The sequence below is a fragment of the Callionymus lyra genome, chromosome 8 (assembly GCF_982586985.1).
Source record: "Callionymus lyra chromosome 8, fCalLyr1.hap1.1, whole genome shotgun sequence".
NCBI lineage: Eukaryota > Metazoa > Chordata > Actinopteri > Syngnathiformes > Callionymidae > Callionymus > Callionymus lyra.
The window spans coordinates 8,494,996-8,552,219 of record NC_141825.1 but is presented as its reverse complement, the minus strand read 5'-3'; the positions used below and the strand labels follow the sequence as shown (position 1 = coordinate 8,552,219).

At 38.5% G+C, this 57,224-nt stretch overlaps 2 protein-coding genes across 6 annotated transcripts; one reads left to right on the top strand and one right to left on the bottom strand.

Annotated features, from left to right (window-relative positions):
• Positions 1 to 19,148: 19,148 nt before the first annotated feature.
• bnip2 (BCL2 interacting protein 2) lies at positions 19,149 to 33,138 on the top strand. Of its 5 annotated transcripts, none has more exons than XM_087797623.1 (12): positions 19,149 to 19,792; positions 24,049 to 24,144; positions 24,218 to 24,285; positions 25,909 to 26,085; positions 29,055 to 29,237; positions 29,306 to 29,408; positions 29,475 to 29,606; positions 29,675 to 29,761; positions 30,338 to 30,436; positions 30,629 to 30,664; positions 31,609 to 31,636; positions 32,619 to 33,138. In XM_087797623.1, the coding sequence occupies exons 1-11, from the start codon at positions 19,491 to 19,493 to the stop codon at positions 31,628 to 31,630; spliced, it is 1,305 nt and encodes a 434-aa protein (XP_087653749.1). In that variant the 5' UTR covers positions 19,149 to 19,490; the 3' UTR covers positions 31,631 to 31,636; positions 32,619 to 33,138. The 5 variants fall into 5 exon arrangements, with proteins under 5 accessions (XP_087653749.1, XP_087653747.1, XP_087653750.1 ...); XM_087797621.1 differs by having other exon boundaries at positions 31,606 to 31,636; XM_087797624.1 differs by lacking the exon at positions 30,629 to 30,664 and having other exon boundaries at positions 31,606 to 31,636.
• A 1,626-nt stretch (positions 33,139 to 34,764) lies between these two features.
• LOC148073564 (uncharacterized) lies at positions 34,765 to 56,748 on the bottom strand. The gene is made up of 16 exons (XM_087797237.1): positions 56,361 to 56,748; positions 52,188 to 52,391; positions 49,908 to 49,976; positions 49,787 to 49,829; positions 44,693 to 44,838; positions 42,571 to 42,765; positions 40,455 to 40,541; positions 40,149 to 40,347; positions 39,868 to 40,091; positions 38,606 to 38,848; positions 38,297 to 38,542; positions 38,041 to 38,236; positions 36,722 to 36,927; positions 36,556 to 36,656; positions 35,353 to 35,524; positions 34,765 to 35,278 (listed from the first exon to the last, which is right to left on the bottom strand). The coding sequence occupies exons 1-16, from the start codon at positions 56,539 to 56,541 to the stop codon at positions 34,896 to 34,898; spliced, it is 2,895 nt and encodes a 964-aa protein (XP_087653363.1). The 5' UTR covers positions 56,542 to 56,748; the 3' UTR covers positions 34,765 to 34,895.
• Positions 56,749 to 57,224: the final 476 nt, after the last annotated feature.

Sequence of the window (57,224 nt, the reverse complement as noted above, 5' to 3'; positions counted from 1 at the left end):
TATTTACGAAATATTTCCAAACTAGGATACGATGAATTTGGGGTTTTGGGATATAATTGTAGGTGCAATGGCCTACAGCACTATTTAGGATCACCTTTAGAACTTCAGAATATAAAACAAGAAAAACGCTTCTACCGTTTTATCCGAAACATGAAAGAGTGACTGGAACCATTGAGTCGCCACAAAATGTCTCTGACTTGATCTCTGCCGTCACTTTAATCTGGAGTTGAAGTAGAACGTGAGTTTATAAATTCTATTACTTGCTGTACATAAAAGTTTGGGAAGAGATTATTGCGATAAGATTTTTAACTAGAAAGAAAATGACTCTTTTTAATGTAATGTCAACCAAGCAAGTTTAAATGTTAATAGTTGCCTGAAGAATGTCAACTTTAGGTTGACATTTGTCACATTTATAATGTATATCAGATTCTAATATCAATTTCTGCTTGAGTCCATATCTATAATTTTACTACCCAAGAAGAAAATGTAAATGTCTGTATTTTCAGAAGAAGATATTATCAGGTGTAAAAGTATGTAAAAGTGTTTTGTACTTAACATTATTACGAACAATCTTTCATGAGGCCAACGATAACAATCGTTTCCAGCTGATGATGAAAGCAATATTCATGATATTCATTTTAAACATGAAAGATGAGTTAATGGCTGCGTAGTATTTGATGTTGTATTTTTACTAAGTGGATTAGATCTAGTCAAAGAGCTGGAATATTTGTCTTAAAGGCTTCGGGGCCCCCGAGGTCTGATTATAGATGCGTCCCCCTTAAATGAAAAGAATATATCTTCAGTCATACATTATTGATGAGCCAGAGAGAGGGGAAAAAAACACTACTAATTAATTTAAGAGAAATAATATCTCATTGTTACCGGAGACAGCGTCTCAATATTGAGCTTGAAGACGGCGCGACCTGTTTAAATAAAGTTTGTGCTAAATAGGAAAAAGGAACAGATGGTCAAACTTGAGTCGTTTTTCGCCTTCCGTTTCTGTTCCGGCAATTAAAAGTTTGAGGCTGTTTTTTTTCCCGTCCCCCCCTATCCTCCGAGTACAGATTGCAAACATGACAAAGGGTCAAATATCTGCAAGGGGAAACAACTGTTCCGCCGAGCTGCTGGAGCCTCAGCTGGCGAAGTCCACCTGAACGAGGACCGGTAATCACCCAACACCAAAGTGAATAATTAGTGTAATAATGACCGGGCTTCGGATGGATCCGCGAGCCGCCCTCTCTCACATTGCCGACGACAATAACAGGTGTTGGAAGTGCCTCGGAGGGACAGAGATTAAAGATTATTTCGTTATCCGGCGTCTCCTTCGGGCGCAACCGTATCGTGTTTTATCCCGTCATCCGCGGCGAGGGTCGTTGGGGTGGGCGGGGCTCATTTTCCTCCGGTTGGCAGTTTTGGGAGCCGGGGCTCTTGACAGAGAGTGAATGTTATTTAATCTGGGGGAGTGAGTCGTCCTTGAGCTACCTGGACACCGCGAGTCCACATAACCGCCAGCTATCGAACATTCCGACGGTCGCTCTCTTATTGGCTCTTTGAATACGAAAGGTGACGATTGTAAATCATACCTGACACGTTTTTTTTTTAATTCTAGCGGGTCCTCGCTATCAGATTAGTCGTTCGTGTTTCGACTTAAGCAATGAAGCGAGCGAGCCTAGGGGTGTTTGTTCTCGTAAGACTACTTGAAGTCTTGTCAAGATGCCACACAACTTGGGGTTCCCAGGCTCCTTTTCTCTGTTGGTTTTCCAGACTTCCTGTGTGTTTTTAAAAAACGGCTACAGCAGGTGTAATTGAGATATAAATATTTGTTTCTATCAGTTTTCCTGAAGCTATTAAACCCTCCGTTCTGTTCAGGGCTGAGTGATCAAAGATCAAGACGAATGTGCCGTTAAAGGGATGGGGGTTGATTATCATATCAACATGACGTCTCACACTCTATCTTCTACCGTGGCCTCTTGTCCTATAATGCCATATCATTAGTTTACCTGACAATGATTTAGTATTCACGCCGCTTCCCCATTGACCTGCGCTGTGTTTAAGTGGCACCTTTTTGTCACCCCGGCCATCATTCGTCACCTAAAAGCTGTCATCCCTCGCCGCAGAATGGACGCCACCTGCCACGGGCTGTGACAGCAAGACGTAAGAGGCGGGCGACTGAAAGGGAAAAGCGGGGCGATCGGCTGCATCCATTACATTTACATGGAACCGCGGAGGTGAGCAAGTTGTTCCCGGAAAACATTACCACTTCTAATTTCTTTGGGGAGGATGGGACCTTGGCTCCGCTGCCAAGCCTGTTTTTCAGGTCAGGGCCCTCTGAATGTTAACTAAAGACCCAAGAGCAGGTCAGCACGCAGGCCAAGGGACCACGGTGAACAGCCTGTGTGCCATGTTTTTCACTCTGGCGGGCCGGCAAGTGGTGCAGAAAGTTGCCATCCATCTTTGGCACCACGCTAATGATGCGTTTTAGAAAAGGGCCAGAGTTTAAAAAAAAAAAAAAAGGCAGGTCATCACAGGTCCACCTACTGGGCTTTACAGCCAAGAACAAAGTCTAAATACTGAGAGTACCAACACTGTATTCACAGGTGTGAAGAGGACATTTGTCATATCATTAATCTTAATAATACATTTGGTTTGTCAAGTAAAAGAATTCGCTTATTCCATAGTTAACAGCAAAAAAACATACTGCTAAGGTGTGCCAGGCCTGAAGCTCCTTCTCTGCAAGAATAGTTTTGATCTTGTTATCTTTTCCTGCATATATGTTGCATGGCTTTGTAAAACAGCAGGTAATCCTTCCAGGCTGTTGCTCCCAGGCTTTAGAACGATCTTCCGCTTTCTCCGTGTGTTCAATGGAGTCTGCTGACTACGTCAAATTGCATCTTAAGACTTATTTATTTGTGCAGGGGCTGCTATGAATGTCACTGATTTGTCTTGGCCTTTAAAGTTTTTGAACGTGTCATTTATTTTTTCGTTGTTAAAGCGCTTTGTGAACCTGTTCTGTGAGAGGCGTTGTACAAGTAAAGCTTATTTACTCACTTACTTACAATTAAATACGTAAAAAAAACATTCCTGATTCAAGAATTGTGCTGACTAAACCAGGTTCCTCAGAGGGATTCACACACTGCTTGAGTGGAAGAACAATACAGCAGTTTAAAAAAAAAAAACAAACATGAAATTTGATTATTTAAATGATTGAAAAACACGTTACGTTTTCAGTTTCTGCGAGTTCTGAACATAAGAGCAGCAGTCAGAAGCCTTACGACTGAATTAAACCTCCAGACCGTTCACAAATTTCCATCTCTGGGTCAAGGTGACCCGGAGGCCTAGGAGGTGAACGACCTGCACCACTGCATATGTATTTCTGGAAGCCAGGGAGGTCGTTCACCTTGACCCAGAAATAACACAAGGGATACCACAAACACATTGGTTCACAGACCACAGGGTTCACCTTGACCCTAAATTAACCAATAATTAACTAATAATTTCCATAAAAATCTAGTCACAATTTTTTAAATAATGGCGTTTTTCCTACAGTGTCTTCCACTTATTGTCGGTTTTATTTTAATCTTTCCCACTATAGGTTAAGTCGAAAATATTAATTTATACAATTAACTAAAAATAATAAATCCAATCATTCTTTAATTGTCTTAATACAGTTAAAGACGCTGCTAATCCTCCGGTTGTCGTCCGCGTCTGGTCTCTCCGGAAGGTAAAGATAATACATCATGGTGTTCTTGATCCGTGCGCCTCATGCGATTCTGTCTAATTTGGTTTACAATGAAACGGCCAATTAAACACAACAGCCTACTTTGTTAATTGAGCCGAGGACCGACTCGGGGGAACGTCTCATCGGCAGTTAATTATGCACTTTCATAGATGTCCGACGCAATCGTACAGTGAGGCTATAAAGCCGCCATTGTGTCGGGGTCGTGTATTTGCATAAAAAGAAAGAGCAGCTTGTGTTTGCCGGGGCCACATGTTAAGGCCCGGCAGGTTTTTTTTTTCGGGGAGAACGTGGGTGTTTATGTGAATCCTGAACAGATGTTTCGGCAGAAGATCACACTTTACCACATTTCGCCGTCGCCGACATAAGGTAGTAATCCCCGTTGAGTGTAATCATATATTTATGGTGTAGATGCTCAGTAATCCACTCATAGAACTCACTTGAGTCGCTACGATCACAATTCTTCTGATGAATTGGCTTCTTGAGATTCTATTAATGGCAAACATATACAACGTGAGCTCCATTGAGCTGTAGCTTTTTTTTTTTTCATGTCTTTCCGAGGTAAATGATGCTTGAATGACAGGGAGATCGCTCACTGTTAACCATATGGTTTCATAGGAAAGGTCACGGATGTTTCTGGGGTTAATATCAAACGCCCAAACATAGAGAGGAGCATATTAATGACTGTCTGTATTCCCTCGTGCAGAGACGGCTCAGCCAGTGGTCGAGTCATTTTTCATTCCTTCATGGTTTATGGACTTTTTCTCAAGACAGGTGATTAATAAAAACTATGACGAGTAATTAAGTGAGTTGACAAATTTTTAGCATAGAGGTGTGATGTTGTGTTTCATAAGGGCATTGGTTTGAGGTCAAAGTTAAAGCAGCATGTGAGAAACTAATTAATTTCTAGATACCTGTCCAGAGTGTCCCCTGCCTAAGGTAGCTGGGACGTACCCAATTAAAGGATATTTTAGAAATATTATTATTACAAAATGAAGTATCTCTGGGGATGTGTGTTGTTGCTGTATTGTCAAATATAAATATTCATTTATTGTCATTGCACAGAAGAACACAGCAGTGAAAACTGGCAACGTAATTTCGTTGCTTGGCAACCGTTTAAAAACACAGCATAGGGTGATTGTATAAATATTAATATTAATAAGTTAAAAATATTTGGCAACAGCTTCTTCTCTATGGCCATCAGATTGCTAAATGAAATATAACTTTGATCAATGCACTATTCAAAACATTATTTATTTGTTCTATTTATAATATATTGCACTATTTTATACTTATTTATATTTATACTTTTATATAGATTCACTCTATGCAACATTGATTTATTCTGTTTATATTATATTGAGTAAATATAGTTAAAAACACAACCAAAATAATTATTGACATTTATTTATGAGAAAAAGGTTACACACCAGAGATTAAATAAAATTAAACGCCAAGTTTGGTTACTTCCATAACCTTTTGTTTGGGTTAGTTGAAGACAGTAGGTACGTGCTTGTCCATTATATTTGGTGATTTGTCCATGATCTCCCCTGTGTCTTCACCCAAGAAGATGGGTCAAGCTATAAAGTAACAGAAACAAGCAAACATACTGTATGAATAGACGGAACAACGGATATTAACATGAATTACATGCGTTTATAAAACCACTCAGTGTAATAGCAATATGTCGCTTTGGAAATAGAGGCTTTGCAATAACAGTGAAAATGAAACAGAAAAGTACATGTAGATAATTAACGTATATTTACCCTCCAATAATTAAAAAAAAAAAATCATATTGCAATCTGACTCATACATGCGACATAGGAGGCTAAAATATGTTGGCCCCTTGTCATAAGAACTTCTATCTACAGTATATGACACCAATAATGACAGTTAAATATCAGAAACAACAGGATTAGACAAATACAAGGTTTGTAAAATATCAACTATTCTATGTACACCAGTGTGTTCAGCCCACAAGTTATGTAGAGCAACACAAAAATAGAACGAGGACAGAACTATGTCCTTCCAGACAACATTCAAAGACCGACTGAACTCCCCACATGAAGTTTAAACATATAAACTACACAAAGAGTTACATTAATAAATGATTTTTCTCCTAGGTATGATTCGCCTACTTTCAGTCGACATTCTCTTTACATTGACGGAGTGCTGCGTCTCCCCCGCGGCCATGATAAGAAATATCGGCTCTTTTTTTTTTTCTACAAGCGTACGACAGCTCGAGGCCATTCCAACATCGCGCAAAAAGCCTAAAGGGATGAAAACACAGTCGATCGGACAAACACAGCCAAAAAACAACTATCACTTTAAGTGAGAATTAGCAAATAGTTATCATTTGTGCAACATAAAAGTGCCCGTGCCAACACGAGCTGAAATAATAAAATATTGAAACCTCTATGAAACATAAATGTGAATTCTTGCTACATCTGTCTCTTGCTAATTGAGTTGCTACCAAGAATGTTAGCACTCTGGAGAATAATTTGTCAGTGCAAAACATGGAATGGACCAATTTATTGGTTGCTGCAGGCTGTGGAGTTCCAACAGTCTTTGATCAACCTTTTTAGGTCAGAATCTCTTGAAATACAGAGAGGAGAATTACATAGCAGAGAAAATATTTCATCTTTCTTAAAAGACAAGGAAGTATTTCTGTAGTTACACTTTGGCTGGAAGATTCTTCAGAAGCCGTAGAGAGAGGAAATGGCAGCTTTGGTATTTGTTGTTTTGTCTGGATGATAACTTAAACATTTATCATAAAAAAGTGACAGTGAGAGTAATTATAAGTTTTGCTTTTTTATCGCGGATGCGAGCGCTGACAGTTACTCTTCCAGGCATCTCCGACTCGCCAAATTAAAAGCGGCTTCAAAGAGCCGAGGGCTGGCGGAGGGGTTGATCAATCTTTGATTTTGAACCATCGCTGTCAGTCTGAGATGAGAAAACACCGGTTGTTTTCCAAATTCTCATTCGGTGTCAAAACACGGATTTGACTCAAAACACAAAACTCTTCACTTTAAGTTCTTAACACGGGGTGTCCTCGGTGAACCAGACATGTCTGCAGCATCATGAATACAAAGCTTGAATGACTCTAGAAACATTAAGTGCTGCCACCTCGTGTTTCACCAGATCAACTTACTGTCCATTACGACTGCACGATATTGGAAATATGTGCGATATTCGGTATTGGTGTCTTGAACTGCGATATTCGATATTAATGCGATATTTTTTCTTTCACCTAAAAATGTGGCCGTGGGGTTTTGAAACAATGCGATATTTCCCTTCGTTTATTTCCGCGCTTCAGTGCCGACGTGATCGTAGAGAAATATCACTTATAACGCTCAGTTTCGCGGGACTTGCATCGGTTTCCCGCGAAACTGAGCGACATCAGAGAGGAGCCGCCGGCGTGTCGCGATATCACCAAATCAATAATAAATCCACCTCCTTGTACACATAACAGTTTATAAATGACCTGACGCTAACAACTGAACTCTTTAGCATACGACGAAGACTGACAGGTTTACACTTGTTTGGAAGTTTTACGATCTTTTAAAAAACAACTGAGACGAGATGAAAAGTACTCACAATATTTTGCTTTAGCAAAGGGGGTTAAAAGAGATGAGTGACTGGAATACTAGTGTTTGAGTAGATCATAAGTTAGTCTTACTTCAGTGTATATACTGAACCGCGCCTGACGCGTCACCATAGCAACCGAGCCTAGCAAGCTGCGCCGCACAGCTCAAAGAGCCATAACGACAATAAGACATAGAAGTACAAATTGACAACTTTACAGAACTGTGACACTGATTGGTTGAAGTGCGCATTTAAGAAATGCTTGATTCATATAATAATAAATTATCATACATGTTTTCGTTAAGGCAATATCTCGATATATCGTGCAGCCTTACTGTCCATCAACCTGACCCTCATTAAACCGACCAAACTTTCTTTTTTTTTAACTCTTCTTGTAAAGTAAAAGTCGAAGGTTGGGAAGTGTATGGCCCCACATCAATGTAAACATATGGTATGTTGATAACAGCTGTGATTTGAAGCTGGTTTGTTAACCCTTATGTTATCTCAGGGTCAAGGTGACCTGAAAAGCCTGAAAACAAATGTGTTTGAGGTATCCCTTGTGTTGCTTCAACGACCTTCCTGGTTTTCATAAATATATATGCAGTGGCAGAGGTCGTTGACCTTGGCACAAAGGCAAAACAAAGTATACTACAAACACAATTGTTTTCAGGCCTTCGGGTCACCTTGACCCTGAGATAACAAAAGGGTTGATAATAAAATATCACAAAACCCAGCACAAGCTTCTTAAAGACAAATAAATATTCTCCGCTAAAAGCTATAGATTCAAAATGTCTGACAATAAATAGACAACATAATAAGATATGTTATGTATTTTTAGCTTTTAATTTGCCAACAAGATTTAAAGCTCACTCTGTACAACGTGTTTTATACGTGCATACGGTCCCCTGGACACATCTCAGGAAAGTGCAATTACGGCAGAAAAGAATAATATATCTAGTTTGTCCAAAAACGCTGAATTGCTTCAATTAAACAGAATAAGGTGAGAACAGATGAGCTCACTGAAATCCTCCTGAGTCACTGCAGATCTGCTGACTCAGCGGCGGACATGATTCGGGCGCTGCAGGAATCCTTGTTTAACATCCGACAAGATGAAGAGCACAAATGAATGAAGTCTCACCATGACTGGGTTCATAAAAGTCAATAATCATTACATTCTGACCACGTGCTTAATGTGCTCACTATGAAAACCGATGATATATTAGTACTTGTATCTACTGTATCAATAAAGTTCTACCTAACCTAACCTACTGTAAATCAGTGGCCCCCAATATCATTTATATATAATTTCTGTTCAATTAATTATTTCATAAAAAAAAACTGTGACTCTAGACACTAGTTTAAGTAAAGTTAACTCATTAAACTAAACCTTTGTGATTTGCAAGAAAGGACTGCTGATGTATGATCACTCTTTACAAGGGATTTAACAAGCAATGGCACATACAAATAGAAAAAAACAAAGTAGAAGTTTGATGTAAAAGACAATAAAACTACCATAAACAAAAAATGATCCATCACATCTCACCATGTTCAAACAGGTTTGATAACAGGAATAAGCAAAAGGAAATTAAATAACACCCCCAACAGTCTTAATGTCACGAATTATACATTATTTGTCAAAAATATTTGAGAGAATTTTTATTGTTGTGACAACTACTATAAAAAAAAACTGCGAAAAAAAAAAAAAAAAAAAAATAGTGTCAACAAAATTAATTATATTTTTGACCAGAAATCAAACCGTAAAATGTTTTAATTGCAAAATGTATGTATTTTAATTAGTATAAAATATATTTTATAGTCATCTTGATTCATTTATTGTACATATGTGTAACTTGTTTAAATTTGACCCTTGTGATATCTGTCGGATAAAAAAAATTTTTTTTTAGATGAACAAACAAGTGCTGCTGCTTTTATATGATATGTAGGTACTTTTTAAAAAAATAAATAGAAACCAATACTTAACATACTCATTCTGTGTTCAAATTACACAAGTAAATACAAAGATATGTACTATGTAGTTATGTACTGCTTGTAGCCTGAGGTAGCCTCAGAGAGAAAAAGTAATGGAATAAGCAAAGTAAAAATGTATCCTGTAGCCTTGACTATCAACACCATGTAAGTGGTCATAATGTTACAGCTTACTGTGGTCCTGAGACTGTAATGAAAGTGATGAACATGGCATCAAGACTGAGGAACACAACACCGGGACTGAGTCAACAGAGGAGCGTATAAATATATACGAATGCATCGTCAGGTGTAAATAAAGCTAAACAAATTTGCTTGCTAGACATCATGGCTCCATATTTCTCCTGGAAACCGTCCAGCGCGACGCCTGAAGATAAAATAAAGCTTGCACGGCACACTACATCATCAGCTCACACACACACACACACACACACATGCGTCTCAGAGGACCTTTAATTTGAGGAGGGAAAGTCTGTTCCTTCGCTGTGAGGTTAAAGTGTGGATGACAAGTGAGGAGAATCACACCACGAATGCATTAATTAGCGAGACCTAAAAGCATATTTATCAAAGGCTAAGCCGCATGGGAATCGTCTTAGAAAAAGGATCCGACGACGACGAGGCAGGTTAATAGAATAAAAGGCCTTGAACAGAACGTCTGCTTTATACATAAAATATCAACCTGATCTCACATGTAAACGAATCATTAGGATGTGACGATTAAATGTTACGGCGAAAAAAAAAAGAAAAAAGGATTGTTTAGGAAGATGACCTTCATCCGGTCTGACAGAGACGACGGGTTTCTTATGTTCACAGTGATTAAAATGTCAAGGCCTGTGACTTGATTCGGATGAATGTTTGAAAGATCCCTCGAGCTGCAGCGCAACTGTTTGGTTGGTGATGAAGTTCATTTAAAGTATGTTTGCCAACTTTTCAACTTTTTTTGGGGGTTATTTTACGGTCACTGTCGTCGTTTGAATGGCTACCTCTGGGATGACTGATGTGAAGATGGGTTTTTAGTGCCCACCGAAAACAATGTCCAGTTCTTTGTACATAGCTTTTTTTTTTTCATAGTAATTCGAGACTCCAATGGCACCATGACCGTCCTCCGGTTCATAAGGTCCTCAATCATCTCATTCAATTCAGAATCTGCTCTTGAATAATACAAATGTCTCGACCATCCTCATCCAATTTAACCAATTAATTTTCTTCAACTATGTTTCTGGAGCTTATTTCAGCTACCTAGGGCAACATGTGGAGAATACCCTGGACAGGCATAATAAAATGTATATGTCACAGTACAGATCGGAATCCAGTAGGATCTGGAATCCTACTAGTATATATTGGAATTCTACTACTGAACTGGGATCTGAATATAGGAATTCCATTCTGTTCTAGGAGGATTCCAGATTCTACTAGAGAATTCTAATATCTACTAGGAGAGATTGGAATTCTACTACTGTATTGAGATCTGAATATTGGAATTCCAATCTGTGCTAGTAGAATTCCAGATCCTACTGGATTCCAATCTGTACTGTGATATATACATAAGGATCGTCAAACTTGAGATGCTGTAATATTAAAATCAGTCTGAGTTGTTGCCTAAATAAAAAGTGTATTACTAAACGGCTATAATATACCATTTAAACAGGAAATGTATAAATCAATCTGCTGTCAAATATTAAGGATGCATTAAGCTGACTGATCCATTTTTAATGTTTAAATGAAGACTTTTCTTCGACGTCTCTTAATTATAATATATCAATTCAAATGTATACTTTCTGTATCATTTTCATTTATTTAGAAGTTCTAGTTTAATTGTTGAACAGGAATATCTGCAATAATACGGTTTGTTTAACAACAAATATAGGCATTGAGTTTTATACATGGAGTCTAAAGTCACTGAGACTTAACATTTACCCACAATGCAAGTCGATTTCACAACTAGTGGTGTGAGAGTCTCTACCTACTAGACTGTAGTATTTCCAACAAGTGTCAGAACAATATAACTATAATGTCGCCACACCTCCGTTGCACAATTGACATTTTTTACAAAAACAATCAGGAGAAATGCTCTTGTGTTTTTTTCTGGTTTTCATTTTCCGGGAAACTTAAAAAAAAAACACTGTCTATGACCCACGGGGAATATTATATGGAGAAGAGCATTATTAAAATAATCGTTAAAGTAAAAATATACAATTTAACAGATTAAAAGTACTTTCTGTATTTTTTGTATTTTATTTTAAACAGAATTCGAAATCCCCTTTAATAATATAAGACAATAACACATATTTTGAGATTCCATGTTATTCTTCTCCACTCATTTTACTAAAAAAAGTCTATGAATCATCAAACATGGCGTCGATCTCGAGTGAATATGAAGCCGGTCTGGGCCCTGTGATGAACGACGGCACTCCACAGGCGACGGAGACAGACGGCGCAGATTGCGAGAGCTTATCTTTATGGAGGAGTCATGGAATTGTTAACGGGATGTGATGGCTTGTGTCCGCTGAGCTGCGCTGGGAAATAAAGCTGCTGGGCTCGCGCTGCCTTCCCATCATTCACAGGGGTAATGATCTCTGTCTGGCTCAAGAGTAAGTAATAGTCTGCCCACAGGTTAGTGAGGCCGTGACACAGCAGTGCTGACGACGAGGAAAACCGGAACGTATCAGGAATATGGAGACGAAATGTGATATAATGACCGGGAGAATATGTTTGGAAGGTCCATGAAGTTTTAGCTGGAAAATTACAGGCGGTCGAGTTGTTTTGGAAAGTTATGTTTCACGCCTGCTTAAATTTGACTTGTGATGCACGACGGGATTAGACGATTACACTTACTTGCCATCATTTCACAGTCTTTGAACATCTAAGATCCAATCCTTTGTCGTGAAATACACCACTCGAGCAGCAGAGGCAGAAAGGTGCCATGAAAAGCTACTTTTTTAGAATCTAAAATTGAAAGAAAAAAACTTAGTATAACTTAGTTCAAAGGGCAGGTTTATAGAATTTAGGTGAAGTACGAGGACCCAACGCTTCCATTAGAGTAGAAGTGTTAAAACGTAAAACTAAGGGTGTGTATTGGCAAGATTTTGGCGATATGAAAGTATCACGAGACAGGATACGATTGAGATACCGTAGGTAACAAGTATATATATATGTGTAGTATTTCCTACTTGACTCTCGATGAAGTCATAACTGCTTCCGATTGTTTTGAAACCAAATCAGCCTTGAAATCTGCGGCGTTCGACTGTATCCTCTCGTCCTCAGCTGTTGTTCCTTTAGCTGCAGCGGACTTAATGACTGCTGCCATCTAGTGTACAGGGGTTTTAATTGCAACACAAAAATTCTGTAAATATTTGCACGTTATTGAAAGTATTGTGTATTATAAATCGAATTATTTTATTTTAAACACACTTAATCGAAATATAAACCATAAACAAATTATAATTTAAAAAAAAAACGAGACATTTTTTGAAAGCCAAAAACAAGCTGAACAAAATGTATATTTATTAGGAAGCTTAAAAGATCTCTATAATCAATCTTCATCAAAAACTCCCATCAAGTTAATTGTTGACATTCTTAATCTATATTCTTTAGCTTACCTTAAACTCTCCTAAAGTCACAATATCAACATGATCATGAATCTATATTGCTTTTCAACCAATCATCCAGCGTGCCATGTGAAATAACCCAGTGGGCCTAAAGTTACCACTACAGTAAATGCAACAAACATTCAATAAACCTGTCTTGGAAAAGAAATCCATGGTCATGCTTACATTTTTTCAACATAATTTAAGAAGAAGCTTAAAGTCTAAAAAACAAGAATAACTCTTGCGATGTTTACCCGGCGATATTTCTGCTATAAACAAGTTTTCTCGGACTAACACCATCGATGTATTTGGATGTTTTTAAACATGCCTTTTTTGGACAAAGATGAAGACAACGACAGCTGAGCTCCATTAAAATCTACTACTCTGAAAATAATCCCAACCATTAGTAGACATGAGGTCCAGTAGAAAATGATTGAAGTTTGAGTGAACTATCACTTTAACTTGCAGATAATCAACTACTTTTAAAATGCTGTTTTTTATCTAAATTGATTCAAAACAAGACAAAATACCAAGTATAAAATGATCAAATGTCAATGCATATTAATCTTTGGGTTTTGCAGTCCAACAAACTAAGCTAGAGGACTCAAAAAAGAGGAACCAAGCTCCTCTGAAAACATAGGATTGATGGACACACTTGGAGTGAACGATGAATTTCTTTGTGTCTGTGCCAACAGTGGCTTGTTTTTTTTTTTTAGATTTTAGCTCATTTTTAAATGAATCAACCCTTCAAATCCATCCATCTTTATCTTAGGTAACATCACAAAGAGGAAGGACATCCCAGTTCCATGTCTGGTCATATGAGATCCCGGGGGGGTCGACCAACACTAGTTCACGATGATTGATATAATTGATCCTGAGACGAAAAGAACATGAACGAGGGGGACGCAGTCAAACATCCAGCTCCACTCAATTATCTTTCGCCGGCTAATTAATCAGTTCAGTATGCACATCCAAGTCTCAGAGGCGTCTTTGAGGTAATTGTTCTCATTGACTTGAATAATTATTTGTTTGCTGATTTAATTATTGTCACATTTGGAAAACAAACGAACCGAACATGACACTGAATATTTTCGGATTAATGTCGCGGCGTGACACGCATTGATGGAGCACAAAAGCAGGTGATCAGGCTAGAGAAAAAGGTCAATAAATTGAATAAGGGGAATAATATTTCTTAAGGAATCCGGGTCAGAGACATCCGTGCGAAGCTGTGGGTTGAAAAAAAAACAACAATCGACCTCAGTTCCCTTGTTTAAAGTATGGATGAGACCTCGTGGCTATGAATAGCACAGATTAGCGAAGGTTTTTAAAAAAAAAGGCGTTCGCTTGGATTTATTGTGCGCGTCTTAAATGTTTTGCTCATTTGTTTCCATTAAATATTTCATCTTCCCCCCTTAAATATTCATTTAACTCCCGTCTTTAAAATTTCACCAGTCCCCGTACTATCTCCTCGCCTCCCTTTCAGGGCTTTGCAATCATAAATAATTATCCATCGACACCCAGAGAAAGATTGCATAAAACATGCACATGATTCATTTTTGTCTTTTCTCATTAGAGATATACTTCGACTTGCCTTAAATGCTTCCCGCCATCCTACTTATGGAAATTGGTGAGAGAGCCTTACTAATGATCTCGGGTTGGAACATTTTTTTTTTTTGCTCCAGCGTCCGTCTCAGATCCCGGCGCTGAATCTTCTTTTCATCATGGAAGGCAGGAGCAGAGGCTGCGTCTGCCAGAGATCACGCAGTTTAAAAAAAATAAAATGAAAAAACAAGCTGCTCACAGTTTTATTATTTATTCTTCAAGATTGACATAATTTTCCACGTGAAATAAAAAAGCGATTTAAATAAACTAAATTAAATTAGAGAAATATTAGTTGTTCAAAATGTTTCTTTTGTTATTTTGATTTATTGTTTTTTTTATTGTAAATTATTTAAATTTTAATATCAGAGTAGCCAAAGTGATTTCTGATAAGAAACATTTAAATAAAGCATACATGTGTCATTTTAATAAAAGGTAGTCAAGATAAGACTCTCTTTTTTCATTTTTATCCAGAGTTGTTTTTTTAAGTTGTTTGATTGCAAAAATATGGATATATAATAATATAAATGAGGGGTGGGATATACAATAAATAAATAAAATAAATGTGATGATTCTTGGGAGTAAGTAAGTAAGTAAGTAATTAGTATTTATATAGTGCTTTTCAAGACCAGGGTCACAAAGCGCTTAAACAATCAAAAAATAAATAAGTTAAAAAAAACAAAAAAATAAATAAAATATATGCTTAAAAGGTCAAGAGAACACAGAGACAAACATAAGAGTCTCAGAAAATCAAGAAAAAAACCTGCACGAATAAAAGTGTCTTAAGGAACGAGTTCTTGAACCAGAACGTTATGGTCAGTTTCGATCAGTGTGTGATATATTTGTCTGAAGGTAAAAAAAAACATTTAAATAAAGCATACATATGTCATTTTAATAAAAGATAGTCAAGATAAGACTTTCTTTTTTTTTTTCATTTTTATCCAGTGTTGTTTTTTTAGTTGTTTGATTGCAGAAAATATGGATATTTATCCATATATTTATTAACTCCAAAGGCTTGATTCGCAAACATGTGTGACTCTTTTTTTTTTTTGCAAGATGAATTGTATTTATCTATTTAACATACCTTCGCCTCACCAATTTGTCTCAACATATCAGTTGATTCCAAGCAGACTCATTAGCAAACAGCACCACGGTGCGAGCGGGAAGAAAAGCATAAACTCTCAATTTGACTGGATTATCCTTTTTGTGATGGAGCCTAATGATCCAGCAGAGTAAATAGCAATGTGTTAATTAGAAATTACGCTGAAGGATCCGCTGCACACAGAGGTATTAACAAGATGGCATCATTATATTTGATTTTTTTTTTCTCTCTCGCATGATGGAACACAGCTTCAATAAGTGTTCTTAAAATGATGGCAGCGTGAATTTATAGGATTATGTTTTTATATTTTGTTTGATTTAAACATGTTATAAGAGAAAGGTGTAAATATTTTTCGTTTGATATAAAACATATATTTGTATAAGCATCTATAGAGTGCATAAAAAATATTTTTCAACGTGTATTTAGTGTGTGTTTTCTTCTAAACATCATTATTATGGTTAGACTGCGGTCTTTATTTCAATAGGCAGACGACTCAGTTACAGCCAAGTATCTGGCTCCATCTAGTGGTGAAGATGTTCACTACAGATGTATGAAGGACGATAAATTTCTTATGTATAAATAAATGTATAAATATATCAATGAAAAAATGTGTATTAATGCGTAAAATAGCTCCATTATTTGACAATTAATAATAATAATTAACAAGTAATTCATCATCCTTCATACAGATAAATCTAGAGATGGAAGTTCAAAATAGATAAAAAGAAATGATGTAAAATAATTAAAATGTGTGATTTTTAATAAGCTATATTAAAGTGTGTACTAAAATAAATACTTAATATTAAGTTTAAGTATGTGAGCGCAAAACAAATACTTATGTATTTGAATAGATCACCTTCTGCCTTTTCTCTATTGTCAATATAAAACTTTTAAAAAGTCATAAAATCGTTCAGAAAGGAACAGAAGGAACATTTTCTGATGCAATAAGCATTGATAAAACATTTATAAGTGTAACGAATATTTCAAATGACTTCAACACAAGTAAACTTTTTCTTTTAAAAAAAAAAAAATCTATCTAACTATCTTAACTAAAATCGAACACATACGCGATTATTTGAGCATTCTGAGTTTTATTTAAGTGAACATAAATATTATGAATTCGATTTTGAACGGATAATCTATTCTCACTCAGGTGAGCGATTAATAGTGACAAACAAAGTTTCAATTTGTGGTTTATTAAATACAGTTTAAAATCTTTGAGAAAAACAAAGATAATGCCTACTCACCCCTGGAAATGGAATGGAAAGACTTTTTTTTATGTCAAAACGAAATAGTAGTAGAAGTTAATAAAAATAAAAATGAAAAACAGCTGGCTCTCTAACGTGTCATGAATAACGGCTCAAATCAAGGAACATTTATTATATACTGCCACCTACCGGACAGGAGCGTAAATGAATAGTGTATGCTTCATAAAGGTTCCTCAGTTTTACCCGGGTTTAGTTGACATACATTTAAAGACTCAACTATAAACGGTCAATAACGCATTTACAATATAGTTCATTTTCACTAAACTTTTTGCACTATGTTGGTGTTGTTAAAGTTCAACTAATCTGTTGATTTAAGTGTCTCTTAAAGTTATATTGGACCTCTATTGTACTCATCAGTCTATATCTGTTGAAATATTTACATTGGAAAATGTGTACAAGCCCATCCCTCTAAACATGCTTTGTTTTTCTGGAGATGAAATCGTGTTTACCATAACCACGCCACAGATGTGTGAACAAGTAATAAGTTCAAAACGTGGTCTTGATGAGGGACTTACTGCATCTTTGAGAGGAAGACTTCAACATTTAAAACATGTGAGCGAGTCAGGAGAGTTGGATTTTCACATTAGTTGCTCTTTAAGAGACGCTCAAATCAACACATGAGTTGCCCTTTTTACATAAACTCTAAACTCTGAGAAAAAAAAGTATTTGAATTCACTTCAATGTCAATATTATACATTTCAGAATGACTTTTTAGGGACATTGAGTGATGCGGTTTGTGTAGATCATGAGCTTGGGCAGCATTTTTATTTTCAAATATAAGAGTATGATGTACACAAAATACACTTTGATATTCCTAACGTGATGCAAGTATCTGAGGTAGCAATAAGAAATATAAGTACTTAGACCTACCATTTAAAAGTGACTTCTACTCATTGCGACACTCCCTCCAATATTGCACCAAGACAGTTACTCAAACTTAACCGTAGAACATCAGTGATAAGAAGAAGTGTCTCTACTTTTCTGACAGAGCTCTTTTTATCCAGGGGAAGATAATTGATGTTATTTTTTGTAAATGATAATCGAAGTAATTTATATTTAAACAGCGCTTTTCAAGAACAGCGTCACAAAGCGCTTAAACAATCAAAACAATACTTATTAAAATATATACTTTAAAGGTCAAGATAAGACAGTTCCAGAAAATCAGGGAAAAGCCCAAATAAGAATGTCTTAAGATGTTTCTTGAAGGAGTCAGTAGATCATCAAACACAGAGGAAGATCGTTCCAAAGCTTAGGAGCAACAGTCTGGAAGGATTTCTCTCCTCTGGTCTGGAACCGTGTTCAGGAACCATCAGTAGATTCTGATCCACAGACCTCAGAGCTCGAGCTGGGATGTAAGTCTGGATCAGATCACTGATGGAAGGTCTGACCATGAATAGATCTGAAAGTAAGAACCAGAATTTTAAAGTTGATCCTGAAAGTCATGAAAGTCTATCATGATATCAGAATAATAAACTTGTATTGATAATCACAACATTGATTTATTTTTATTTTTATGGTGATGACAGTGTAGAATAAAAATAATTAAATTAATATAAATGAGGGGTGCCATATAAAATAAATAAATAAAATCCATTTGATGATCCTTAGTTAGTAAGTAATTAAGTAAGTAAGTAAGTAAGTAAGTAAATAAGTAAGTAAGTAAGTAAGTAATTAAGTAAATAAGTAAGTAAGTAAGTAAGTAAATAAGTAAGTAAGTAAGTAAGTAATTAAGTAAGTAAGTAAGTAATTTTTTATTTAAATAGAGCTTTTCCAGACCAGGGTCACAAAGCGCTTAAACAATCAAACAATCAATAAAGTATATACTTTAAGATAAAACTGATAAAACAAAAGGAGTTCCAGAAAATCAAGGAAAAGCCTGAATTAGTATTTATAAAGCGCTTTTCAAGACCAGGGTCACAAAGCGCTTAAACAATCAAAAATAAAATAAAATAAAATAAAAAACAATAAAATAAAAGATATGCTTAAAAGATCAAGAGAACACAGAGACAAACACAAGAGTCTCAAAAAATCAAGAAAAAAGCATACATGAATAAAAGTGTCTTAGGGAACGAGTTCTTGAACCGGAACGTTATGGTCAGTTTCAATCATCAGTGTGGTTTTTCATTTGGTCAAATGTCTTTTGTTTTGTTTTGTTTTGTTTAAAAAAGTGACTAATAATCGAGTGGCTCCGGTGGGCGTCTCTTTATAGCCGTGGCTACGCAATTTCCCTAAGGCTGACCGCGGGGTGGCGTGACTCACGTCACTTACGTACGCACAAAGAAGCGGACTTGGAGAGAGAGAGGGAGAGAGAGAGAGAGGGAGAGGAAGGAAATTGAAAAAGCGGGTTCACTCCTAGTCGCCGCCGCATAAATAAAAAAACTTCATTCCCTGGACTCTCGGGTTCAAATGGACGGAACCGGAGGTGAATGTTTTTAACTTCTAACCGTCAGCAATGCAGGTTAGTTCGGTCGCTGTCAACAACAACAACCACCACTGGAGCCCCTTCTCTCTCCGAGGAGCTAACATGCTAACCGCAAACTTTTAAAAAACAAGTTGACAAAAAAAATGAGCGGCTTTTAAAACAAAAACAAAAAAACTCTTCAAACCTCTTCGTGACTCTTCAAGACACCATGGCGTCGGATGTGATCGAGGGCGATGAAGTGCCGAAGGCTGTGGCTGAGCTGGGTTCGAACAATAGTAGCGGCGCAGGGTTCGTCACAGCCGGGCGGGCGGACGAGGAGGACTCGGGGCGCGGGCACACCACGTCCACCGCCTCATCTTCCGGGGTGTCCGGGGAAGGCGACGACGACAGCTTGACGTCCACGGTGGAAAATGGCGAGGAGGCTCTCGAGGAGAGTGTGGTCAACACGAGAGGAAGTCTACAGACCTCGGACCATGAACAGCTGGAGGAGACCCCCAGAACCATTGGAAGGTGAGTTATCCATTTATAACAGGCTCCAGGTAAGTATGGGGGTCACCACCATCCACTTTTTATCATGTTAAATACCTGTGTTGGCAACTGATGCTTCACCCAGAATTTAAAACAAATGCTTATTTACATTCAACTAGGAATACAAAGATATATTTTATCATCATCCTTATTGTTTATGGTTCCTTTATCGCTCTGGGAATACTGATAAGATGACCAATAAAATCTGGTCCACCAGGAGTTAGCACTTGACTGGTTTCCCAGTGAAAACCTGTGGGTATCAGCGGTAGATTACCAAGTGACACTTAAGTTTCAGAAAAGCGCAACCCAAATAATTTTCCCCTAAAACAATAACCAGAATTGCCCCCCAAAAAAACTTTTCTGACAGTTTTGAACTGAAATAGTTTTTGCAGTGGTTAGTAACCATTGACTCGCAGTAAGAAAGTTGCAGGTTCACTTCCCAGTTTGGGAGGTAGGTGACATTTGACCTTTTGAGTTTGTGTTTTGTGGGTTTTACTCCGGTCTTCTCCCACAGTCCAGAAACGGGAATTGGGAAATGTATTAAATACTCCATAGGTATGAGTGTGTGTGTGTGAATGGTTGTATGTCTTTGTGCGACCTTTGAAGGGTGTGTCTCGCCCGAAGACCCTGGGGATAAGCACGAGCCCCCCCTCAATCCCCATAAGGAAATCAGCGGTATAAAATCGATTGATTGACTTATTCATTGTGTTTTCTAGTGTCTTTTAGATTCTAGTAGAGATAGAAACCGCCCTCTGGCATGAACAGGTTCGATCAACCGTTAGATCTCTGTATTCATCGCGCACAAACCTTGACGTATCTGTTTAAGACTCTTGCTGCACTTGTCGTGAACTATCATGGATTGGTTTAATAAAAAAGTTTGGAATGCCCCGAGGCTTAAAACATGCATTTTATATAAAACTTGAATGTGTACTTCAGTTGTATCTTCCCAGCACTGGACGTCATGCAACAATCACGACTGGTTTCTCATCATAAATAAGAAGCATTAAACCATATGAATGATGTTGAATCATTGATCATGATCAAAAGTAATCATTGGTAAATGACCCGTGAGAGGTTATTGAAGAATTGACGAGTTTAAAAGTTCAAAACTCGTGTGAAATGGCAAAATCCAAGTCTTTTATGTCACAATGGATGCGTTATACTAAAACCCTTAAAGGGATGATTGTTGCTCGGAACTGTTCCATCCACAGTAACACATTTTGTGGTCATTTTCAATTATTGAGACATTAACATGCTCAATAAAAAATATTGTTTTATGAATAAAACATGACTCATACAATAATTATCACGTTCATCTGAAGGTCAAACTCGAATAGACACTAAGCCAGAAATTTCTGTTGTGCATGTTGTAACTATGGGTGGGAATTAGGGCTGCACGATATTATATGCTCAGCTGCGAGTATAAATATCACTTATAACGCTCAGTTTCACGGGACTTGCATCAGTTTCCTGAGTCTGAGCGACATCAGAGAGGAGCCGCCGACGCGTCGCAATTAAAGACCGCTTGTTTGGAAGTTCCGCGATCTTAAAAGAACACTGAAAACAACTGAGACGAGATGAGAAGTTCTTACAATTTGTTGCTTTAACAAAGGGGGTTGAAAGAGATGAGTGACTTGATCACTCGCGTTTGAGTAGTGCTCTTAAGTTAGTCTTACTTCCGTTAATAGACTGAGCTGCGCTAAGTCAGCGAGCCTAGCAAGCTGCGCCGCTCAGTTCTCAGACAGACCGAGACGTAAAAAACAACGAGATATAGTAGTACAAATTGACAACTTTACAGAACGTGACACTAATTGGTCAAAGTGCGCATTTCCCAATACCTGCGATTTCGATATTTTTTCGATATATATCCTGCAGCCCTAGTGGGAATCTTTTTCTCTCTCATGTTTGAATTTCAATTATTGGAGCCGTGATCAGATTTTAAACAGATTTTCTATGCAAACAGATGCTGGATTCTCAAAGCAAAGTGCTACTTTACTTAGCTTAACAATGTTTGCGTCAGTAAATCGCTGTCCAAAAGAATACAATATACAACAGAGGAGTGACTACCGGGGTCTTACACGTACCGGGACTTAATTTTTCCTTGACAGTCTAACTCACAGAGTGTTTCCATAGTGTTTGGACACATGCGTTTTCAACACTGTCAGACCAGCCACTGATCAGATGGTTAAAATACCCTTTTTTTCTGCTCTGATGTGTGTATTAGCAATGGCAAAATTGGACCTTTTCTGAAACGGATGCACAATACATGGCATATTTCTGATTTTGCAGACTTGGGACACAAATTGTCCATCGTCTTTATATCATTATTTTCTATGTATTATTATTATTATTATCATATTTTTTCAGACCTTTTTAAGCTCGAGATTAGTTGAGGAACTGTCTTCATGTAGAGATGTCTCCAGATGTTGGCATCAATGCTTCACTCATATGTGCCAACAACCGTTCCTTCTGTGTAAACCTTACCCTACATGTGGTTCTCTCTTTCGTATGTTCAGTAGGATTATGTAAAGCTACACACAACAAAAACGACATACACGTTTTTGCCATGAATAGTCGAGTATCAAATGCTTTGCGTGTTTCTGTGTCTGGTGCACAAACACAGTCATGTATGTGATTAATGCGTCAAAGAGAGCACTGTACAGCAAAGATACAGATACCATGATCTGCATTAGCAAGCCTTGTGATTTATGAACTAAGTCCTGCGCACAAGCTGCTAAGCTCTTCAAGAAGGCAGTGATCTGATTAGTTTGTCAAGCACTAATTCTGGGGGTGATTTTTGACGGCCACTCTGTGTTGTTGTGCGTTTACACTGTTGTCTGTGACATACTTCTTCTGTTACAAGTGTAGTGCCCCTTGAAATGATGACAGTTTTAAAGGTTACAAAAGGCAACCTATTTAAAATGTGTGTAGCTGCTTTGTAAGATGTGTATGCTCATGGCAGGCAGCTAAGAAAATGTGACGGGAGGAAGAAAAAGGGTGATTTAGGTTACAGTGTTGGTGGTTTTTAAGTGCTCAATCATTAAAAGATTTATGATCTTTTAGTGCGCAACTGGTTGAGAGGGGTTGTTCACAGAATTTAGGCTCCATTTACATTGTTTCAGTATTTCATGTCAACCTTTTTTTTAGTAATGGTGCAGACTGCAAAATTTCTTACTAAGGCTTACCATGTTGACATACAACACACCCAATAAATGCTATTATAGCCTTTGTAAACAGATACTACTGTACGTACGTTTCACCCACCACTGTGCCGTTATACACCTTTACACACTGGGCTCTAGGGGTTGTTTGCACAAGGCTGTTGCTGCTGCACCAGTCACCAGTACTGGTAGGTATGGTTTAGGTCAGGGGTGGGCAAACTGGTCCTCAAAGGGCCGGGGTGGGGCAGGTTTTTGTTCCGACTGATCGAGCATGTTCAGTTTAACCAATGAGGTTTCAACTAAAACAAGCAACACCAGGAGAGCGGAGTCTATTATGACGTAATAATGGCCTCTTGCCTCGCCCAGCCAGCTGTAATCACACGCCCGCTTTGTTTATACAATGAGTCACGTGGAGGTGCAGACTTCTGAGATTGATGACACGCAGTGACAAACCTCAATAATTGACCAATCACAGCAGAGTGGGTGTGGTTACGGTGAACAAGATTGAATCTGTAAATTTGTATTCAGTGGGCGGGACTTAAGCACATTTTCTAAGGTCAATATTTCAATAAAAAGAGAGTTTTGTACAAACGGACACATACTGATGATACAATTGAGGTCCAAGATCTTTTTAAGAGACACTTAAATCAACACATTGGTGGCCCTTTAAAAAGAACAAAAAAACTGTGCAACTATGAGTATGTTCTTTTTTTTGACCATCAATTAAATGTTGAAATGCCTTTTAAAACAACTGTGTATGTCATCACAGCATGTTACAAAACTGGCTTTCTGAACATGACACTATGCTGACAGTTCTTTAAGTTTCAGAGTTTATGTAATGGGTTAATGCAGGTTTTTTTTTAAGAATTGACTGAACACTAAATCTGTGTTCAGACTATTATGATGACGAGATACAAGAACCAATAACTGTTAAGCAATTATGAGTTATTCGTCACACATCCTGACCTGGGATTCTTAGGATGAATACAAGGGTTGTCTGGAGGATTTAGGGATTTTCGCAAGGACAATTACTCACAAAGATTCATCATTGTGTTTTGTTTTTTTTTTGTTTGGTAGCCTCGAGCGGCAAGAATCGGTTGCTACTACAGAAGCCAGGTTGCGTATGGAGGGAGTGGAGCTGAAGGAGGAGTGGCAGGACGAGGACTTTCCAAGGTACCAGGTCATCAGCGATGAGCGTCGTTGTTTGAAAGAGTGCTTCACCTTTTCTTTGCTCCCCCCCTGACAGACCTCTACCTGAGGAAGAGGAGCTTGAACAAGAGCTGTTTGCTGGAACCTCTGAGGAATCAGATGCCGGTAATGACCGTATAACAACACATTCCTGATTTGAAAGTACTTCTTTATTACGTTTTCCAAGAAAATTTCACAGTTTTGATCAGGCTTGAGGAAACCTCTTGTTAAACTATGTCGTATCTCTAAATGCAAAAAATCTCCAAAATGTGTTCCGTACAAATCCGTGTAAAATGTCTGTGCCAGTGGGGTTATGTTTCTGTCAGCAAAATAATAGTATTCCAGGAAATGTTTTGGGTCAAAGAAGAGTTTAGTGGAGTTCTGTAGTTTCAGTAGGATTTAGAAACGGCTTAAAGGTTTTTGCCATGACTTGTACTGCATCTACACGCTGCTGCTAGTACGAACTATTCCTAACCCGAGGAACCCCCCCCCCCCAAAAAAAAGACCAGAAAATGTTACACAAATGACTGCAATTACTAGACTATCAAGCGCACATGAATATAAGCCTCGCCAACTCAATTTTAAATAAATCATTTTTCTATTGTGCATGTTGTAAGTAAGTAAGTAAGTAATTTGTATTTATATAGCGCTTTTCCAGAGCGGGAATCATTTGCTATAACATTATTCAATTCAGATCTAAGATTTTTTACGTACTTTTTTCCTTTCATGATGCTGCTGGCTACTCAAAGCTAAGTGCTGCTTAACTTAGCTTAGCTTATTGGTGCCAGTAACTTGTCATCCAAAGAGAGTGACTAAAGAGGTCTAATGTGTTCTGGGACTTCAGTTCCCCTTGACAGTTTAACTCATGGGGGCGTTTCCATAGTACGTCTTCCCAACTGTCTGACCACCATCACAACAACACACATGTCTGCATTACATTACCCAAAAGGGCCACCTTTGTTGTGCATTCCTTTCAGAGCCACATGCGTAGTCGGATCAGGATGTCCCGCAGATTTTATCGAGAGTATTTTAAATGATTGTCTTAACATTTAAAATCAAATCTAAATCAATGTAAATCAATTCCTTTGAACACCTCCAGTTGTAACCTAAACACATTTCTTTATTAATAAAGTTTTTTTTGGATCAGTGCTGAGTAACAACCAAAAACAGATCTGTCACTCTCATTTTTTGTACGTTTTTGTTGTCTTTTTGAGTCCATTTACACTGCATTTGTTTTTTTTAAAGTCTCGCCACTGATTCATTAAAACCTAGTTTATGTGCAGCATCTATATTTCGCTCTTTAACTCAAAACTTTGCATCATAACCTTTCTGATGTCTCTCCTATCAAGATGGCGTGTGTATAATGTGCATGATTTTGCAATTCTGCCACATGATGACGAAAACTGTCTACTTCCTCTAAGCGTTCTCTCTTCGTACTGTCTCTCGTGTGCTTGTGCTTCTTGTAAAAGCGCCTCCTGGAGATCGTTTGCCTGTATAATCCATTGATTTGTGTCAAATTGTGTAAAAAAAAAATAATAGCATTTTATAACCTAGTGGTTCAGTGGTCTGCTGATGACACCTATTCACATATTAAAAAAAAAAATACAGACAACAGTGGTGCCTTGAGTATTGAGGTCACTGCCTGGACTCTCTCTAAACCCAACCTACGTATGAAGAAATAACATCAAAAGCTATGAACTTTAATTCCCAAGAAATGGTGTTTCTAATGGCGGAATTTATCTTCTCAAGGCTACGCAGTCAACCATGGCAAAAGGCAGCGGAGGAAGCTGGCTGCCCCAGATATCAGTCTCACCCTGGACCACAGTGAAGGTTCTATTCTCTCCGACGAGCTGGAGGAAAGCACGGAGCTGGATTTGGACGACATCGACACGCCGTCCGACGACAGCAACGAGTTCGAGTGGGAAGGTGAGGAATGAGGTCAATTACGAGGATGAATATCTGCTTTCAGCGTCGAGGCTTCTGAGAACTGTTACGCAGGCGATGTCATCAAAGGTGGGGTTTTGGCTGGTGACGTACTGTTCTTGTCTTCAGGGTATGTGCTCGCCGAAAGGTAAAGTGGACTGATGCGATTTGGGTTGGTTTTGTTCAGCCCAATTGATCCATATCGGGGTTAATAGCACTTTACATAAACAGTTTGGTGAAAAGGAGATTTTTCTTTTAAAACTTTAGTCTTTATAACAGTGTGAGCCTAAGTCTGTTGCTCACATTCACATCGGTACTATGATTTAGCACTTTTTAACTTTAAATAGTTTTAAATAGGTTAAGATTTAATTTCATTTAAATTAGCCAAATTCTACTGCGTATTAATGTAACTACTATACTTGTTCTGACCTGGTTTATTATGGATATACATGCATTAGGATTGACTTTCTCTCATAGATGTTCTTAAAACTAGTTAACGATTATCAAAAATGATGGAGAATTTACTTTATAACCGTCACATTTTTTTGTTCTGATGATGACATGTACTTTGATGCAACGCAATCACGCTAATCCTTTTCTAAATTAGGGCCTTTCTTGCTGTGACCTCTAGAGGGGGACAGAGAGTGCCTCCCATATTGTGTGGGATATGTTAGTTAAGTAAGTAAGTAATATTTGTAGAGTGCTTTTCTAGACCAGGGTCACAAAGTGCTTAAACTATCAAAACAATACTCAATAAAGTATATGCTTAAAAGGTCAAGACACCACAGAGACAAACATGGGAGTCTCGGAGAATCAAGGAAAAACTTGCATGTAATATAATAATAATGTAAGTAAGTCATTTGTATTTATAGAGCGCTTTTCCAGACCAGGGTCACAAAGCGCTTAAACAATCAAAACAATACTCAATAAAATATGTATTAACATTAGACCAGAAGCTATTGGGCTGTAATCATGAATATAATTTAATTATAAATTATTAATAAAATTATAAATATTTAAATGATATATTCTATTATATATTGTCATTTGTTGATATTTCAAAAGTACTTTTAAGTATGCCTTATAGTTTGAGACTCAACTTTCTTAGGTGATACAGGGATACTTTTCTAAATCACTAAACAAATTATAAATATTAAAATGATATATTCTATTATATACTGTCACATGTTGATATTTAGAAAGTACTTTTAAGTATGCCTTGTAGTTTGAGACTCAACTTTCTTAGGTGATATAGGGATACTTTTCTAAATCACTAAACAAATTATAAATAATGAAATGATATATTCTATTATATATTGTCATTTGTTGATATTTCAAAAGTACTTTTAAGTATGCCTTATAGTTTGAGACTCAAATGGGATAATGTTCTAATGTAAAAGAATGTCTACACTGCTGAGGATTCTCTCACTCGCACAAACTCATTTAAAAATGTTTTCCTGTGTCTGGTCATTGTTGAAGCTCTTTTCAGACTATTGTTCGTTTCAAATTATAGATATTTTCAAAGTGATGTTTCTCTGACATTCTTGAGGTTACCAGCAAACTTTTAACTCCTTCTTCCTTTTACCCGGCAGGTTTTGTCACGAGCACTTACTTGTCAGTTTCAAGTTCAGTTTGAAAAAAAAATGCTTTGTTGTGTTTTGTTTCCACTCTCGCTGCCTTCCGCTCTTTTCTCCGGGAGAATTGTTTCCATTCCCAGCCTGGAAACAGGCAGCAGGCCAGCAGCAGGTCCAGTGGTAAAAAAAAAAGAAAATCTCTCCCTCATCATCTGCAGTCACTGGTCGATTAAACCAGATTGATTTGTGTTTTACTTCAATGAGTTGATGTTTTTGATTGTGTACACAAATGTCAATGACACACACTTGCATGCCAGAACATTTTTGCATGATTTTAATTGGATGTTTTGATCACGGCAACATTTCATGATTTCTTTTTGTACTTTACGACACATTTTACAGCCAAAACATTATGACCAAATGTTCATGCATCAGAGAGGGCGAGATCGTCTGAGGTGTGTTTGTTAACGGATTTAGTGAAGAGGTGGATCTTATTAACACCTGATGTTTGCCAAGGCTATTTCCGACCCTTTAATTCAGACCAGGACAAAGTGTGGCCCGGCATCCACCTGTGGTCCTTTGACTGTTTCTGCAACCTCTTGTTAGATTAGGTAGAACTTTATTGATTGAACTAAATTGTTTTTTTCCAATTAGCCACAGCATTTGTATGGTTAGAGTAAAGCTATAACTCTCTAGAAAGTTTCTGGCACCTACAATTTTATTTAGTATGTTTTATTTATTTTTTCTTATTGGTTCAATTCTGAATGATAATTTAGGGAACCATATATACAAATATAATATACAGATATGTTAATATATATTTGTGTAAGTCATGACTGTTCAGTATTCAACCCAACGGAAATTGTAGGGGAAAAAAAACAGTTTTAAATGTTACTTACTGCTGCTTTAAGGTGATTCTTCTTTATCCCTTTTTTGCTAGTCCACCAATCAAAGTTTGTTTGTGACACAAGAATCCACCAAGTTTATATCTGCCTAGAATAACTAGTCGATAAAACACTTCATTGGTACCAAGTCCATGGTTGACTTCTTATTATAACATATTAAGTCAGACCCCGTCCAGATATTTCGTATAAATCTGCACTTGCATCACCAAATCAAGAATCAAATCAGTTGGTCATAATGTTTCGGCTGATGGATGGAGATGGTTTATGATTTAAAGTTGGACATCATTCCTGCCTAACAGATTTGTTTAAGTTTGTTTAAAAAATCAGGAACAAAGGAGTCAGTCGAGGTGTTTGAGGCGTTAATATCGATCCCATTGATTAGAATGTGTTTTCTGATCGAGTGCACGTGATCGAACACACGGGCGTCCAAATCGAATCCAGATCATCAATAAAGTGCTGGTGCAGAAGTTGACGTGTCCCGTCTTGTCTCTAGACGACCTGCCGAAACCAAAGAGCACGGAGCTGCTGCAGAAGGGCGTGGAGACGGTGCAGCAGTACTCGGTCATGGAGGAGCGGGAGGAGGGCCGGCGCTGGAGGGTCTTCCGTATCGGAGACCAGGAGCACAGGGTGGACATGAAGGCCATCGAGCCTTATAAGAAGGTCATCAGCCACGGAGGTCAGTCTTTCGTACGAAGGTCAGATTTTGACGATGACCTCACCGGGACTCACTGTGACCCCCCTCAGGTTACTATGGCGACGGCCTGAATGCCATCATCGTCTTTGCCGTCTGCTTCATGCCGGAGAGCAACCAGCCCAACTACAGATACATCATGGATAATTTATTCAAGTGAGTCTCGTTCGAGGCCCTCGTGAGGTTCATGGTTCTAGTCCAACACCGACTCGACTCGCGCAGGTACGTCATCGGAACCCTGGAGCTGCTGGTGGCAGAAAACTACATGATCGTCTATCTGAACGGAGCGACGTCCCGTAAGAAGATGCCGACGGTGGGCTGGCTCAGGAAGTGTTACCAGCAGATCGACAGGAGGTGAGTCGACGAGGAGTCGTCCGGTCATGTGATCCGTTAAATATATGATTATTTTTTTTTTTTACCAGGTTAAGAAAGAACTTAAAGTCTTTGATCATCGTTCATCCGTCTTGGTTCATCCGCACACTTCTGGCTCTAACGAAACCTTTCATAAGGTAACTTTATTCTATTTTTCTATTCTAGGATTTTATGATGATTATAAATAAAATATGACTATAAATTGCCAGAAAATATATTTTATATGGTATTTCATTAAATACTACTTCCTCAATAACAAGTAATAACTTGTCACTCTTTTCATTTACATTTCATGATTTTAATAGTAATCATTCTAAAACAATCTACTAAGTAATTTGTTTTATTATATAAATTCTTGCCATAGTTTACTGCTTTAGAGAAATATATATTTTTTATACATTTTAAAATGGAAGTAAATCACATGTTGGTTATTGGTATGGTTTTCAAATTTTTTAATGAAAGTATGTTTTGTTAATTTGATTTTAAAAATCTTTTTGAGTTTAAAAGTATATTTTCTTTAATGGCTGATCAATATATTATTATGTTTATCAGTATGTATTTGTTATTAATAAATGCATTATTCATTAATATGATCCTTTATTTGTGCACCTTTACAGATGTATGATAAAATCAATAAAATAAATATTTAGTGCATTGTAATACAGATAAATTAAAAGAACACGTCTAAAATAATCATTTCCTTTCATCTACAGCTCAAAGTTTTCTCAGAAAATCAAGTTTGTGTTCAGCTTGACAGACCTGGCTGAGCTGGTCCCAATGGAGTACGTTTCCATACCAGAATGTATAAAGCAGTAAGTTTCCTACCGTGGGAGGGTTTATATAAGGGCAGTGACTGCAGGTGGCCGACAGAGGGAGCTGTTGCAACTTTTAAGCATGTTAAAAACAGAACTTGACTGCGTTGTTCTCGCTGTTGTTCCGGTGAATACTTTCTCTGCCTGTTTTCCTGCCTTCTCTCCTAAATGCAAGTTTCCCGCTCTTTCAAGGTTTGACCAGGATAAAAATAAGAAAAGCCAAAAGAGGTTTGTTCACAGTTGTTGTCACTTCAATCACTAACATGTGTTTAATTGTGTCGCCTGACAAACGCACACACCAGCACCGCTCACCGCCCCTTGTTCTCTCACTCCACTTGTGTGTCTCTACCACTCTGTTGTGTGTCTCTACCACTCTGTTGTGTGTCTCTACCACTCTGTTGTGTGTCTCTACCACTCTGTTGTGTGTTTTCCCGACCCTTCCATGAAAGAAATCCTGTTCAGCTGTTGGTTCTGGATCATGAAAACCACACAAAATATGTTATTTTTTATGAATTCATAAGTGTTTGTTTTTTTGTTGATGTGCGTATCTGTACACGTGTGTGCGGAGACATTGTGTGTTTGTGCATAGGGTTGTTGTTATGGGATGTATATATTGTCTATGTGAGCACGTGGGTTTATGTTGTGAGATTGTGTACGTGTTTAATGTTTGGGTTTTTTTGGAAAAGTGTTTGTGTTAATGTAATCTGTCTCTGCCTTAGTGTCGGTCAGTCTTTTTTCATCTCGTTGTGTACTTGTGTGTGACTCTCTGAGTCTTGGTATGCGTTTGTCTTGGTGTTTGTGTGTATTCATTTGTGATGATGTGTTTAGTGTACGTTAGATTTTTCTTTGGCAGTTGCTCTATTTTTATATGCATGTGTTTTGATCTAATGTGTGTGTGCGTGCATGTGTGTGTGATCAAACTCTTTTAAAGAGGGTGTGTCTGTCTCTTTGTGGATGTGAGTTAGTGAAGTTTTAGTGTAGACTTATGATTGCTTGTGGATTTTTGTGATCGCATTTCTACAGTGCTCTCTTCTGCCCCCACTGGTGACTCGTGGTACTGGCTGTAAAAAAAAAAGAGATAAAGAATGTAATATTTTATTTGAGCAGGTTTGTGAGTCGCTCACATCAGTCTGAGTGAAGCAGCTAATCCTCTTCTCTCCCTGAAACAGCAGGTTTAGCGTGGGATTTGTTTGATCTTTGGTAAGTTTGATCCTGTGACACATGGGTGGTGCCACAAACAAACCTAACCACCGTGGTGTGTGTGTGTGTGTGTGTGTGTGTGAGTGTGTGTGTGTGTGTGATGGAGTCCTCCTCCTCCTCCTCCAACACTGGCCTGACCTCACACTCCTGCATGACTGCACTCTCTGCTTCTGCTCACACGCTCCATCTTAAAAAGTCACAACATTGTTGCTGATCCAGTGAAAAAGATTCCGTTGCACCTTCTTTGTGTGTCCATGAGCATGTGGGGTGATGTGTGTGTGTGTGTGTGTGTGTGTGTGTGTGTGTGTGTGTGTGTGTGTGTGTGTGTGTGTGTGTGTGTGTGTGTGTGTGTGTGTGTGTGTGTGTGTGTGTGTGTGTGTGTGTGTGTGTGTGTGTGTGTACTTGGCGTTTCTGTGTGCAGGTGTAAGACCAGGGCTGGACGTTTAAAGTATGTTTTTTTTAATTCATTATGACGAACAAGATAAAAATAAGAAACTAACTGTTGGATGAATTAAAAATAATACAATGCAATACAAGGACAACGGCAACCCAAGCATCAGCTTCGAAAGCTGCTGGAGTCGACCGTCTCCTCTCGTCCTCAGTCATCGCCGGGATCTTGCAGGATTTAATTGTTACTTAAGTTGCGTAGGATGCAATTATCGCTGTCATTTAGCGGCTGGAAGTTTAATTGCAACACAAAATGAACAAACGCATGAATATTTCCATGCTTATTGTAAATAATATTTTACACACAGTGTATTCAAAATGTAAAACTTTACGGAACTATGATTTAAAAATATAATACGAGGAAAGCCATGAGGTTTTTGTGTGTTAGTGAGTGGTGTGTGTGTTGACAATTTGCTTTGATTTATAAATATATTTATTAAGCGACAGCTGTTATCAAAACCAGGTCCAGATGAAAGACTTCACAGAAGTCATGTGACTGGCGTCGTCTCTCACGTGTCGACTGTTGTGCTCACAGGATCGACCAGGACGTGCACGGCAAAGTGGAGATCGCTACCATAGCCAACCCGGAGTAGAACCAGGAAGTCGCCATCGGACCGAGGTCTCGTCAGGGGGGGAAAAAAAGTGCCTTTTTCTGCTTGTGCCACCGCAACCCTCGTCGCTGACGCAACATGTTTTTAGCTCCTTCACTTCCTGCTGTCGCGCCAGAACGACCTGGAGGATCCGTTACGATGCATGTTCCGCTCTCCGAATATATATATTTATCGATAAATGGCGATAAATGAGAGAAAGTAATATATTTTTATGGTTGTTCTGATTTTAAGATCCACTGAGTGGCCTTTTTTCACACACACATGCACACACACACACACACACACACCGGGCGCAACACTGATCACTGCTGAATGTTAGCATCCTGCCGCGGGATTTGAACCCCCCACTTGAATGTGCCCCCCCCGCCCGCTTTGTGGAGTTGTTCATAACAACACGAGTTTGAAAGTATAATTTTCTCAAAGTAAAGTCGTACATCAACACAACGCTTTGTGTCCGTTATTGACATTTGTCGTGTCGTTCATTTGTGTTTGTGATGTTTTTTTTTTGTTTTTTTTAAGTTTCATCCATCATTGTGATTGACAACCGATGGGTTCTGAGCGCATGACTGACAGTTGGCAGTATTGTCTGTGGTGCAACGATGAGGTTGAACAGGCGGGAAAGAAAATTGAATTATTTGCTACATTTAGCTCGTAGCTAAACATGTCGCTTCAGGTTTCTTCTCGAATGCAGCACAGCCACCTTTATAAATACTGACAATAAAAATACCAAAAATACTGTATTAAACTTGTGACTTTATGTACATTCAAGATTCTTTTCTGAAATATTTGATGCTAGATAAAAATCTTCAAATCTTTAGTGGGTAAATACTGTAGTTGCTAGCATCCCAAAGTTGCTCCCCTCCCCCCATGTATCCACATGCTAAAAAGAAGTTCCTTATGTGGGCTCTGGATCCAAGAAGGTTCATTTCATTAACTATTTAAATGTCCAACTAATTTGATGTTTATAGCATTGCAGCAACAGCAGGTGGCAGTAGTGTAGCTAGTAGTTAAACAGGAACTGGCCCTGAAACGCCTTCTGCCATGTAGAGAAGAATCTACAACTTATTCTGGAACGTGAGCAGCAGAAAAAATGATATTTTCCTGAAAATTTTCTTGAAATCTAAACATTTGTGTTTGAGTTACTTTGCGATCATAGAATAGCCTCATTGGCAACAAAGGTTTACAACTCCAGATGTTGTAAACTCTTAGAGATGATGGAGACGTTGGGAGAACGGGTGTCGATCCCACTAGAAAACTTACCTGACATTTCACCTTCAACTTTCAACTGAGAAAAATCTCTAAACTTGGTAAAATGATGTCACAACACGATTTGTAATCCATGTGTTTGTGTGTTCTTGTCTGGACTATTGAAACAGTTTATTTTCATGTCTAAACAAGAAGGATCTGTCTCGCCTGCAGCTAACACAAAACTGCAGCCAGAATTCTGACCTGCTCTAGTAGAAGAACTCACATTTCTCAGATCCTTAAAACTCTTCACTGGCTGCCAGTTTCTTTCAGGATCATTTTTAAAATTCTGGTTCTTACTTTCTGATCTTTTCTCGGTCAGACCTTCCATCAGTGATCTGATCCAGACTTACACCCCAGCTCGGGCTCTGAGGTCTGTGGATCAGAATCTACTGATGGTTCCTAAACACAGTTCTGGACCAGAGGAGAGAAATCCTTCCAGGCTGTTGCTCCTAAGCTTTGGAACGATCTCCCTCTGTGTTTGATGATCTACTGACTCCTTCAAGAAACATGGTATATTTATTTGTAGATTTTTACGATGAACCTTGATTCTAAAGTATTAAATAAAGGACCTGTTAAGACCATCAAAAGATAAACATGATAAATAAACGTGATAAACAATAAATAAATGATAAACATGTGTGCCTTGTGTCCGTAACATACAGTTATGGGCTAGAAAAAAGATGAATAGATAATGAAAATCTTTTGGGAAACCTCTAACTCATTTATAGACTATTACATTTCTTGTTAACTGTGTTCCCGAATCAATTTTCTTAAATGTAAACTCAAATCAGTGACCAATCGTAGAATGTCATGCGAGCGGAATGGTTGAAGAAAACTTTGTCTGAAGTACGTTTTAATTACAAATAAAGCAGCAAGTAAAGAAAATAACAGAATAATCGTCTTCTTCATTAGTCTTCTAATTCTAACTCAATCTGAGATTCATGTGTCGAGCACTAGGATTGGTCGAGGGGAGAGTTCTGGTCCTGGTCCGTGTCCTGTTCGTGGATGAAGCTGTATCTGCGGTACACCGATCCCCCCTTGCTGGTGTAGACCACGTCCACCTCGTCGCCGCTGTCCGGCTCGGGCACGCCGTGAGGCATGCTGACGCCGGCGCTGCCGCTCAGGCGCTCGTAGCTGCGGCTCCAGCAGAGCCTCCTCCGGGCGTGAGCTTTGACCAGGGCGAACACGGCCAGCGCCAGAACCAGGGCCAGCAGCAGGGCGACGGGGAGGGCGGCCGTGCCGTGTTTGAAGGCGCCGGACGACGACGACGACGACGCCTTCAGGTCCGTCGCCTCCTCGCCCGAGGACCTGGGCTGAGAGGTCTCCACGCACAGAGCTGTGGGGCGAGAACGACAGGTTTTTTTTTTAACTTCCACGCCCGACGGACACGTGTTCGGACGAGGACTCGACCTGAGCGTCGGTCGCAGACGCAGCAGTCGGTGTCGTTTCCCGCCGGACGACAGCAGCGGGTGCAGCGGTTCTCCATCGGGTGAAGACCGGAGTCCTGGTGGCAGATCAGACACTGGTCGGGTCTGGGACCGGAACAGTGTTTGCAGGAGATGTCGCATGACTCGCAAGTTTCCTAGAGAGGATGAAGAAGATTATTTTTCATAATGCAACCTCCAAATGATGCACAACTTCCAATCATCTAACCATTTATACACGCTGCACTTTCCATAGACCGGCGTTATCTCGTTTACAGTTCTGCCTGGTATGACTGGCTTTGTTTCGCTTTCTTGCTTCCTTGTTTGTTCATTTATTTATTGGATTTTCCTTTTTTTTAAATCAGCACTTTTACTCAATTTTGGTGTTTTTTTTAATTATTCTTTTCTTTCTCTTTGATCTTTCGTTTTAGTGGTCGCCACCATCCTGTTTCTGGAATTACTAAATTTGGATTATTTTGAGATTCTGGACTGCGAGATAGGACTTTTCTGCCATCTTGTGGATTTCTGTAGTAGTGTGTATTGTGTGTTAATTGTTGAATTAATTGTATAGATGATCATTTAAACGGTATAAGTGTGTTGTTTTTAGATCCTGGGTCAAAATATTTATTTGATTAAATCCTGTTTTCTTGATTTTTTTTAATGTAAAAACTAAACCTGAAATAAATATACGTTACAAATCTTGTAGAAAATCAAACACAACAGAGCATTTGTATGTGGTGGCCTTACAGAATAAACTAAGGAAATAGAAAAATAATATTTATAATACAAAATAAAATATATTAACATTAAATAACATAAACACATAAATAAAAATTACATTTATTTAAATAATATTAATGATATACTGTAAGTGTTGGTTATAAAATGATGAATTATAATAAATGTATCATTATATTATTATATAGGGTCATTATGTTCATGTTTCACAATATTAAGTAAGTAAGTAAGTAATATTTATTTATATAGCGCTTTTCCAGACTAGGGTCACAAAGCGCTTTAACAATCAAAACAATACTCAAAAAAGTATATACTTTAAAGATCAAGATAATACTGAGAACAACACAGGAGTTCCAGAAATTCAAGGAAAAGCCTGAATGTTTATTATTTTAAATACTCTCTCTGACAAATTAAAAAAACATTTAAACACATTTATGAGGCAGAAACTCACCTCCACAGAGAAATACTGTCCCTCCTCACACTGTGGGTAACAGACCCGGTCCTTCAGGGTGCTACCCCAGTCACAGGTCAGGCAGTCTTCAGGCGAGTCACCTGCGAGAAACACAGTTTTACCCATGATGCTCCAGGGGGTTGCGTGTGAAGGTTCGAATCCCCACCCGTGCACGTCTGGCAGCTGACGTGACACTGTCTGCAGACGCCGTCCTGCCGCCGGAAGCGCTGCGGACACTCGTCCACACACAGCCTGGTGCCGGCCAGCTGCAGGAGTGGAGGCGAGCAGCTGCTGCAGGACTCGGGTCCGGGTCCGGTGCACATGTCGCATGACGGGTCGCACTTTTCACAGCGCGAGCCTGTGCTGTAGTAGCTTCACCGGCAACAACACACAAGACAAACAGAATCTTAATTTTCAAGATAAATACAATCAAATAATTATTTCTAATTTATTTTATCCTTAAGGTGTGAAGGTATATATGGACCTTAGTGTAATCGTTTTATTTTCCTTTTAATTGTTTACACTGTTTATACTGAAAATAAATGATAATACATACAGCAGGAATGTTTAAAATGTTTTTAAAAATAAAGAAAATAAATTGATTTTTTAAGTGTAATGGAAAATAAAAAAGGAATTCAATGATTAAAGTGGAAATGATTGAAGTAATTGAATAAAAGGAACACAAAATACAATTTTATAATATGATTATAGGATGTTTAGTTTTGCTTTTGGTGTATTATTGGATTTAATATTCCTGTGCAGAGTATGGTCTGGGGGTCACACGAGAATGTAGAAGTGAACCATTGTTTCTATAAAGCTGTTCTGTTCTGTTTGTTAAGATTTTTTTATTTTAATATTGTCAAATTGTATTCTTGGTACATTTGTTCACTGTTGAAAACACCATCCTTTGATTCGTTTAATTAGTTAAATACAGATTCAGTAAAAGTCTTTAACCCTGTATTGACCTCAAGTATTAATAAACACTTATTTTCTCCATAATATTGAGCCCACATTTTTGTATTTTCTGTTGTTTTTTTTAGATTCTCTTGACCATAATTCAAATAATAAACAACCTAATAAGAAGTTAAATCCCACTATTATTTCTTTATAATGCCTTATAATTATACCTTAACTTTATTACAAATATTAATAACAAAAAACAACTCTTAATTGTGTGTCTCTGCATCCGTTTGTTAAGTTTGTGAGTCGTATCATTAAAGTTAATTCAAGTATGAAATGTTAAAAATATTTTATCAGACCAACTATACTCTAATAATAATGTATTTTCTTTCTCTTTAGGTCATCAAAGCATCGATTTAACCCTTGTGTTATCTCAGGGTCAAGTTGACCCGGAGGCCCCCGAAAACAAAAACGTTCACCTCGATCCAGCGACAACACAAGGGATACCACAAACACATTGGTTTTCAGGGCCTCTGGGCTCATGTCGACCCTGAGATAAGGGTTAGAAGAATCTTGGGGGGGTACCCTGTGGGACAGTGGGTGACGCAGAGGTGGAGGAGGCGCAGGTATCCCGTGGAACACGTCAGGCAGTCTTTGGGCGACGCCCCGCCGCACGAGGAGCACACGTGGTCACAGGGCGAGCAGAACCCGAGCTCCTTCCCGTCCGCCTCCTGCCTGGAGCTGTACGTCCCGGCCGGACACTCCGACACACAGGTCCGATCTGAGGACGGGACACGAGAGTGAGACACTCATTCGTCACTTCGAGACCCGCTTGTCCTACTGTGGAGGTATTTGGGGACGAGGCAGGTCTGGCAGGCGTCGCCTCCCGGGCCCTCGCAGGAGTAGCAGTGGCGGTGGCAGCCCATGCAGGTGAAGCGGTCGTCGTGCAGGTACGTCCGGGGCGGGCAGTCCGAGTCGCCGGTCACGCCGCACAGCAGCGTGTTGGGATCCAGCACCAGGCCTCGCTCACACTGGCTGCACTGGTTGGCGTTGGCGCCGCTGCAGCTCTGGCAGGTCTGGTGACACTCTGGACCAGAACCGGTTGAAGTCATATTACATTCAATTCATATTTTCTTTTTAAATAACTTACCTTGACATTCCATGGCTGCAGGCTCGTAGTAGGTCCCGGCGGGGCAGGTCTTGGAGCAGGTCCCCTTGTAGAGTTTAGGGGTGAACGTGGAGCAGGTCTCACAGTCGTCCACTAGGGGGCCGGAGCAGCTGCTGCAGGTCGGGTGGCACTGACCGCAGCGACCCTCCTCCATGTCCTCGTAGAAACCGGTGGGACAGTTGGCCTTGCAGACCCCGTTCAGCATCAGGTACAGGAAACTGCATTCTAAAATATGAACAGTAAATAATATTTGCATGCTCGTGAAACAGTTGATGACATCGTCTGTGTGTTCTTGAGACGACAGGTAAACGCCTTAAAGAATCTACGATATGTGCTCATATGTTTTATCTTCATCTTGATAAAAATAGATAAGAAATGTGCAGATATGAGGTTCGCTTCAGACCCTTTCAAAGATGTCTTATATTGGTTTTGTTTATACGTTTAATGATTGACATTTGTTATCTCTACTTCCTAGGATTCCCTCAATTGCCGTGGGCCACATCAATTAAGCTGATCAAATTTGGCCCCCGGGGCAGTGAGTTCAAGACACGTTCCTTTAAAAAAATCTTGAGAAACTCCACATGTTTGTAGAATCACTGAGGAAAAACTGTGAATGACCTTCAAATGCTGCTCACTTTCAAAAGTCATCGTCATGGTCTTTTAACTAATAGCAAAGCTGGATAAAAAAACTGCATACAAGAACTGACCCAGGGGCCACAATCCAATTTTTTTTTTTAAACCAGGAAAAGGTAAAAATTGGGTTTAAATAAACTCATTATGGGTCATGTCTCAATATTATTTTTTTGTCTATTTAAACAGTCATTTAAAACAATTTTTGTATTAAAAAAAACAACCCATTTGGTGTTTTTTCTACCTTTATTTAATAACAAAAAAAAAAAAACAAAAACAAAAAAAAACACATTTATTTAATAATAATTAATACATTATTATTATTTTTATTTTTTTATTCAGTTTTATTAAATGTCGTTTAGACTATTGTAACAATTTTGGTGTCTAAACAAGAAGGATCTGTCTCGCCTGCAGTTCATACAAAATTCTGCAGCGAGAATTCTGACCTGCTCTAGTAGAAGAACTCACATTTCCCTGATCCTTAAAACTCTTCACTTGCTTCCAGTTTCTTTCAGGATCAACTTTAAAATACTGGTTCTTACTTTCAGATCTATTCACGGCCAGACCCCTCCAGTAACAGTAACAGTTTGAATCTTCTTGACGCATTGACTCACTGAAGCAGGTCCTCTCGTCGGAGCAGACGTCACAGTGCGGCGGGCAGCGTCTGCAGGCGCCGTCGTCGGCGGGGAACGTCCTCAGCGAGCAGTTGAGTCTGCAGGCGCCGCCTTCCAGGTAGTGACCCTCCGCACACGACACACACTTGCTGCCGCTGCCGTCGCACGTCAGACAGGAAGCGTCGCACGCTTCGCACAAAGCTTCCGACGCCTCGAAGAAGCCACTAAAAAAAAAACACATCAGAAAAGAACTTCTTGCGAGTTTTGGTTCCTGAACTCACTCGGGACAGTTGGACCAGCACCTCCCCTGGTGGAGGAAGCGGGTATCGCCGTCCTGCGGGCAGCTGAGGCATTGGTCGCTGGTGTCCACGCAGGCCTCGCAGTTGGGCGAGCAGTTCTCACATAGCTGAGTGGCGGCGTTGGAGAAGGACCCGGCAGGACACTGCAACACACAGGCGCTGTCCTGGTCCAGGAAGTATCCTGACGCACAAAGTTGGACATGATTCCCGGGTCCATGAACCAGAGGATCGGAGGCTAGTTTGGTGAGAAGCTCAACGATTGGGGTGATCACGGCGACCATAAAGTACCTTTAAAACAAGAGGAACAGTCCAGACCCTGGGGGCCGAAGCAGGTCTTGCAGGAAACGTCGCAGGGAAGACACTTGCCGTGTCCCACTGCATGATGGGAAACGACAAACACGGCGGCAGTGAAAGACGAGCAGGATTCTTTACTCAACAAGTGTGGCTGTCGACTGTTGACTCATGAAGCTCGAGTGAAGAGAAGTGACGAACACGCTCCCTCAACCCACGGGCGGTCGCCCTCGAACTGAAGTGTTCTCGACAGGAACGTGTTTTAAAACACCTGCAAACTCTCCTAACATGTCCTGTCATTATTAAGAAATACTGCCATTTTAATGTATGTTGACTAAAATAGTCGTCATAGATCAGGTGAGATGATTCCATTTCAAGAGGGGTTCACGTGGTGAGGTGTGGTCGGACAATTAAAATCAAGAATATGTTTAATAATATGTGTCAAAATATGTGTTAACTTGTGCTTTTACTAAATATAAAATGTAACCAAGGAAAAAAGTCTAAGAAATATAGTAAGTAAGTAAGTAGGTAAGTAATATTTATTTATATAGCGCTTATAGGAACATTTTCTTATAATTTAAGTTATTTTATTAAAGGTCAGCATAAATAAAAATGAAATGGGAAACAAATAAACATACACTGTATCTGTTGTGGCGAATAAAGAGCTGAGCACAAGCACAATTTATCAGTTTATATTCGTTCCAAGAGTCTCTTTTGTTTGAGGGTTGTGACCGAAAAAAACAAGATGGCCGAGGCTATGAAGGACGATAAATGACTCATGTATAAATAAATGTATAAATGTATAAATACATAACAAAATGCACAAATACGTGACGCATCGATCCCAGAGCTGGAGCTAAAACTGTGAGATTCATTCATTAGGGTCGTGGTTGTTAAAAAAAAATCAGTCTCATGCACATGAACAACGAGAACAACTTATCAAGTTTGTTTGCTAAAATTTCAGAAAAGATTTGTCCACACTGTGCAGCGTCGATGTTTTAGACCAGTTGCTGCAGGAGCGATAGTTTCGAGAGAGAGATCGACATCGATCGCTTTAGTTTGTTTCGTCTGTTTCGCCCAATCACTGCCTTAGACTGATGTTCGACCCGCCCACTTAATTTACATATGGACAACAAAATGTCAAAATGTATAAATACCTAAATAAATAGAAGACAAAATGTATAAATAAAAGTCAAAATGTGTATTTATACGTAAAATAGCTCCATTCTTTGACAAAAATTAAATCAGAAGTAATTTATTTAAATATTGATATTTATCCAAACATTTATTTACACATTTATACATTTTGTTAGGTATTTATACATTTATTTATACATCTATTTATATATCTTTTATCGTCAGAGGTAAGCAGCTCAATAGGTTTTTTACTGTGTCATAAACAAGGCGATGAGCTCAGTCATCTGTCAGACACTCATAGTTGAACCACAGAGCAGCAGGTATAGGTTGATCTTGTTAGGATGAACCACCTCATCAACTCTCTGGAGGAGGTCACGGGGCAGACCCGAGGGACGACGACCAGTCTGGGTATTAGGAGAAAAAAAGTACGGGCCTCTTTGCTCTGGATGCTGCCCCCTCGACCCATTGGATGAGCAGTGGAAGATAAATGGGTGGAAAGATAATTATAATAAATGAGAAGCAAGCCAATAAAATAAAATATTAAATATGAGGTCATTGGCATTTATGACTCGTGTCTTCACAATATTGTGAAAGTGTGTGTTTTAGTATAAAGGGATAAACACTTTATGAATGGGACGAAATCTCAAAAAGGTCAACAGCAAAGATAAAGATAATAATAATAATAATAATAATGACAATAATAATGATAATGATAATGATAATGATAATAATAATAATAATAATAATAATAATAATAATAATAATAATAATGATAATAATATCAATATAATAAATTAAATAGATCAAACAACAAAGGAAATTATATGTATTCTTAGTTTTAAATAAAACTTAATACCTAAAAACATGAATCACAGTTTGAATAACCCAGATTTAAGATGTCAGGACACACGACCTACAGTCGACCTTCAACACGTGTTCGTCCCACTGACCTCGCTCACAGAACCATCCGTCTTACCGTCGAAGTACTGTCCGAGCGGGCAGCTGACGAACGGACACTGGCTGTGCAGCGGTGGATTCCCGCCCAGACACGAGTCACAGTCCGAGGCCCGGGGTCCGTGGCATGACTGGCAGGAGCTGTGGCACGGCTGACAGCGCCACCCGGAGGCATCGCTGAAGGACTGCGGAGGACACTGTTTGACGCAGTCGCCGCCTGACGAGGACAGACGGACAACAACGACAGAAAAATGTTATTCACAGACGTATTTTCTTTCAAGTCCAGATGACTGTGAGGAACAGATAGAACTGTGATGCTGAGAGTGAAGCTCAACCTGCTGGAGCGTGGGCGGTTCTGAACCAGACAAGACGAGACGGGCTGATGTGGACTCATGGTTCTTTCATTCTGTCATTATGTGCAAGAGTTTGTGAAACCAAGACACTTTTTTTTGTTCCCGTTAACCAAACAAGAGAGATTAAGGTCCTTTGAAGTCAGAATAGAACCCGACCTAACAGCACACGCCTGGAACATTATGTTGCATGTTGTCAATGTCATAGAATCAAATATAAGTTTAATTTAGGTTATTTTTCAAAATATATAAATTCTACTTTTCCCCCCCACAATTATTACTGTTATTAATGAGCCAAACTAGCAAATATAAGTAAATAAGTAAGTAATTTATATTTATAGAGCGCTTTTCCAGACCAAAGCGTCACAAAGCCCTAAAACAATCAAAAACAATACTCAATAAAATATATACTTAAAACATATAACATTCATAACAGTCAATTAGGCATTCACTTTATTTATACGTTTTCTAAAATTTAATTTTTACAGTTCTATCTATTACATGGCATAAGCTTAATGGACAGTGGCTACAAAAAAACAAATTAACAAAAAATTTGTAGGAGCTTGCTCACTTAAGACCTTGGCTCCTACAATGATTTGAGGGACGTTGTCTGTGATGTCAATGAACTAAACCCCTGTCTGTGTATTAGTAGTGGTATATAAAATCATCAGGACTGGATTTTATCATAATTTCTACATGAGAAATTGTGAATTGTATTGGAAGATGTGTTGTGCGTGTTACTGTTCCTTTAAGACGGGGACAGGTGAGGGAGGGGGAGCATGTGAGCGAGAGCCTCAGCGACATTGTTGTGTGAAGTTACGTCTTTCAACGTAACATTTTTGTTGTCAAAGAAAAGGTAAACAAAAGTTATGAAAAAAAAATAAGTAAAGTTTAATATTTGGAGCGTCCTTTTTCTCCATTTTTTTTTTTAATGACTAGAGCAGGGGTGAATAAGTAAGTCATTCATATTTGTAAAAATTGCTTAGACAACAGAACAATACACAGTTAAAATACACACACATTTAAACACAGCGACAAATATAGTAGCCCTAAGTGTCAAACTCAATTACTCAAAGTATTTTAACAATACAAGTCGCAGGTTGAATAAAAAACAAAAAGAAATTTACAAAACTTTCTGAAACTAGAAGGATTTTGATGACTTTTCACTTTTTGGAGGCTGGACTTATCTTAATGATCTTTGTGTTTGTTACCCTTTCCTAAACAAATATCTTTCGTTTGGGACATTGGAAGTCTCTGTCTCATTGTGGACATCCCAAAAAAAAACTCCTTATCTTATCTTAAACAGCTTTATAAGTCATTAAATTAACATGAATCTACTTCCTGTGAGACACTAGAATGACTTGGTTGACTCACTATGATTTTGTTTTTTTTTGTTTTTTTTTAGTGTGGAATGTCCCTCCTGTCACCAGGGCAACCAGCGGAGGCTGAATGTTGCTACACTATATTCAATTATTTAAATTATTCATTCGTCGTTTTTCCTCTTTTTCAGCGTTTACTTTGCTGCACAAAGCTCTTTAGAGATGACACGTGAAAGCCAGAGCATCGTCTTCTTATGACTTAAACATGCGCTTCCGTTTACGGGCCTCCGTGCATCGAGCAAATCGTTGAGGAAAATCTTAATTTCTGGTTTTGCATAAAACCTTCATTTGCATCGCTTGCAGATCTGCTGATGCCAACGTCCTTTGCTAAGCAAACGAAGGGTGATGGACGACTTTCAGCCTGACGTTGAAGCCTTTTTAAAAAGAAGACAATTATTAATATTCGCCCCGGTACCGTTCAGGAAGTATCCGGGCTGGCAGGCGAGGCATCGGGTGTCGCCCCGGCAGTCCGTGCACGGCGCCGGGCACGCCAGACAGACGCCGCGACCCCAGTCCTCGTAGGTGCTCTGCGGGCAGTGTGTGCGGCACTGGTGTCTGAATCTGTGGAGTTCACACATAAACACACACAAAAAAAAAAATCAACTGTCCGTCTGTTGTTGTTTGCATGTGGATGATTTATCGAGCGAAGCTAGATGTCACCGCGATTAATCAACGCGAGCTTTGTTTTGTTGGGCTGGCAGAATCTCTCTCTGGTGAGTGAAGGACTAATGATGATGGATCAAGTGTTTTGGCTGGTGATTAAAGGTGGTCCAGGAGATGGACGGAGGTATATATATATATATATATATATATATATATATATATATATATATATATATATATATATATATATATATATATATATATATAATATATATATATATATATATGAGACATGAGTCGTGTGTCGCACACCTGCAGCTGCATTGTTCACTTCAGACACGGGTGCAGCCGTGGCCGTCATCGAAAGATAAACAAAAAAGATAATAACACACTCTGGCGCTTTTCACTCCCTTAAGCTAGTTTGGAAAACCTTTGCGAGTGCGTTGTCATGTTTGTAACTATAGAGAAATGGATAAAATATATTATAAAACTATGAATGGTAATCTGTAATTTAATTTTTAATTATTTATTTATTCAAATGTACACAATATAAACCCTTAAATAAAATTTGAATTAAAAAAACAACATGTTAATAAGATATAAAGACACTTCTGAAATGTATTCATTTTGACATATACTTTATAAATAGAGTCAAATGAGTAATAAAAGAGTAAAACATACAAATGTTAACTGTCAGAAACCTCATGAGAGGCACATAAAGGTCAAAGGGATGCGTTTGTCTTTTCTATAAAACACTCATCAGGGTGTGTTAACATCAAACGCTGAATGAAAAACGAAAAACTGAATCATTTTGTTAAGTCAACTTACTGGGAGTGGTCCACTAGTTTCAATGCGTTCCTGAGGTGAAACATAACTACAGGGACAGTGTGCCATTTTGACTTTCAACTAACTTTAGACCCCCCTGCAGCAGATTAACCTCCTTTTTTTCAGATGGTAGAGGAAGTCGTTTTGTTGCTTTAAACCATTCAATAGTGGGAGTAGCAGAAAGCAACAACTGACTGTGTGTAACATTAAAAATATTATTTTTGACAGTGTCAGAATATAACTGCAATATTGTAGTTTCTTGTTCCCCAGGTCTCACATACTACACATGTACATTCATTTACAAAACAAGATAAAGACTTAATGTGACAGTTCCTGGTTCTATCTTCCTGGTAAGTTGAATAAAACCACAGTACTTTATATAAAAACACCATCGCAGAGTCTCTCCAGGCAAAGTTATGTAGTAAGAAAAAGGTTTTCTATAATAGCTAGAGAGTTCTACCCCATGACTCATGACTGATCAAAGTTAAACCATCATTACAGAAACTTTTGGATGTAGAACATGACCACACCAAGAGTTCTGTGTCAGATCGATCTTTTACCGTCCCCTAGGGGGCAACTAGTGTGGATAATTGACTGATATCTGATTATAATCTCTTCTTTTCCTAAACGACTGGTAAACATGCTGGATCTAACTAATTCTTCAGTAACCCTGTTTATTTAACTAGTTCTCCACTAGCCATGTTGGATCTAACTAGTTCACTAGTAAACATGATGGATCTAACTAGTTCTCCAGGAGCCATGTTGAATCTAACTAGTTCTCCAGGAGCCATGTTGGATCCAACTAGTTCACTAGTAAACATGATGGATCTAACTAGTTCTCCAGGAGCCATGTTGGATCCAACTAGTTCACTAGTAAACATGATGGATCCAACTAGTTCACTTGTAAACATGATGGATCTAACTAGTTCTCCAGTAGCCATGTTGGATCTTACTAGATCACTAGCAAACATTCTGGATCTAACTAGTTCACTAGCAATCATTTTGGGTTCTAACTAGTTCTCCAGTAGCCATGTTGGATCTAACTAGTTCACTAGTAAAAGTGTTGGATCTAACTAGTTCTTCAGTAGCCATGTTGGATTGAACTAGTTCACTAGTAAATATGATGGATCTAACTAGTTCTCCAGTAGCCATGTTGGATACAACTAGTTCACTAGCAAACATTTCGGGTTCCAACTAGTTCTCCATTAGCCATGTTGGATCTAAGTAGTTCACTAGTAAACATGCTGGATCTAACTAATTCTCCAGTAAACCTGTTGGATTTAACTAGTTCTCCAGTAGCCTTTTTGGATCTAACTAGTTCACTAGTAAACATTTTCATTCTAACTAGTTCACTAACAAACATGCTGGATCTAACTAATTCTCCGGTAAATATGTTGCATCCAACTAGTTCACTAGTAGACAGTTTGGATCTAACTAGTTCTCCAGTAGACCTGTTGGGTCGTACTAGTTCTCCAATACACATGCTGTATCTAACTAGTTCGGCACTAGGGGGCAACTAGTGTGGATAATTGACGGATATCTGATTATAATCTCTTCTTTTCCTAAATGACTGTGTCTCAACAAAACATTGAACTATCAGGGAAATCTAACCAGCAACTCTCAGCACATAACCGCCGTGTTGCCATGGCGCCGATTGTTTGACCAGGAACAGCTGGAAGCGCCACACAACATCCATCAAGTCGTTTACAATAGCAGCGGGTGCCGACTCAGCCGTCTCTAGGGCCGGGAGGCGGTAGACAATCCACGAGTCTCCAGGATGTTTAAGAATCCCTCACCGCAAATATTGGACCATTCCTGAAGACCACCGCGGCATTTCCAAAGCAACCTTCGAGTGCCGGTGAAGAACCAGAGAGTGAGCCACGAAAGTATGTAAAGGAAAATTATACTTATGTGTAAATGTCTTCAACCTAGCTGTGATGTCTGGACAAATAAATATTTTGCATCTTATTACTTCATTGAATGCTCCTCACGAGATGCAACACTAATAGACTCAGGGACTGATTCATTCCTAGTGCTATAAGATTTTGTATAAAATTTTTAATTATTTTGTGTTTTTTTCTTCTTTGATCTATGCTCTTTATCTTTGCACTTTGTTTATTTGAACTTCGTTCTTGTTCTTGATTTTATGAAACTTGCTGCACATTCTATATTCTACTGGAAACCTAATCCATTAAAGACATCTATCTACTCTTATCTAATCTAAGATCTAACTAGTTCTTTAACATGTTGGGTCTAACTAGTTCTATAGTAGACATGATGGATCTATTCAGTTCTTCAATAAACATGTTGGGTCTAACTAGTTCTCCAGCAGACATGTTGGGTCGAATCAGTTCTCCTGTAAACATGTTGGATTTGATTAGTTCACTAGTAAACATGTTGGATCTATTCAGTTCTCTAGTAAACATGTTGGGTTTAATTAGTTCACTTGTAAACATGTTGGGTCTAATTAGTTCTGCAGTAAAGATGTTAAAAGTAAATTAGTTTACTAGTAAACATGTTAGATTTAACTAGTTCTACAGTAAACATGTTTGATTTACTTAGTTCACTAGTAAACATGTTGGGTCTAACTAGTTCTACAGTAAACATGTTGGATTTAATTAGTTCACTAGTAAACATGTTGGGTCTAACTAGTTCTACAGTAAACATGTTGGATCTAATAATGTGTCCAGTAAACATGTTAGATTTAATTAGTTCACTAGTAAACATGTTGAGTCTAACTAGTTCCACAGTAAAGATGTTAGATCCAATTATTTCATTGGTAAACATGTTGAGTCTAACTAGTTCTACAGTAAACACTTTGATCCAGTTCATTAGTAGTGAACATGATGGATCTAACCAGTTCATCAGAAGACATGTTGGATCTATTCAGTTCTCTAGTAAACATGTTGGGTTTAATTAGTTCTGCAGTAAAGATGTTAAAAGTAAATTAGTTTACTAGTAAACATGTTAGATTTAACTAGTTCTACAGTAAACATGTTTGATTTACTTAGTTCACTAGTAAACATGTTGGGTCTAACTAGTTCTACAGTAAACATGTTGGATTTAATTAGTTCACTAGTAAACATGTTGGGTCTAACTAGTTCTACAGTAAACATGTTGGATCTAATAATGTGTCCAGTAAACATGTTAGATTTAATTAGTTCACTAGTAAACATGTTGAGTCTAACTAGTTCTACAGTAAAGATGTTAGATCCAATTATTTCATTGGTAAACATGTTGAGTCTAACTAGTTCTACAGTAAACACTTTGATCCAGTTCATTAGTAGTGAACATGATGGATCTAACCAGTTCATCAGAAGACATGTTGGATCTAATTAGTTCCCTAGTGCACATGTTGAATCTGACTAGTTCTCCAGTAAACATGTTATACTGTATCTAACTAGTTCTCCAGTAAACGTGTTATACTGCATCTAACCAGTAAACATGCTGGGCATATTTAGTTTTCCAGTAAACATGTTGGATCTGACTAGTTCTCCAATAAAGATGTCATATCTAACTAGTTTTCCAGTAAACATGTTGGATTTAACTACGTCTCTAATATATTGGTTGGATCTGTCGGATTCCATTGAAGCTAACTCGTGTATCAAGTCACAGCTCCCCTCATTTGTATTTCTTAGGTCTTTATGCAGCGTTCGAAAGTGTTCATATCAACAGAAATAATAACCGGGGGAAGGATCGCGGAGCTACAACTAATACAATCAGGCCTATTATAATATATTCCAGAGTCTGCTCTCAGCTGCTCACACAGCATGAAAACACAATCTCCACCTGAAGCGAACCATTCTTCTGCTCTCAACATGGCTCAGGTGACAATGCAAGGTACTGGCAGTGGAAGGAAACCCGACTCACACTCCTGCGGGAGACGCACAATTGCTGCTCTGTTCCGGCTCTCTGACTTGTTTCATCGACCTTGTTAACTAATAACACATCAGCGCAAAGAAATGACGGAAACACGTTTTGTAACTTACAATAAAGAAATCATCTTTGCATTACAAGAAGCCTGATTTAAAACTATACTGACTGATGAGAAAAAGATTGAATTATTCAGGGAAGAACTTACAGAACGTATCCTTCCACGCAGCTGTTACAGATCCCAGGGTCTTCTGTGAAGGGAAAGGTCGTTTTGATAAAAGCAACAAGTGTTGAAAATGTGTTTTTATGTGAAGAAAAATGAGATTTACCAGAGGAGCACGTCTGGCAGCCCATCTCACAGCTGATGCACTCTCCTGTGTCAGGGTCCTGCACCTGCCCTGACAACCACACAAGCACATGAACATCCACCGCCAGGATCTACTTTGCATGTGAGTGACTACGAGAGCCCTCAGTGCACAGTGGTCCACATGCCAATATTTATATTTATTTTATTATGCTAAGAGACTGACATAAACCTCTTTGGTTAAGGTAATAACTCCTCATAGTGATACTGTGTGTGAGCTAAACACTCAAACATATTATTGCAAACTAGTTAATGTAAGCTCGTTACCAGTTGGTTCGAATTAGTTCTGCACTTAACCTGTAGGATCTAAGTACTTGACTAGTAAACCCGATGGATCTCACTACTTCAATAGTAAACCTGTTCGATCTCACTACTTTACTAGTAAACATTTTGGGTTTACTAGTTCTCCAGAACCCATGTTGGATCTAACTAGTTCACTAGTAAACATGATGGATCTAACTTGTTCTCCTGTAGACATGTTGGATCTTACTACTTCACTAGCAAACATTTTGGATCTAACTAGGTCATTAGCAAACATTTTGGGTTCTAACTAGTTCTCCAGTAGCCATGTTGTATCTAACTAGTTCACTAGTAAACATGCTGGATCTAACTAATTCTCCAGTAGACATGTTGGATCTTACTACTTTACTAGTAAACTGTCGATTATAACTAACTCTCAAGTTAACTAGCAACCATTTTGGATCCAAATAGTTCTCCAGTAAACATGTTGGGTCGTATTAGTTCTCCAATAAACATGCTGGATCTAATTAGTTCTCAAGTAGACATGTGAGATCTAACTAGTTCTCCTGTAGACATGCTGGATCTAACTAGTTCTCCAGTAGAAATGCTGGATCTAACTAGTTCTCCAGTAGAAATGCTGGATCTAACTAGTTCTCCAATAGACATGCTGGATCTAAATAGTTCTCCAGTAGAAATGCTGGATCTAACTAGTTCTCCAGTAGACATGCTGAATCTAACTAGTTCTCCAGTAGAAATGATGGATCTAACTAGTTCTCCTGTAGACATGCTGGATCTAACTAGTTATCCAGTAGAAATGATGGATCTAACTAGTTCTCCAGTAGAAATGCTGGATCTAACTAATTCTCCAGTAGATATGCTGGATCTAACTAATTCTCCAGTAGACATGTTGGATCTTACTACTTTACTAGTAAACTGTCGATTATAACTAACTCTCAAGTTAACTAGCAACCATTTTGGATCCAAATAGTTCTCCAGTAAACATGTTGGGTCGTATTAGTTCTCCAATAAACATGCTGGATCTAATTAGTTCTCAAGTAGACATGTGAGATCTAACTAGTTCTCCTGTAGACATGCTGGATCTAACTAGTTCTCCAGTAGAAATGCTGGATCTAACTAGTTCTCCAGTAGAAATGCTGGATCTAACTAGTTCTCCAATAGACATGCTGGATCTAAATAGTTCTCCAGTAGAAATGCTGGATCTAACTAGTTCTCCAGTAGACATGCTGAATCTAACTAGTTCTCCAGTAGAAATGATGGATCTAACTAGTTCTCCTGTAGACATGCTGGATCTAACTAGTTATCCAGTAGAAATGATGGATCTAACTAGTTCTCCAGTAGAAATGCTGGATCTAACTAATTCTCCAGTAGATATGCTGGATCTAACTAGTTCTCCTGTAGACATGTGAAATCTAACTAGTTCTCCTGTAGACATGCTGGATCTAACTAGTTCTCCAGTAGACATGCTGGATCTAACTAGTTCTCCAGTAGACATGTGAGATCTAACTAGTTCTCCTGTAGACATGCTGGATCTTACTAGCTCTCCTGTAGACATGCTGGATCTAACTAGTTCTCCAGTAGACACGTGGGATCTAACTAGTTTCCTAGTAGATGTGACAGAGCTAACTAGTTCACCAGTAGAGATGTTTGATCCAACTAGTTCTCCCATACAAGTGTTGGATCTAACTAGTAGACTAGTAGTTAGTTTCGCTATTAAGGGCTAGACTAGTTTTAGGTAGTCAACCAGTGAGCACATGAGTCTTCACTAGTGACACATAAATGTATACACTAGTTTACTGTTGACCTTGATTCCTGCTGTACTTGTAAACATTCTGCGGGTCACTCACTAACTAGTGTGTTTTCGATGGAATAAATCCATATACGCTTCTATTGATTTGCTTTCACGCCAGACTGTCTCACCTCCATCGACACCGAGAGGTCATTTGATCGGTGGGAAGTATATGTGGGCCGAGCAACAATCTCTCACCTATGTCACATGACGCGGCCTGGCAGAGTCCACCTTGGAGTTTGTAGTGCTCCCGACATTTGGCGCAAATGTTACCATCTGTGCAGAGTTCACAATTGGCAATGCAGGGCAGACAGGCATAGTGACCCCTGTCAGGGTACAGGCCCCTGGGACAGTGCGACCGACAGCGACCTTGGTGGAGGAAACGCTCCTGTCCGTTTTCATCTGAGGAGGAGGAGGAGGAGGAGGAGGAAGACGAAAGAGAGGAGTAAACAAAGATCCACATTTTATGGATTTACGAGACATGACGAACAAATGAAATGGCAGCCTGTGAGTGAGGGGTGTGTCTGCGGCTCGTAACAGTGGATCGCATTGTGTGCGGGTGCAGTTGAGGACGTCCTGGAGGCAAGATCTTGAAAGACCGACTGTGTAGAAGACAAATGTATTTCACCAAATACCCTCAAGTGAGGAAATAATTCTTAAGAAAACCTTTATTCAAAAAATAATTCTAAATATCTTCTAAGAATTTAAAGAAAAGAAAAAAATGAAAAAGTAATAACATTCCTTTTTAATTTATATGTCTACACTTGATGTGTAACCACGAAAAAACATCTTTTAATTCTTATTATTCATCCAACATGACGTCTTAAACTCTGGACGTCAATGTTTTGTTCGGACATATTTTACTTGTTAAACTTTAACCGAGAGCAAACGTTACAAGTGGGTGTGTGTATTGTCAAGAATCTGGCCATACGATACAGGGGACAACGACACAATATACTGTGATACTGTAGTCAGGATATATTTGTAGTATTGTCTTAGTACTTGACTCTTGTGTTGCAGAATTTACAAACAGTACAGAATAAAATAGTGAAATAATATAAACACACAAAATAAGCAATATAAAATCTTGTATAGAAACGAAATAAGTCCAAACATCAGCCTAAAAAGCTGCTGGAGTAAACTGTATCCTCTCATCCTCAGTCAGGATCTCACAGGATTTCAATGTTTCTTTAGCTGTGGAGATTGTAAGAACAGCTGCCATCTAGCGGATAGAAGATTAATTGCAACACAAAAATGAACACAGTGGAAATGTTTATTGTTCAACTATTTTGTTTTACACACAATTGATTGAACTATAAATGATAAAACAACTATAGTAATGCATTTGATTTGCATGGAGAAAAAAACAAAAACGATACAGTATTGTGGAAAAGAATATTGAGATACATCACCATATCGATATGTTCTAACACACCAAGGTACAACCAAGGTAAGGCTGAAAGTAGTGAAACCCTTTCTAGAGCAAGTAAGTAATATTTAATATAAAATAAGAATATAATTATTCAACTACAGCAAAAGCACTTCACGTAACACAGCCTAATAAATCCCCATGTCATTAACCCGTCTATAATGGTTAACAGAAATAAAGTCTGTAGAAAACAAAATGTTTATTTAATACAACTTACCAACCAACTTTATCATGTTATTTCTCTGACCAATTGCTGACCGGATAAACATCACCATGATAAAGATAATTAACACGACGGTCCAGAGTTTTACTTGACGTCATAGATTTAAACAGAGAATCCATTACTTCTTTGAAAGGAAGTGAGTCTAAACAGGAAGTACCTTTACCTCGTAGTACAGCAGTACCACATGTTACTACTCTGGCAGTACTCAAGAGAGGCGATACACACTCACGGTCAATCACCAGCAGACGAGACTGTCAGACTGTTATCAGAATCCTCCTTGGCCCTGATTATTAATACCATCCCACCTGCCACCAGGCTCGCGGCGGAACCCGGAGGTATCTCTGGAAACAGCTGAGCACTGTCGGCCTCTCATCTGCCCAGCGCTGCCGTGACGATGTGTGAAAGAAGCCGGTCCACACAATTCCAGCTGCTCCTTCCTTTTCTCACCCTTTCCTCTGAACCAGAACCAGCCCATCGTGGTCCGACAACGGCGTGGACCGTCGAGAATATAGAATTATGCCTTTTCTTTCTCCATTTAAAAACCCACGAAGGTCTTTTTTGGACGGGAATAATCCAATAATCAAAACATTTTCAGATGTAGTCAATAATTGTACACTTTGAGTGATAGATAATCTTTGTTTCTGATACAAGTACAGTCGTAAAATTCTTAACCAAACAATCAAACATCTTTCAACTGTAGTCAACCAAAATGTTGAACAGCAATTAAAGAGTTTTCCGCAGTAATTTCCAAACTATTTACATTTGTATTTAGAGACTTTTAAAGGGCAACTGATGTAAAAATCCAACTCTCCTGACTCACTTACTGTATATGTTTTGAACTCATTACTTTATAAAGTTCTCCACTGTCTGAAATCTCAGCGAACGAGAGGTTACAAGAGCAGAGTCCATTATGACGTTATAATGATCTTCACTCCTCCTCCAGCCAGATGCACTCCCGCTTTGTTTATACAAGGAATCCCTTGGAAGTGGAGACTTTCGGGATTGATGACCACCGGTGACAAACCACAATGTGTTTGATCATTCACAGCAGATGGAACGGAGCGTTTTTTGCTTAAGCACATTTTCCAATGCCGATATTTAAATGAAAAGAGTTTTGTACAAACAGACACATGCTGATGATACAATAGAGTCCAACATATATTTAAGTAAGTAAGTAATTTTTATTTGTATAGCGCTTTTCCAGACTAGGGTCACAAAGAGCTTAAACAATCAAAACAATATTCAATAAAGTATACACTTTAAAGGGCAAGATTTTCCCCTCGCGGGACTAATAAGGGATTCTAAAAAAAAAAAAGAAAAAAAAAAGATAACACTGATAACACAACATAAGTTCCAGACACTCAAATCAACATATTAGTTGAACTTTAAATGCCAAAAAAATGGAGGTGGTTTATCTTGGATTAAGGTTGTTTTTGTTTATGTCAAAAAATGTTATCGTCCTCTTCATAATGGATGGAATTTTATTTGTTGAATTTAATGATGTCCTTATGTGCACAGTGTTGCCATCAAAGGCAATAACATGACAATTTACTTTTTCTAGGGGAGAAAACAGCCTGAGGGTATCTTTTATGTTTTTGCTACAGTTTCCGTCAGAGTTTGTGATGTTTGTTGCCAGCAATAACAACAGGGGGTCAACGGAGAGAGAGAGTGTTATTGTTGCCAATCAAAACAGAAGATGGTCATACATTAACATCTCAGATTAACACATCCACATTTTAAAAGAGCACGTCAAATATTAACATTTGCATTTGCTGATTGAAAAAGAGTATTGTAAGTATTAAATTGAATAAAAGTAAAAAATGTATTCCTGTGATTTATCCGATAATCGTACAAGAATTTGTAATATTTGCGGTGCTTTGTGTTTTCTTTGGATTTGTCCTTTTTTTAACGGTATTAATGTTTATCTTTTTTTGTGTTTTTAAATGTGTTTGTTTGGATCTGGTGTGAGAGCAGATCTCATTGGTCACTATGTCTTGTTTTAATCTTTAATTTAAAACAACATAACAAGCTGAAAGTAAATATATTATGTTTGTAAACATGTCTAACAAAATGGACGTCACATGAGCTACATTGACCTACATCCCACCGTTTTTTTTTAAAGTTCGGACATACAGTTTGAAAGTGAAAGAAAATCTGCTCGGACAATGTCGGCCGGCCTGCTTTCCACTACTTAGAATGGTGGCTAGTGCAGCTCTTCAAAGCTGGTTCATGATTTTGAGAAAGACAGGTTGATTTGATTCAGGGTTGCTAGGCAATTTTGAGGCACAATTTTCTGCTGAATTTTCCTGTGTTTTTCCTGACCAAACATTTAACATTCCACAGCAGCTGCTATCGAAAAGAGTAGTAATGTCACACAACTTTCAGGTTAAACTAAAGTGAGACAGTAATACCTCTATAGCCGGAGGGTAGATTTTCTCCTGTCCCCATAGTTAACAATGGAGCCATTCTAACATGATCAGATTACAGAGGGGGAAAAAAAGCTGTTTTTAAGAGAGGATAGCAGATTTTAAACGACATGATCAGAAGAGATAAATGAGCTTTAATGTACATTTTAAAATTGATAAATCAGATTAAAATCTGATTATTTGTTTAAAAAAAATTAATGTGAGAAATAAGAGTTTCCCAGTCGTGACATGTGAGCATCTATGAATTTTAAATTAAAGATTCGTCTATGACATTGCAGGAGAGACAGACTCACCAACTCCACAGGTCGTGCATTCGTACAGCTCGTGCCCGCCGCACTCGGAGCAGGTGGGGTGACACAGGACGCACTGGCTCCTCAGCGAGAACTGCCCGCTCGGGCACGAAGACGAGACCCTGCACCGGGAGAATCCAGGAGCGCAGACGAGAAGGATCAGGATCACGGCGGCGGATCTCATGGCTCCTGAGATTCCTCCAGGAATGAGGAAGGAAAAAAAAGGTGGATCAGGCTTTTTTGGAGGAGAGACGTCGCAAGGTGGACTCTCGTGACAAACACTGAGAACTTGCTCGACCAGTTTCAGGAGAGAATCCGAGAGTGGACTGCGGTCACCGATGATGATGCAGGGAGGGTTTGGAGAACACCCACCTTTTGTTGTGGATTTTAAAAAAAACCCCAGATCATATAATAAAGTAGAGATTCAGGATGAAAGAGAATTGAAAATGAAGGGGCATATTTTTCAGGAAACGGAAAAGAATATTTAAAAAATCAGGTTTCAAATATTCTTGAAATGATCCTTCACCAGACGTGGGTACGTTACAAAGAGACTAGTGTAGCGTGGAAGGTCTGCTAGTAAGCTAACAGCTGAGCAGTCAACAGTTGACTGGCGTCCACGAGAGTGCGCGTCTACACTAGGCATTACGGTACGGAATATTTCATCGAAAATAAATCTTTTTATTTTTTTTATTTTATATATTACGTATGTATGTTTTATTATAATGCTCGATCGATGTGAACTTAAATTTGGACGAATAAAAAATTAAACCATTTTCTTCGAAGGTTAAAATATCCTTACCTTGCTCTTTTGCCTTTTTATTTGTACACAACATCATCAGCACATCTGACAGTAGACGTATGTATCAA

Bases quoted from the DNA above. Each gene is read 5' to 3' on its own strand.
- bnip2 (XM_087797620.1), top strand. From the start codon at position 19,491: ATGGCGTCGGATGTGATCGAGGGCGATGAAGTGCCGAAGGCTGTGGCT. The intron at 24,286-25,908 runs GTAATGACCGTA...TATCTTCTCAAG, and splicing joins CTCTGAGGAATCAGATGCCG to GCTACGCAGTCAACCATGGC. The intron at 26,086-29,054 runs GTGAGGAATGAG...TCTTGTCTCTAG, and splicing joins CAACGAGTTCGAGTGGGAAG to ACGACCTGCCGAAACCAAAG.
- LOC148073564 (XM_087797237.1), bottom strand. From the start codon at position 56,541: ATGAGATCCGCCGCCGTGATCCTGATCCTTCTCGTCTGCGCTCCTGGA. The intron at 42,766-44,692 runs GTACCGGGGCGA...TGTCCTCGTCAG, and splicing joins GCCCGGATACTTCCTGAACG to GCGGCGACTGCGTCAAACAG. The intron at 35,279-35,352 runs GTCGAGTCCTCG...CTCGCCCCACAG, and splicing joins CGTCTGCGACCGACGCTCAG to CTCTGTGCGTGGAGACCTCT.